The 71,521-nt window shown below is 49.4% G+C and overlaps 3 protein-coding genes across 5 annotated transcripts in view; 1 reads left to right on the top strand and 2 right to left on the bottom strand.

Moving 5' to 3' along the window:
- Positions 1 to 27,766, top strand: part of gas2l3 (growth arrest-specific 2 like 3) — a 58,997-nt gene extending 31,231 nt beyond the window's left edge. Inside the window, exons 1-9 of one of the 2 annotated variants that reach the window (XM_056276245.1) lie at positions 1,090 to 1,245; positions 3,767 to 3,822; positions 11,793 to 11,970; positions 13,860 to 13,978; positions 14,790 to 14,931; positions 17,441 to 17,504; positions 19,283 to 19,424; positions 20,249 to 20,353; positions 23,679 to 27,766. In XM_056276245.1, the coding sequence (XP_056132220.1) occupies positions 3,799 to 3,822; positions 11,793 to 11,970; positions 13,860 to 13,978; positions 14,790 to 14,931; positions 17,441 to 17,504; positions 19,283 to 19,424; positions 20,249 to 20,353; positions 23,679 to 24,974 (2,070 nt within the window). In that variant the 5' untranslated portion in view covers positions 1,090 to 1,245; positions 3,767 to 3,798 and the 3' untranslated portion in view covers positions 24,975 to 27,766. Of the gene's footprint in view, positions 1 to 1,089; positions 1,246 to 3,766; positions 3,823 to 11,792; positions 11,971 to 13,859; positions 13,979 to 14,789; positions 14,932 to 17,440; positions 17,505 to 19,282; positions 19,425 to 20,248; positions 20,354 to 23,678 lie in introns of those variants that run through there. The other variant, XM_056276246.1, reaches the window with a different exon arrangement.
- A 9,655-nt stretch (positions 27,767 to 37,421) lies between these two features.
- Positions 37,422 to 66,985, bottom strand: tm7sf3 (transmembrane 7 superfamily member 3). The gene is made up of 12 exons (XM_056277696.1): positions 66,777 to 66,985; positions 62,617 to 62,771; positions 57,366 to 57,516; positions 54,760 to 54,880; positions 51,388 to 51,559; positions 48,659 to 48,836; positions 47,843 to 47,929; positions 45,369 to 45,449; positions 43,215 to 43,367; positions 42,945 to 43,045; positions 39,273 to 39,435; positions 37,422 to 37,754 (listed from the first exon to the last, which is right to left on the bottom strand). Exons 1-12 carry the CDS (start codon positions 66,859 to 66,861, stop codon positions 37,501 to 37,503), a joined length of 1,701 nt encoding a protein of 566 aa, XP_056133671.1. The 5' UTR covers positions 66,862 to 66,985; the 3' UTR covers positions 37,422 to 37,500.
- Positions 66,986 to 70,635: 3,650 nt separating this feature from the next.
- Positions 70,636 to 71,521, bottom strand: part of fgfr1op2 (FGFR1 oncogene partner 2) — a 7,944-nt gene continuing 7,058 nt past the window's right edge. For both annotated transcript variants that reach the window (XM_056277433.1, XM_056277435.1), the window contains exon 6: positions 70,636 to 71,521. This exon is cut by the window's right edge and continues 656 nt beyond it. The gene's annotated coding sequence lies outside the window, so the exon portion shown is untranslated.

Raw genomic sequence — 71,521 nt, 5'->3', positions numbered from 1 at the left:
GTGGCCTCAGACAGACACGTACACGTGTCCTGTAAACGTAATTAAAAGTGTGTCTCGGGGGCGTCCGGGTGGCGTGGCGGTCTATTCCGTTGCCTACCAACACGAGGATCACCGGTTCGAATCCCCACGTTACCTCCGGCCTGGTCAGGCGTCCCTACAGACAGAATTCTGCGGGTGGGGAGCCGGATGTGGGTATGTGTCCTGGTCGCTGCACTAGCGCCTCCTCTGGTTGGTCGGGGTGCCGGTTCAGGGAGGGGGAACTGGGGGGAATAGCGTGATCCTCCCACGCGCTACGTCCCCCAGGTGAAACTCCTCAATGGCAGGTGAAAAGAAGCAGCTGGTGACTCCACATGTATGGGAGGAGGCATGTGGTAGTCTGCAGCCCTCCCCGGATCGGCAGAGGGGGTGGAGCAGAGACCAGGACGGCTCGGAAGAGTGGGGTAATTTTCCGGATACCATCGAGGAGAAAAGGGGGGGGGGTATTTAGAAGTCATTGAAAACCCCTGTTGGAAAAAGTGTGTGGACTTTGTATATGAATATGGTTTGATTGATTGACAGTTTAGGGAGGGTATGTTGGGGGGGGGTATGTTGTGGAGGGGGGGTCTGTCCTGGTTCTGGCAGGGGCAGATGGGGAGCTCCTGGTGGGGGATTCCCGGGCCGGTCGGTGAGATGAGGAGGTCTCAGTGGTGGTGTTGGTGGAGGTGGGGGGTGGGGGGTAAGGGGTGGGGGCGACAAAACAATAGAGTCTTTGTGAGCGAGGGTCCCGCCGTGACAGAGCTGTTCGGGGGGCTTGAAGCTTATTGAAGCGGAGCCACTTCATTAGTCAAGGCTCTCCACTCCCACCTCCTCCTTTCCCTCCTCCTACCTCCCCTTTACCCCCCCCCCCATTCCTTATTCTCTCTCTGCTCTCTCTCGTCTCTTTCTCTCTCTCAGCTGAGCTCTCCCTGTCTCTCTCTCTCTCTCTCTCTCTCTCTCTCTCTCTCTCTCGCCCTCCTCCTCCTCCTCCTCCTCCTCCTCCTCCTCGCTCGCTCTCGGACACACTCACACGTACACCGAGCCGAGCTCTCCAGTCGGACGCAAGCGAGCGAGCGCTGTGTGCACGCCGTGGCTCGCGGCTCTTGGCACGGGATGAGGATGTGTTTTCCGGGCTGAGCCCCATACGCGGCTCGCCCGGTACCGGTCCGCCTCGCCTCGCCTGGTCTGGTCTGGTCTGGTCTGGTCCCGTTGGGTGTGTGAGTTTCTGAGGTAAGTCCCGGGCTGTCGGAGGGAAAGGCCAGCGCTCCGGTCTTAGCAGGCGTTCGCTGGGCTGACTGACTGATGTGGATCTCAGATTGGTATTTTGAAGTCGTACGGATCCGGGTGGAAGGAAAACGTGGACTGGTCGGTTCTGGCTCGGTGGGATGTTTGTCATGTTGATCCGCTGGCTGATGACACGTGGAACAGCAGGCAGGGAAGTTTAAGCTGTTTGGGTTGTGTTAGAGGACGGTCTTCATTTGTCTTTCCAAGAGGTGTGTGTGTGTGTGTGTGTGTGTGTGTGTGTGTGTCTGTGTGTGTCTGTGTGTGTGTGTGTGTGTCTGTGTGTGTGTGTGTGTGTGTGTGTTGGGGGGTGTTAGTGTTGTCTCAGCTGTGTTGTTGCCCAAATTACCAACGTCATTATGTGGATTATAGATCTGTGTTTCTGATTAAACCCCCACCCACTCTCTCTCTCTCTCTCTCTTCCTCCCTCTTTCTTGCTCTCTCTCTCTCTCTCTTCCTCCCTCTTTCTTGCTCTCTCACTCTCTCTCACACACTCTCTCTCACTCTTTCTTGCTTTCTCTCTCTCTCTCTCTTCCTCCCTCTTTCTTGCTCTCTCTCTCTCTCTCTTCCTCCCTCTTTCTTGCTCTCTCTCTCTCTCTCTCTTCCTCCCTCTTTCTTGCTCTCTCTCTCTCTCTTGCTCGCTCTCTCTCTCTCACTCTCTCTTGCTCTCTCTCTCACTCTCTCTTGCTCGCTCTCTCTCTCACTCGCTTGCTCTCTTGCTCACCCACTCTCTCTCTCTCTTCCTCCCTCTTTCTTGCTCTCACTCTCTCTTGCTCTCTCTCTCTCTCACTCTTTCTTGCTTTCTCACTCTCTCTTGCTCTCTCGCTCTCTCTCTCTCTCACACACTCTCCCTCTCTCTGTCACTCTCTCTTGCTCGCCCTCTCTCTCACTCGCTTGCTCTCTTGCTCACCCACTCTCTCTCTCTCTCTCTTCCTCCCTCTTTCTTGCTCTCACTCTCTCTTGCTCTCTCTTCCTCCCTCTTTCTTGCTCTCTCACTCTCTCTTGCTCGCTCTCTCTCTCTCTCACACACTCTCCCTCTCTCTGTCACTCTCTCTTGCTCGCCCTCTCTCTCACTCGCTTGCTTTCTTGCTCACCCACACTCTCTCTCTCTCTCTCTCTCTCTCTCTCTCTCGCTGTCTCTGTCTCTCTTGCTCTCTCTCTCTCTTACTCGCTCGCTCTCTCTCCCTGCCCTCCCCCTGGGGAACAGGGGAGACTCATCTTTCTCTTCCTGTGGAGGAGAGGGTCAGAGGTCAGAGGAGCTCTCTGGTTATTATTGCTCTCACTTCCTGATGACTCTCATCCGCGGACGCTTCTTGTCAGAAACATCTTCATCTTCATCTTCATCCTCCACGCGGCCATCTTTCTCCAGCAGCTCGACGTCCCGAGTCGAGCTGCTGGATTTCAATCCACGTTGTGTCCGTTTTATCTAACAGACAGTCGGGGTGAATTTAAGACACCGAGTTCTGACCATGCACCTCCCCCATTCCCACGTTTGTTTACACAGTTGTTGTTGTTGTTGTTGTTGTTGTTTTCTCAGGGGAAACTGATCAATCAATTTGATCAGCAATAAAACGGGCGTGCATGTAGATATGGTGACCACAAACCCTGGCTAAGGGTGTGTGTGTGTGTGTGTGTCTGTGTGTGTCTGTGTGTGTGTGTGTTAAAGACGTGTAACGTACTGCCGTGATGTAGATGGTAAACAGAACCCGTGTGAGTCGTCTGGACGTTGTGACTGTCAGGCGTGGTCACGGCCTCCGTCATCTCCATGCGTCATCTGTGCAGCGTGCAGGTCTCCGTCAGCGGGTTCACGAACCCGGGTCCAGACTGGCGAACGTCTGTCGGCTGAAACGGTGTCCGAGAAGCGGTCACGGCCTTTTAAACGGGACCCGAGCGGTTCCACGAGCCGGCGAGATGCCAGCGACACCGTGTTCGGCGCGTTTCGCCGGTTCCGCTCCACGGCAGGTTGGGCTTCGCCCGTTCCTGTGCTGCCGGGCGTCTCGCAGCATCCCGAGATCGGGTCCGGACCAGGAGCGTCCCGCGGACTCCAGCCTCGGTGTGAAACCGTCCCGCTGTCATCAACGCCAAACACTTGTTAGCAGACGGGGTTGAAACCCGGTAAAAGGAGCCGTTTGAACCAGCGGCCGGGGACCGGGCTCCTCGGGCCTTCGTCGGGGAGTCTTCGTTCCGTGTCGTTTTGTCCCGTTTACACAACCGGATCGTTCGCAGCTACTTTGTTACACAAGCCCACGAACGCAGAGCTGTGTGTGAGGTCAGCGTGTGGGGGTCGGGGGTCGGGGGGGGGGGGGCTGGCTGCTGTTGGCTGGGATGTGCTGCAGGGCAGATTTAGTTCCCCTCCTTCTGGCTCATGATGCATTTATATCCAAGTGTGGTTAGAAGTACAGCGGTCCTGCAGTGTGGCCGTGAGCTGTCCCGTGTTTGACCCGTCCGTGTTTCTGTCCTCCTCTTGCAGAATGAAGAAGTGACTGAGCTGTGATTGCAGTGATGGCTGTGCAGACCGGCATTCAGGTAGGCTCCTCTGACACCAGCCGGAGTCCGGTCACACGGACGCTGCTGGTTTTCCTGAAAAAGGGGGAACGGGCTGCAGCGGGACGGGGTGCTGTCGTGTTGGATGGGGGATGGAGTTGGAATAACGAGCAGGGGGACTGGGACGAGTTCAGAAACTGAGCCCGGCTGCGGTGCCGAGCAGAACAAACGTCCGCAGGTTTTGGTTTTCGGCCGCGATCACATCTGTGCGAGGAATGCGCCGCGCCGCGCCGCGCCGCTCCGACCCTCTCAAAACCCAGAGGAGCTGGTCTGTGTAGTCGTATTCGGGTCGGTGTGGTTGGTGGAATGTCCCAACAACACACACACACACACACACACACACACACACACACTATCCCATTCCCTGCCTCTCCCAGCTCCACAGTGTCCGCCATCCTGAATCCAGGGAAAAACAACGGGCGTATCACGTTGCAGTCTGGTCACGTGGCACCGTCTTGTGCAGACCTCCATAGATGTCATCTGGTTGTGTGTGTGTGTGGGGTGGGGGTGTGGGGTGGGGTGGGGTTGTGGGTGGGTGTGTGTTGTTGGGAGTCCTGGCACTCTTGGACAAAGCGTTTTTTTTTTTTAATGTACATCCCAGATTTAGGAATTTCTCACAACAGTTCATCAGGAAAACCGCCTGGCATCGGCGAGGCTTTGTGGATCTTCTCCAGGGCCGTGTGTTCATTCCTGGTAAGGGATGGGATCGGGGGGGAGGGGGGGGCTGACGTGTTGGCTCCACGCCATCTGCAAGGAACACTTGTTCTCCGCCAGGCGAAAGTGCGACGCACAATTCCTCCACGATACGTCCTGTGACGTGAGCATCGCCGCGGCCAAGTTATGCGACGCATTTTAACAAGGCCAACAGATGCTGGAGAGCTCGCTGCAACGCCGTCCCTTATTGGACGCGGTCGCGGTTTTAACGCTGAGCTCGCCAGACATCTGAACCTGACACTTCACCTGTTCCATCTGTTTCTCTAAAAAACGACCCGTTTGAATTCCCGCCATTCCCGTCTTTGACTTCAATGGGAACAGCGACAAACCCAAGGAGGACTTCTGCACACTGGAAAACCCAAGGAGGACTTCGGCACACTGGAAAACCCAAGGAGGACTTCTGCACACTGGAAAACCCAAGGAGGACTTCTGCACACTGGAAAACTGAAGGAGGACTTCGGCACACTGGAAAACCCAAGGAGGACTTCGGCACACTGGAAAACCCAAGGAGGACTTCTGCACACTGGAAAACCCAAGGAGGACTTCTGCACACTGGAAAACCCAAGGAGGACTTCTGCACACTGGAAAACTGAAGGAGGACTTCTGCACACTTGAAAACCCAAGGAGGACTTCTGCACACTGGAAAACCCAAGGAGGACTTCGGCACACTGGAAAACCCAAGGAGGACTTCTGCACACTGGAAAACCCAAGGAGGACTTCGGCACACTGGAAAACTCAAGGAGGACTTCTGCACACTGGAAAACTCAAGGAGGACTTCTGCACACTGGAAAACCCAAGGAGGACTTCGGCACACTGGAAAACTCAAGGAGGACTTCTGCACACTGGAAAACCCAAGGAGGACTTCGGCACACTGGAAAACAAGCTCCCAAATACTTCATGTACATACTTATTTAATGTAGGTACTTTTCGGTCTCGTACTGTGGACCTTCTTCAGGTGTAGGAAATGTCCACGAGACAGAAACGATGCTGCGTTAATTAGTCCTTACTTCAAGTATTTAGGAGCTTTATTTTATTTATTGTTTTTGGATTTCCCCCCTTTTTCTCCCCAACTGTACCCGTCCAATTACCCCACTCTTCCGAGCCGTCCCGGTCGCTGCTCCACCCCCTCTGCTGATCCAGGGAGGGCTGCAGACTACCACATGCCTCCTCCCATACATGTGGAGTCGCCAGCCGCTTCTTTTCACCTGACAGTGAGGAGTTTCACCAGGGGGACGTAGCGCGTGGGAGGATCACGCTATTCCCCCCGGTTCCCCCCGACCGACCAGAGGAGGCGCTAGTGCAGCGACCAGGACACATACCCACATCCGGCTTCCCACCCGCAGACACGGCCAGTTGTGTCTGTAGGGACGCCCGACCAAGCCGGAGGCAACATGGGGATTCAAACCGGCGATCCCCGTGTTGCTAGGCGACGGAATAGACCGCCACGCCACCCGGACGCCCTCCACAGCAAGAGGAACCCGCCTGCATTTGCTCGTCTCCCTGTTCAGCGTTTGTCGAGCGAGTACGCGGCTGGGCCGAGAAACGGATTACTGTGGAACCCCCCGATACCCGCACGGACTTGAACTCGGCCTGCTTAGGACCCGAATGTTCACCGTGAACTAGCATCCAGTCAGGTGTGTGTGTGTGTGTGTGTGTGTGTGTGTGCAGCACAAGGTTGTGTAATCCCCACTGGTATGGCGATCTATTCTAATCGGTGCTTAACGCTGCGCTGCTTCGTTTTCTAATTAGCGTGGATGTTTTCCCTGATCGACACACGCTGCTGCTAACCTGCAGCACGCCAAACGCAGCCTGTCCCCGTGAGCGATGTTATGTAACGGTGTGTGTGTGTGGGGGTGGGGGTGGAGGAGGAGGAGGAGGAGGGAGGGGTTGTTTGGAGGTGAGGGGTCCATAGGAGTGGACTCTCACATTGTGTCGTGTGTAACCTCGCTCTCTGAAACCACTTACATTCAAACGGTGCAGCTAAAGTTTGATGGGCTATCTCTCCCCCCCCCCCCCCACTTTTTCTCCCCAATTGTACCCGTCCAATTACCCCACTCTTCCGAGACGTCCCGGTCTCTGCTCCACCCCCTCTGCTGATCCGGGGAGGGCTGTAGACTACCACATGCCTCCTCCCATACATGTGGAGTCGCCAGCCGCTTCTTTTCACCTGACAGTGAGGAGTTTCACCGGGGGGACGTCGCGCGTGGGAGGATCACGCTATTCCCCCCAGTCCCCCCCCCCGAACAGGCACCCCGACCAACCAGAGGAGGCGCTAGTGCAGCGACCAGGACACATACCCACATCTGGCCTCCAAACCGCAGACATGGCCAGTTGTGTCCGGAGGGACGCCCGACCAAGCCGGAGGCAACACGGGGACTCGAACTGGCGTTCCCCGTGTTGGAAGGCAATCTGATTCGACCTTTAAGATGCCCCCAACAACCCCCCCCCCGACAACCCCCCACCACCGGCACCATCAGGTAGTGTCGGAGATGTGTGCGTTCTTGTTTGTGTGTGTCCACTTGTTATCCCTCTCCATCAGGGTTCAAAGGTCACCCTGATGAGGCTCGTCATCGGGGGAAAAAAAAAACTTCCCTGAAGAGAGAGTACACACACTCACACTGTATCCCGGGCCGTACGGCGGACAGCTGTGAGCGGCAACGGGCAAACATCATAACAGCCTCTCTGTTCGCCCACAGGGCCCCAAAGAATGTTTCCTCTCCGCGGGGGGACCGAGGACATTTTTTAATCCGGGGCCTCAAAACAACACGTCGCCTTGTTTTCAGCAACAGTATCCCTTTCACCGAGGCTGATCACACATCAGATGTTCTCGTCTGTGATGTCTGACGGACACAGAGATTAAAAGCTGTCGTATTAGCACCCCACCCACACACCCACCCACCCACCCACACACACACACTCACGCTCTCAGACAGATGTCCACAGTCAACCAAGAAATAGGTTATGTAATGTCTGGACGAGTCCTCTGGCTGCAGATGTACCGTCGCTTCTCCAATACTTCAACTCTTAATGTGACAACTGTCAAAGAATCCCTGGTCAACGTGCCATATAATCTCCTTTGCAGGGTAGAAATCACTTATTCAGTTCCTAAGTCCGTATTTCTTAACTCCAGTCGATGGTAAAATTGGTGTTGTTTCATCACTCAGGCGTGCTGGTCATCAGCTGTTCTTTTTAAATTGTGTTGTTGATGTTCTCCATCAGTAGTCTTACACGTCAGTAGTTTTACACATAGACCTTCACCTTTTCAAAATGGAGGATGTCTTGCTGTGGAATGAAATCTGCAACTTGCAGAACAGAAAATCTCCATCCATCCATCCATCCATGCATCCATCCATCCATTATCCAAACCACTTGATCCTGCTCTCGGGGTCACAGGGATGCTGGAGCCTATCCCAGCAGTCTTCGGGCGGCAGGCAGGGAGACACCCTGGACAGGCTGCCAGGACATCACAGCCCCCCCCCCCACACACACACACACACCTAGGGATAATTTTACATTAGCTAAGGATAGCTAAAAATTGTTTTATAATGCTAATTTTGGCCATGCTAGCTACTGAGCTAGAGTTGTTTTTAGTATTTACACATTCTAACTAACTTCAATCATAAATATTAACAAATATATGTATTGTAAGACTTTACAACAGCTTTAACCTATAAACAAAGCAAAAAATACAGATAAGGACTGCTAGCATGCTAACTGATGACGAGCACAATCCACCTTCAGAGACTTGCCTTTTCAGTCCTTTGCAGCCATTTTAGCCACTTACCTAAATTAGCTCTGAACTGTTGCCCAAGTTGATATTAACTTGCCAGCGAGCTAACTTGGTTAACTAACTAGTTAGTTTGTTAACACCTCTGATCAGATCGCCCAAGATGCACGTTAATGCCATACGTGGACAGGGGCCTAAGTTAGGGGACATCTCAAAACATCAAATTATATTTTTATCAGCAAGTGTCTTGAGGCAAATGCTTTCAAAATACGAATCTACTTATCAGAACTGGTTTTGAAATTCAAGCAGTTAAGTTAAAGTTTGCCAGAAGAGAAATTATAAACATTATTTTAATGTGACTGTGGCCAACAAGAGCAAGGTTTTAGGTCTACATTTGCCTGATTTCCCTCATTATTTCTAACTTCATGTGAACTGGGAGAGATGGGGAAAAATGGTGTGTGTTCAGTACGACTGTAAAGATGAATGCGGTGGGACCAGATATTCACTGCAGCCACTTCTCTGCAGTCTCAGCCAAGAGCCCCCATGGCTCACCACCAGACTGAAAACTACCGTCAGACATCTAAGAAATGCATTGCGTAATTGTTATTGCATGTCTTGAATGCAAGTAGCCAAAACAACGCCCTGCAAAATTGTGTTGCTGCTTGACAACGTCCTTCAGTTAGCCTTTAAACAAAATAAAAGCAAATGCGTAAATAAAAGCCGAAATTGAAACAGTTAAAGGGAGGAGAGGCTTGTGTGAGATGTAGCTGTTTGATACGCCAACTGTAGACGTTAGTAGGCCAAGTTAAATTGTCTTCAGCGTTGGAGCGTGTCATGAGCTCCACTGGAGCATGGAAATGAAATGCAGTATGAAGACCTCCCTGTCTCTTTCCCCTCTGCAAGGATGAACTTCTGACCTCTGGTCTCATGACCATGCAAGACTGACTACAGAGGAGCCTACATAATGGCGTTAGAAAAGGGTATTCATCACATGATGTTGGGTTAAAAGGAAAAACTGCTGGACTTCAGTCAGTTTAAAGAACATTTTTGAGTAACTTTCCTGGATTCAGATGAGGTATGCGTATGAAGATTTCAGTACAGCGTTCAACAAAAATGCAGCCATGTTAGCCACTCACGTTGACTAACTAAAGTCAGTAAATTTAAATTACTGACTTGGATACCCCTTTTCCACCAAGGCAGTTTGAGGGCTGGTTCGGAGCTAGTGCCTAATCTCGAACCAGTTCTTAGCATTTCGACAGCCAAAGAACCGGCTCTCAGCCAGGAAAACTGGTTCCAGAGCAGCACCAACTATTTGTTGGGCTAGAAGAAAGAGCTGCTTACACCAGGGACTTGGGGGGGGGGCAGCAATCAGTTCTGCCGAATAATGCATACGCCCCTTAACACTGAAATGACACTTTAAATCAAAGCTGACAGGAATCAGATGGTTTTATCAGCGCATACTTACAACTATCTGAAATCCTATGCTTAACACATCGACAAAGAACACAGAAGAGTTCGCCCTAGAAATATTGAGATAGGAAGTACTTTATTAATCCCCATGGGGAAATTCATCCTCTGCATTTAACCCATCCCAACACACACTGTAGTTAGGAGCAGTGGGCAGCTGCCGTACAGCGCCTGGGGACCAACTCCAGGTCTTTCTGCCAGCCTTGTTTCATAGAGAGGAATTTTAACCCATGCATGTCTTTTGATGGTGAGAGGAAACCAGAGCACCCGGAGGAAAGCCACGCAGACACAGGGAGAACATGCAAACTCCACACAGAAAGGACCTGGGATGGCCTGGGGTTCGAACCCAGGATGTCCTTGCTGTGAGGCAACAGCGCTAACCACTGGACCACCGTGCTGCCTAACAAATACTGGAGATTAATCAAGGAAACCTTGTAAAATTCAGACCAGTCAACCCACAGGAGAACAAGGCAGATTATCACAGGTTTCGCTAAGTTTATAATGAAATTTGTGTTATGCTGTATTTAAAAGAACCATCCATCAACAGGGAAATAAAAGCCTCTTATCGTGAGGCCGGTCTCTTCAGCGCTCCAGCCAGCTGGTCGCCAGTTTGTGGAGCTTCTCAACCCCGAAAGTGTTGGAGCCACATATTGCCCTTCGCTTCTCTATTGGCCAGGCGTGCAATATTGCTGAGATGGAAGGATGCTGCCCCGCCCACCCATGCTCTTTGGCTGAACGATATTATGTCCTCCCTATATAAACCTGGAAAAGATCCGCTACTCGGTCTTTAACTCCAAGGACGAGTTCCAAAAGGTGTGGGGACGTTTCCTGGAATACTTTTAAGAATCTCCAGCCAAACTAAAGAATTATTGCCTCATTCTCTTCTGCTTTTTGTTTTTGTTGATTTATGTCAGTAATATAACCTGTGAAGGTCTACCAGTTTCCAAACCCCCCCCCCCCATCTCCCATTTACTGACTTACCTATTTTTCTTTCTTTTCTAAATCCTAAACCCGACTTTCAGCACTCTCCTGTTTCACTCCAGGGACGAGATATACCCTCTTACATAGCGCATCCCGGCTTGTAGATGGGGCTAGTGGGATGGGGGTGGGGGGTGATTGGGGATAAGATTGTCATGTTCCTATATCATTTTTATATCCTGTAAATCTGACATATCATGCACTTGTTTTAAAATCTTTGTAAGTATTGCTTGGTGTTTAAAATCCAATAAAAATATCTTTGAGAAAAAAAGAAAGGATCTGGGACGGCCTGGGATACCCCCTGGTTCGAACCAGCACAAACGCCACAAACTGGCAACCAGCTGGCTGGAGCTGGTTGCCAGTTTGTGGAGCTTCTCAACTCTAAAAATGTTGGAGCAAATTTCGATTCGCCGTCACTTTTCACAAAACTGCCAATATTCAAAATCTAGTTATCACACCTCAAAAGTTCTCAGATGTGAATTTAATGATGACATTGCATATGGGAATTAAAAATTCGAAAGCTACACAGTTGATTTCTCGCATCATCTTGCTGGGAAAGCAGAGATGCGTACAGTGATGTAATAACGTGGTTCTCTAGCCAGCTCTAGCCTGTGGGAACGCAAACCGGTTCTTAAAAGGTTCCCAAGTTGAACCAACTGCAAGCCAGCACTGGCACCAGCCCAGAGCTAGAACGTTCACGTTGGTGGAAAGGGGGTAAAAGTGGTGTTTCTACACGGGGACTAGGAGTATAGAAAGTTACCTGGAGTTTTCAAGTCTTAAAGATTTGGGAGAATCCGGGGGGGGGGGTAGAATCTCAACTATGAGAGGGTTTGCGTATTTTATAATATATACCTGTGTACGCTCATCTATGAAAAAATAATTTATGAATTGATGTGTAACAATGGAGGGCTAGACATAATATTGAAAAAAGGAAAACTGTAGGAACCCTGGGAATGGACTGAGAAAGTAGCGCCCAAACTAGGATTTACCCCCCGACACGAGCTCAACTCAAGTTCCTTCCTCTCTCCTCTTCCAACAACCCCCCCATTCCCTCCTCTTCCCCCAGGTGTGGTTCGGAGAGAAGTTCGATGCCCCCCTGTTGAGCCCCCGCAGCCCGTTGGCCCAGCGGCACGGCCCTGGCCTGGCCGACGTCTTCCAGTATGACCAGTGGTTGGCCGTACGGCACGAGGCAACCCTTGTACCCATGCAAGAGGATTTGGCAATCTGGCTGACCGGTCTGCTTGGTAAGGCCGACCAGAGGAGAGGAAGTCTGGTCATCTTCTTATACTATTTTTTCAACTGATTAATTCATTTATTTTTTCGTTTATCGAGAGATGAATTCTGCATTGTTGCGCTATAACTGGTGCTCATGAGATGCCTCATTAAGGGGTTGATTGTAAATCTGTTGGTGCTCGTCTACTCTGTACACATGGCGTCTATTACATGTCTATCAACCCTGTTCTTCTGAAGCGATCCCATTTCTTTCCGTCCGTGGAGGTTTTCCTCATCTACAATCGAAGGTCCAAGGATAGGGGCTGTCCTTCACTTGCACGTATACTATTCTCATCTGTTTGAGAATGTAATGTCATTTTAAAGACCTTTTGGACTGAGATGTGATTTAGAGCTATAGAGATCACATTTGACTCGACTAGACGGCAGAGGCTACGAGTGGAGAGTCAGGATTTGTTCCCAGGTCAGCTTGGACTCTTGACTTCTCCAAGTGTCTTTCTTTCAAGTTGTTGCCGTCCGTGCTCAAAGCTTAACACCTCTTCAGTTGAACACTCCGAGCCTGAAGAGTTAAAACCAGATCCTACGCCGCCTCGTGTCGTATAGATCTGACTACGAGACGACGACGATGATGGGAGCTGAGTGAAAAACGATGGAGGTCCCCCAAGTTAAAATTTAGTACTAGAACTTCCCTCTTTTAATCAGACAGAGCATAATTAACCGACATGAAACCTAGAAGAGAATAAAGTGTGCTTGTTAGTCGGCTCACGGGTGTCTCGCACCTGACTGACCGGCCTGATGACCTGCAGAGCGCCACGCCTCCAACAGGTTTTCTATTGTCTGACGACAACAGACAGCGTAGACTTCCCACGAGACGAGTCGCTCCTATCACGTGCAACTCCGGCCTTTGAAAAGAGAAGAAAGAGCTGCTCGGTGAACTCTGGGCAGCTAGTAGCACTCCTGTGTGATTTGAAAGCAGTTTCCCCGTCGCTGTAGGAAAACCCACAACACCGTCGACACAGATCTCGAACAAAAAACAGGGGGGGGGGGGGAGGATTTGAATGCCGGTATTTCCAGCATGCCTTCATTGACAACAGAAGAGTAAAGAAGGGGGTGACTATCCCTCACTTCTTCTGAAGGGGGTATTGTCTGTCCTACACAATGGGCTCCGTATTGGGCTTAAGGAAACTCAATCTGACTGGAAAACCGACTCCGTCGTTAAACGGCGAAACCGTTTCACAAACGGACCTTTTTTATTTGGCTTGGTCTGGGACGTGAACAGGTTTTGCATGCTCGGCTTTGGTGCTGTGACCCATATAGCACAGTTCTAGACTTGTTTTTTAGACTCATAAGATCATGATGAAAGCCGGTGTCCTGTGCTGCAGGGGAGGAGGTGGTGGTCTGCAGCTGGTTGTGTTTCAGGTCCTGAGGCTGAACGTGTCACAGGAAACACAATTCAGTAAAGCGTTCTTTGATACATTGCCATTGTGGGTATCGCGGCTTTTGTCCCCCATGTGACAAAAACTTGAATTGGCTTTTGTTGAAGGTATTTTATGGGTTTCCCTTGAGCAGCGGCTTCCAAAATTAGGTCCTGGGACCCCCCCCAGGGGCCCATCAGAGGGTTGTAAAGGGTCATGAGCAGCATGGACAATGGTTAAATTTTATTCACACTTTTTAAAGGTCCCACAATGAAAGAACGTATATGCAGTACAATGACTGCATTTTGACAGGTATATAATTCTTATCAAATCGAATGACATAAGCCCTTCTCAGGCGGCGGTCTTTAGCTAGCACCAATACAGCGTTACTGAATGCATCATTTGACCTGATTTGGACGTTTTAGTCCCACATTGGCTTCTTCCGGCACACAAATTCAGTCTAAAGAATCTCGGTCTTCTTTCTGCAGGGGAGGAGGTGCGAACCGAGTTCTTCATGGAGGAGCTGAACAACGGCGTCAAGCTCTGCCAGCTAATCGGCGTTCTGCAGAGCAGGATTGCCCAGAGCTGTCCGACCGAGCTCAACAAGGTGAGTCTGACGGAAACGGGACAGGAAGCCATGAAAACGACGCCGTGTGCGACCTCCCCGAAAGGACGACTTTCCATGTTCACACACCGGGAGTGTGAGGAGGAAGCTGGACGGAGATTCAGTTTAGCTGTGATCAAAATCTGCTCCGTATATTCATTCATTTGTAGAACCATTTTTAAAAAGATGTTCTTTCTAATGGGCTTGGTCGGGCATCCCTGTCTGCGGGTGGAAAGCCGGATGTGGGTATGTGTCCTGGTCGCTGCACTAGCGCCTCCTTTGGTCGGTCTGGGCGTTTGTTCGGGGGGGGAATAGCATGATCCTCCCATGTGCTACATCCCCCTGGTGAAACTCCTCACTGTCAGGTGAGAAGAAGCGGCTGGCGACTCCACATGTATGGGAGGAGGCATGTGGTAGTCTGCAGCCCTCCCCGGATCGGCAGAGGGGGTGGAGCAGAGACCGGGACGGCTCAGAAGAGTGGGGTAATTGGCCAAGTACAATTGGGGAGAAAAAGGGGGAAGCCCCCCCCCCAAAAAAAATATTCTTTCTAATGAAAGAAACCCATTCCTGTTTGCTTTTTCAGCATGTTCTGTTTATCTTTTTTTTTCTTATCTAGTTCAGTTTCAGTGTCAGCTTTTCTTTTCGTCATTTATTGTTTTAAATCTATCAGATGTTTTTATTGCCGCTAATGAAACCAAGCTAAAGTGTGTCCACAGACTATGTACAGTAGTGTAGGTTGGATTTGTGACGATGACGACGACGACGATCGGCTGCATCGACTCATCGTTTTCCCACTTTGATTATCGTTTGACAGCTGTTTCCTATGAGGAAGGTGGCATGTAAGAGGGACGCCTCACCGGGGTCCTTCTTCGCCCGCGACAACACGGCGAACTTCCTGTGCTGGTGTCGCCACATCGGCGTGGAGGAGACGTACCTGTTTGAGTCGGAAGGTCTCGGTAAGAGATTCGGTTCGGTCTAAACTCCCAACACGGCTCCGCTGAAGTCCATGATTAGCAAACAAAAAAACTTTTTGGCCAAAGAAAATGAGTCGGTCTCTGAGGAACAAAGTCGGTTTTCATCAAATGAAGGTGCCAAATAATGATACTTATCATGGAGAGGGAGGAGTTATGATGTTATTGTTCCTCGGACTGGACTGGCTGGATAACAGTCGCTGGATTCAGGGAGGACCTTCGTGCTGTGAGGCGACAAGCGCTAACCGCTGCACCACCGTGTCGCCAACTTTATTCGCCAATATTATATTTTATTCAGGCAACTGTAGAGCAGGACTGCAACTAGTGACATTTCTGATAAAAACCTGCATGTTCCACGGGGTCAGGCATCCATTAGGCCACCCTTACCCGAGGGATGGCGGGTGTAGATCGGTGTAGTGTTCGGGGACTCGTCGTTCTCCAGCGACCCCTCTGGCCCACCCGGGCGCCTGCAGCCTAGCGGCCGAAAGCGTCCTCCCTACGCCTCCTTCGCGGCCTGAAGGTGATGCGATCCACGCGAGGAGGCTTCAGCGTGTAAACTAGCGAGGGCAGCCGACACGAGTGTGAAGGAAGCTGGTGTTACGACTATCTCCTTCCTGTGGAAACGTGAGCCAGGGGAGTTGTTCCACAAGAGTTCCGGCCATATGCCGCTGGGTTAATCGGGTGGGATAAGGGGAAAACTAGAAATACATTTATTTTAAAAAAAACCAAAACAACCTACATGTTGAGCAGTCCTCCACTGACACGAATAGAGCAGGAACCACAAACTGAGACTCGTGTGTGTGTGTCAGCGAAATGAGCAGAAGTACAACACGACTTTCCTTCGCAGCTGATGATGAGGTTCACACGCGGGATGTCAAAGGGTGAGACGGGCTTAGGAGGAGACCCGGCCTATAAGCGTCTTAATAACTCTGAGGAGCAGATGTACCCCCCGGGAGGCCTTTGTTGAGGGTTTCTTTGGTGGTCTAAGCCTTCTGCTTAGTGGTATAACAGGATCTGTCACGAGAGCAGTCGTCCCCGAGTTCGACATGTCGGCCCTTCCTCATTACAGGTAATGGCTCTGGAAAAGGGGTGGGGGTAACTGGAAAGGGGTGCAACCCGAAGCACGGTGGTACCCCTGCTCTGGTGAGGGCGCGAGATGTACAGTGGCCGGGGCCTTCGTTTTGGAAAGCCAAATTCAGACTTTTTGAGTTGTATTATCCATTCAAGCCCTTTTGCTTTACTGGACAGTTAAAGCTTAAGTCATGAAGACTTACATGCAAACAAGTGATCTTGTCCATACGGTCTCTGTCTGACAAGCTGGTAGGAGACCTTCACCAGCACACAGAACTACATCAGAGAGTAAAACCCAGGCTCAGCCAGGTCTCTCTGTACACACCGGCCCCGCCGACCCTCAGTCAGCCCGACTGGAGCGCTGAGATTTTAATACATGACCGATTATTCAGGATTGGGGCTTTAGGTGAAGATGGACAGAAGTGGAGGGTGGGGGGGACTCTTAATCAGGCCTAAACCCAACTTGGTATGTGCTGATCCGGTTAAGCCATGAGGCGACCCCCCCCCCCCCCCATTCAGACTCCTGTCATGACGTGGTCCCTAATAAAACACTATGGGTGATGACTGGGAGCCGATCATCCCTGCAACTTTACAGAGAACACCGGACAGGAACACACAAACACACGTCCACCCCTGTGTGTGTGTGTGTGGGGGGGGGCGGGGCTACCTGCAGTAGAAGTGAGTGATTGACAGCTTGGTGGTCTTGTCACCGCGGGCATCCGTTTGCCTGAGCGACACAACAAGCTGCTGACGTCTGAGAAGCAGGCAGCATCAAGCCGGGCGCTCCTTTAGCAGCCATACTGGAACCTGCTGATGTCAGAGAGACACTTTAGTTTTAACCCCCCCCCCTCCCCCCCCCAGTTATTATTTAATTTGTTGTTACCGTTTTTGCTTCCTCTGACCGCCTTATTCTGTTTTGGTCTTGGTTCTGAAATATGACCCATGTCCTGCTTCAGGGACCAATCAGGATTATCTCACAGATCCGATTCTCATTCCCGACCTTTGTCTCATCCACACCTCCGTCCTCCGTCTCACCTGCCTCATTCATTCACAGAAATCATCTTCTTCTAACGAGATACCGTATTTCCCGGACCATCAGCCGCACTCGGCACAAAACGCGTTTTTGCGAGGAAAGAAAACGTGTCGCTTCGGTGTATAAATCACATTTATATGGTGGTACAGTACTTTCAATCGAGTCACAAGACTAAACAGCGCCTTCTAGTGGCCTTAGTTGAAATGCAGCGTAGTCGTCCAACAAAATTACATTGTGTAAGTCGCAGGACCAGCCAGATGAGTGAAAAAAAAAACAGTGATTTATAATCCAGGAAATACGGTAATTTTATTTTAATCTGTGACTGACTTGACAGTGTATTCTGTGTGTTTGACTGTCAACCTGCCATTTTCTTCTTCTCTCCCGTCTCAGTTTTACACAAAGAGCCGCGGCAGGTCTGCCTCTGTCTGCTGGAGATCGGCCGCATCGTCTCCAAGTGAGTCTCCAAAAAGGCAAAAACGACAAAATCAAAAGCAAACCATTTATGAAGCCGTAACCTGCAACTGTTTGACATTTTTACTTAACAGGCTTCTAACACGAGTAATCGAGTACCAAATGTAACACGAGTAATCGATTACCAAATGTAACACGAGTAATCGATTACCAAATGTAACATGAGTAATCGAGTACCAAATGTAACACGAGTAATCGATTACCAAATGTAACTGAGTAATCGAGTACCAAATGTAACACGAGTAATCGATTACCAAATGTAACATGAGTAATCGATTACCAAATTTATAATCAGTTACTGTTCTGTCGACTGGGCTATACAAATAAAACTGACTCGACTAACTGATTAATCGACTTTTTTCGGCACTACTTTACACTTAACAACTTTACTGTAAACTTTACACTTTTACCTGGGCTGTGATTTGAACTTGTTGGTCAACATCACAACTTCTCCACAACGTCATCTTTTTATTTTCACCGGAGAAGTTTCAGGTCATCCCAGCGATGGTTTGGTCGGCCATAAAGCCAGTCTCTATTTGTTGGATTGAATTGTATGTGTGTAAGTTTGTGTGTGTATTTACAGTACACTGTGACTTCTGACTTGGCCATCAACGCCTGTTTCTGATTAAAAGCAGCAGGTGTCATCTGCATAACGACGCAGTAGTGTGTTAGTAGTGTGTTAGTCGTGTGATAGCAGTGTGATAGCAGTGTGTTAGCAGTATGTTAGTAGTATGTTGGTACTGTGTTAGCAGTATGTTAGTAGTGTGTTAGTACTGTGTTAGCAGTATGTTAGTAGTGTGTTAGCAGTATGTTAGCAGTATGTTAGTATTGTGTTAGCAGTGTGTTAGGAGTGTGTTAGTGTTAGCAGTGTGTTAGCAGTGTGTTAGCAGTATGTTAGCAGTGTGTTAGTAGTGTGTTAGTACTGCGTCAGTAGTGTGTTAGCAGGGTGTTATCAGTATGTTAGCAGTGTGTTAGCAGTATGTTAGCAGTGTGTTAGTAGTGTGTTAGCAGAGTGTTAGCAGTGTGTTGGTAGTGTGTTAGCAGTATGTTAGCAGTGTGTTAGCAGTATGTTAGCGGTATGTTAGTCGTGTGTTAGCAGTGTGTTAGTAGTATGTTAGCAGTGTGTTAGCAGTGTGTTAGCAGTGTGTTAGTAGTGTGTTAGCAGTGTGTTAGTAGTGTGTTAGTACTGCGTCAGTAGTGTGTTAGCAGGGTGTTATCAGTATGTTAGCAGTGTGTTAGCAGTGTGTTAGTAGTGTGTTAGCAGAGTGTTAGCAGTGTGTTGGTAGTGTGTTAGCAGTATGTTAGCAGTGTGTTAGCAGGGTGTTTGCAGTATGTTAGCAGTGTGTTAGCAGTATGTTAGTAGTGTGTTAGCAGTATGTTAGCATTATGTTAGCAGTGTGTTAGCAGTGTGTTAGTAGTGTGTTAGCAGTGTGTTAGTAGTGTGTTAGCAGTATGTTAGCAGTATGTTAGTAGTGTGTTAGCAGTATGTTAGTGGTGTGTTAGCAGTATGTTAGTGGTGTGTTAGCAGTATGTTAGTGGTGTGTTAGCAGTATGTTAGTAGTGTGTTAGCAGTATGTTAGTAGTGTGTTAGCATTATGTTAGCAGTGTGTTAGCAGTGTGTTAGTAGTGTGTTAGCAGTATGTTAGTAGTGTGTTAGTGTTTTAGGCTGTTTAAGCTGTTTGGTTTCAGCTTCTCTAACAGTTTTTCGTCTTCGCCGAGACGCTCCAGCGGTGCTCACCATGTTCTTGGTCCTCCTCTCAGGTACGGCGTGGACCCGCCGGTACTGGTCAAACTGGAGAAGGAGATCGAGCTGGAGGAGACACGGCTGATGACGGAGGAGCCGGCGCCCGCCGTCAAAACCTTCAGCGTCTGCTGCCAACATGGAGGCCTCTTCCAGCCCGGGGTGAGTCCCCAGCTCACGGGTCCTGTTCAGGGAACGTTACGGATACGACGTAAACCCCCCCCCCCATATGGAAGAACAAGCACCATGCAAGAGTAGAGTATGTTACCGTAGAGCCGTGGTTTCAATCAGGTCCTCAGGTACCACCAGTTCTCTAGATTGTGACGTTTCCCTTTTAAATGGATTTCCTCACGTTTTTAAAACACGCTGTTGGAAAAAAAGTGCAAGTATTTTAAACACACACACACACACACACACACACACACACACACACACACACACACACACAGGCTAAACGAAGCATGTATTCAGAATACGCACACACAAACCTAGGTATATATGTAGTTTAAAATACACACACAGTGAAATGTGGATATGCTCCAACCGCTCACATTACGGTGTTCAGTGCTCGGGGTGAACATGTGCGACCCAGTTCAACCCCCCCCCCCACCCCCACCCCCACCCAGACCCCGGGGCTACATGACGCATCATGGCGGTCCACGTGACGCTCCATTAGTGCCCTGTGACTGACTCTCGCACATGCGGCTGGCCGATGGCGGGGATGTGGAGTCGTGCGGCCGAGAGAGCACTCGGCGGCGGGCCGAGGTTGGAGGTGATGGGGTACCCGCACCAAAAATAATGCCCCCCCCCCCCCCCCCCCAAAAAGGAAATTAAAACGTGCGCTAAACATACAAAGCTAACGTGTGTAACCCCTGTTAAAGGCGTGTCCTGGTAGAAATGTATTACATGAGGTGTGAGGTCCATACTGAACATGAACACATGATATGAGGCTCCCTTGTCATCCCCCCCCCCCTCCCCCCCACTAGGAGCACGGCATGGACGACCCCCCCTGTAACTGTTCCAATAGGGTCTCCATAGAGTATCTGTCTGAGGGACGCTACCGACTGGGAGACAAGACGCTCTTCATCAGGGTGAGACACACACACACACACACACACACACACACACACACACACACTGAAACGACAACATACCAAAGCAACATGGACACACACATAAATACAAAGTCAAACAATAACACATACTATAGCATTTTGGACACACAAACACTCACCAATACACAAACGTTACACACAGTAAAATAGAAACGCACACTAACGCACACACATAAATACACATATCACGCTATAGCATTTTGTACACACCAATACACACAAATGATAACAGATGCTAAAGCAATATGGACACACACACACACACACACACACACAAACAAGCACATGCACATAAAAGACAACCCATTCTAATCACACGGCCACAAATACACAAATACACACGGGTGGTATTTTTAGTGTGTAGCAGCCCGTTCTGTCCGTCGGTGCACGTGACCTGGCCGAGAGCGTGGGAGTCCTTCCGCCCCCGGATTGGCGGCGCGTAAGCTCGTTATCCAATAGCAGCGGATCGCGTTAGGCGATTACATCATTAATTACATAGCCGTCCACCTGCGCCAAGCCCCCCGGTGTGCCGCGCGGCGGCGGCCCAGACGGGCCACTTGGACCGGAAAGCGCCCGTTGACCGCAGCCGGTGGGTATTCTGGGTATGTCACGGGAAATCGCCGTAAAACAACCGCCGTCGCTCGACGCTCATCCGAGTCTGTGATGCCACTACCCTCAGCATGCAGTGTGCTGAACACTGTTATGGGTCGTTCTGACCCGGGAGACAGCAGAAGGGTTAAAGAGAAAAGAAAGCAAAACAACTACACACCCGAGTGCCAGTTCGTTTTCAGAATGGCCATTTGCCAGAAGATCCACACAAACACGCACGTACACACACTTAATTATTTGTGCAAATGCATAGAAATTACCAGGGCAACAAAGAAAATTCATTTAGTCTTACCGACTTAGCGCGACCCTTGTTTTTCTTAATATCCGGTAACCACTGCTGGTCTGGACGTAGACCGTCGTTTAGACCCACACCGGTCTGCGGCGCAGAGCTACGCTGAATCCCGAGCATCTTCCGGTGCAGCAGTTTGCTGGGGCCTTACGTCTCAGCCATGTCAGCGATGCCTCTCTAGTCCTCACAGAAACGGGCTTTTTCTGTTTTATCCTGACGATGACCGAGTCTTTGTTCGGTAACCCATCAAATATGACCTGCGACCTGCTGAGGAAACCTCCTTTATATTCTCTCCATCGGAGAAGGGCTTCCCGCCCAGACAGCATCCGGATGTGGGCCACTTCAGGCAGTGATGCGGCACTGGTGGTCTTCTTCTGGCCCTGACAACATGGATGTGAGCCTGAAGTGGCCCACATGTATAATAGCAAATATGGTCCAAATATGCCAAATCACATGTGGGCCTTCTTTGGCAAAGATGTGGTGCTCTGGACAACATGTGGTCTGGATGTGACCCTGAAGTGGCCCCGTGTGGTAAATGGTGAATATGGCCCAAATATCACACAACAAATATGGTCACCTTTGGCAAATGTGGCATTGCTATGGCTTGGTTCTGGCCCAGATCTGGCAAACAGGAGCAGACCACCCAAGTGCCATCATTCCACGCGGTATGTGGGCCGGGTGAGGGCCGGGTCCGGGCCACAGCACTTTTGCTGTCCGGGAGCAGTGCGCTGTAGGACTTGATAGCTGCCCCCTGTAGCTTGGTTTCGGGGGCACATCGGGTTGTAAAGACGCCGCTCCGCTCCGCCTCCTGTACTGGGCCGCTGCCATCTTGGTGGATTCAGCTTTATCAGCCTGACCTTTGACGTTTCTCTCCGGCCTTGTTTCCAAACGGCGCGTCACCCGTGAAGTTGGACGCACAACATCTCCGCAGAAGAGAGCCCACAGCTCGGGCCTTTCGTGACATAAATCCGAATCCGTTTGTCCGACACGGCTGAAAGAGGCGAATACGGGACAACATTGCTCCTGGCATCGTCAGTTGTTCTTAACGTGCGAAACAGAACGCTAGTTAGCTAGCTAGCTAGCTATGCTACGTAGTCACGACCGCTGTAATGCTGCACTCGTGGGCGGGTCAGAGGGAGGGGCACGATAGGCCACGTCGCGTGTGCGCCCTCTGGCTGTCAAAAACAACGGTGTACTTTGAGACTAATGAATTATTTCAGTATTAGTTTAAATCGAATTATTAGTTTAGTTAACCATTTGGCTCTATTTTATATTAAGAATAGTGTTTTTTTTTATCAAAAAAGTATCTTAAAAGGCAAGTCACCATGGATACACGTGTCATAGGTTGCCGACCCCTGCTGTAATGTGTTCAGTCATAGAGAAGGAAGGTTTTATATACACACACACACACACACACACACATATATATATATATATATATATATAGTCAAGTAAGTTCTCTGTGACACAGCACAAGCCTGTTTCATGCTATAAGCAATCGTCTGGACTTATGACACAGACCTGTACTGTCTCATGGAGAACTTACTTGACTCACTGGATTATTTTGCTCCTTATTTGTTGCGCACGATCCCACCGTTGAGTGTTTCTTTTAACAAAGTTAGTGTATATATATATATATATATATATATAGTAGACTGTTCATCTGTGGTTTTAGCAGTGCAGTAATAAAGCAGTAGCAATACAGCAGATATGCAGCTGGGGGCGCTCTGTATGTATGTGTGTGTATGTGTAAGTGTGTGTGCGTGTGTGTGCGTGCACCACTACACATGAAAATGCATACATGTAAATAATTGTGATGGTTACCTGTCAGTACATGCAAAGTATGAGAGATGGGAATGTTTGGTGTTAGTTGGTCAACCTAAACATACTATTAATTGAACCCGTGTCAAAGTAATGACCTTTAGCCCACCACTCGCCTGAAAGCATATCTGTAGAACTCAAACGTTGTGTATATCAGCGAATGGAAGCATTTTGGTTGAGTAAATAAAGTATCCAGATTGCCCAATCAATTACACCAGATTTCTCTAATTGGTTTATCCTTAACGATGTGGCTACTGACTGATTAGTGGAATTATCTGATGGAATGTAAACCGGTGTCTTTGCGGCCCCCCCTGTGATGATCGGATGAGGACGAGGGAATTAGATAATCTTTTTATTTATTTACGTCCATCCAATCCTGTTTCTGCTTTTCAGTAAGATGAAGGACGACGGCATCTAAGACACTTCCCGTCTTTTCTTTGTTTTCCCCAACTTTTATTCCGGTCTTTTCGTTTTCTGCTCTCTCGTTCTCGCTATTCGAGTTTCTTGCCCTCCACCTTTTCTTTGCCCTATCTTTCTCCTTTCCCCCGCTCACTGACCCGTTCTCTTGTTCTCTCCCTGCAGATGCTTCATGGGAAACATGTGATGGTGCGTGTTGGTGGTGGTTGGGACACCCTTCGTGGTTTCCTGTTGAAGTACGATCCGCTGCGTGTGCTGCAGTTCACCACGCTGGAGCAGAAGATCCTGTCTTTCCAGAAAGGTCCAACGGGCGTTGCCACGGCGCCACCCCCTCCACCAGACATGGACCCGCTCGCTGCCGTCGACAACCTACCCTCCTCCTCGCCTTCCTCCTCCTCGCCTTCCTCCTCTTCCTCCTCCTCTTCCTCTACCTCATCTGCTCCCTGCGCGCCAACCGTCAAGCCGGGGACCAACGCCGGGCAGACGTGTCGCTCGTACACCCCCTCCCCTGCCTGCACCCCCACTTTACCCCGGAAAGGAGTAGTGCAGGTCCCCAGAAAGAACCTCCAGGGGGTGCCTTCCTGCCCCCGGAAGCCCAACCAGCTAGCCCTGCCCATCCCCGCCAAAGGCTCCTCCTCCTCTCTGCCCTCCACACCCATCACCACTCCTTCCAAGTCCCCGCCCGCATCGGCTGGGCGGCTCCAGAGACGAGCCGTGACGCCGTCTGCTGCTCCGACCTCCACACCTTCCTCCTCTTCCGCCACAGCTCCTAAACTGAAGCTCAGACCCTCCCCCCGCGCCCCTCCCTCCCAACCCAGGAGCCCCGTTTGCCCCGAGCCATCCTGCAAATGTCCCAAGCCCTCCAACCCCAGCACACCCTCGGCCCCACGGCTTGACACCCCCCTAAAGGACACTCGCCCCCCGCCAGGCGCTGGTCAGCGCACTCGTCTGGTGCAGAGGCGTCCTGGCTCCCCGTCTTCGCGCCTCCGTCTTGAGGCGGCAAGGAGAGCGCGGCCAGCCGTGAGGGCTGGGGGGCCGGCGGCTCTGCAGGCCAAAGCGCTATCTCCGGCATCACGTACGAACTCTCCGGCTCCGCCCAGCCCCACCAACCCTCTGTTAAAAGGCAGGATGGCGGCCCCAGCCAGGGCCGCTGCAGTTCCCCCCCGCGTGGCCAGCAGCCCCGCGCGAGTCCCCTCCGCCCCCAGCAAACCTAACCAGAGGGCAGCAGCTGCAAGCCACAGGACTGGACGGAAGCAAACGGTCGCCGCCAACCTCACTGCCCCTGAGAAGGAAACGCTGAAACCCGAGACGGCGGCGTCACAAACCAAGGTGCCGCAGGGCGCCAGCCGCAAAGTCAAGGCTGTTAAAACCGACCCGCTCGGCGTGAAGGTCAAACCCAGCAAAGGCAAAAGTGAGGACTCTTATTTTGAAATGAGCAGTAAACAGAGACTGAAGACTTAAGAGAGGCGATGACGCGTTTTTTTTTTAAACACCTCATCGCTCTTCACTTCTTGCAGCACCAAACCTGCAGCCAGCCAGGTGACCACACAGCGCTTGCCAGGATAAACCCATTTCAGCAATCAAAATGATTTGACTATTTTAAATTTGTGGATTTTTTATTTTATTTAATAAGTCTTTATTTCTTATCCAGAAGGGTCAAAGGGGTCACGCGTTGCGGTCTGTCGATGTAACGTCCAACCTTTTTCCTTTTTTTAAAGCTTGTGTCGTCGTTCAGTTCCAATGGACTGGGTTAATTAAGACGCTAATTGCACAGTGTTTACATTTGGTTTAACCGCCCAGCTCGCTGGACTTGGCATTTCTCTACTTTCTCATAAGTGGCATTAACAAACCATCAACCCAGTGCAGTAGAAGCTATTTTGATTTTTATATCTTTTTTTAAAAAAAAAACAAAATCATTCTCACCTAAAACCTCGTCGCAGGCGCTTTCTGAGGGGGGGGGGGTTTCTGAAGGAGGCGGACGCACTCGGATGATCAACGGGAAATTCTGCAGAAACGATAAACGAGTTGGTCTCCCCGCGAGCGAGAAAACCCCCAAAGCTGGCTAATAAAGCTTTGGACCGCCACGTGCTCTTCTGGGAAGCACTTCCCTAACCAAAGTCTTCAGAATGACGGACAACTGGAACAGGCAGCCGTCCCTGACTCCACTGCTGGGATCAGAGGCGTCTGGTTATTATCATTATTATTATTATTATTGTTTTCTCTCTTGTCTATAATTGGTGTTTAGGAGGGCGTCCCTGTTGACGGCGCCGGAAGTAACGTTGTAACGAGTTCTTCCCTCACGTGCCTTCTGCTCGGCAGTAGAATGTAATAGAGGCTAAAAGGGGTTCGGGGTTGTTTTAACCTTTGTTTTGCTGATAATGGACCTATTCCACAAACATGGCTGACCTAGCCCCGCTTCGTCCGAGAAGGGTCAAGACGTTGTTTCCCCGTTGCCCGTAATGCTAAAAGAAGCTAACGGATCTTCTGTCGCCTGCGACCTCTTGTGTTGTGTCTCGGTAGTGTTTTACCGACACGCCGCTACGTCGCTGCTGACTGTCACACCGTAAAACAACCGTAAAACACGATTCGACCGAGGGTCACAAAGTGCTCCCAAACACCGCTAGCCTGAGTTAGCTGGGCTCCCAAACACCGCTAGCCTCAGTTAGCCGGGCTCCCAAACACCGCTAGCCTGGGTTAGCCGGGCTCCCAAACACCGCTAGCCTGGGTTAGCCGGGCTCCCAAACATCGCTAGCCTCGGTTAGCCGGGCTCCCAAACACCGCTAGCCTCGGTTAGCCGGTTAGCATTTATGACCACAAAATTCTGACGGGCTCCGAAATACCGCTAGCTTCGGTTAGCCGGGCTCCGTAACACCGCTAGCCTCGGTTAGCCGGGCTCCCAAACACCGCTAGCCTCGGTTAGCCGGTTAGCATTTATGACCACAAAATTCTGACGGGCTCCGAAATACCGCTAGCTTCGGTTAGCCGGGCTCCGAAATACCGCTAGCCTCGGTTAGCCGGGCTCCCAAACACTGCTAGCGTCGGTTAGCCGGGCTCCGTAACACCGCTAGCCTCGGTTAGCCGGGCTCCCAAACACCGCTAGCCTCGGTTAGCCGGTTAGCATTTATGACCACAAAATTCTGACGGGCTCCGAAATACCGCTAGCTTCGGTTAGCCGGGCTCCGAAATACCGCTAGCCTGGGTTAGCCGGGCTCCGAAATACCGCTAGCCTGGGTTAGCCGGGCTCCCAAACACCGCTAGCCTCGGTTAGCCGGGCTCCCAAACACCGCTAGCCTCGGTTAGCCGGGCTCCGAAATATCGCTAGCCTCGGTTAGCATTTGTGACCACAAAATGCTAACGGGCTCCGAAACACTGCTAGCCTCGGTTAGCCGGGCTCCCAAACACCGCTAGCCTCGGTTAGCCGGTTAGCATTTATGACCACAAAATTCTGACGGGCTCCGAAACACTGATAGCCTGGGTTAGCCGGGCTCCGAAACACCGCTAGCCTCGGTTAGCCGGGGTCCCAAACACCGCTAGCCTCGGTTAGTCGGTTAGCATTTGTGACCACAAGATGCTAACGGGCTCCGAAATACCGCTAGCCTCGGTTAGCCGGTTAGCATTTGTGACCACAAAATGCTAACGGGCTCCGAAACACCGCTAGCCTCGGTTAGCTTTGTGTGACCCTCGATGGACTCGCCATTTTTAATTGTCAGTTCCGCCTGACAGCGGCAACACAAAGACGTCAGCGGGCGGGAAGCCCCGTATTGTATTAAACGCTGTGTTGACGTTAAACACGTGAGCACCGGGCAGAATCGAAGGCGACAGAAATTTAAAGCCTTTTTCTTCGTCCGCATGGCGGCTAAACGGGGAGGAACCGGAAGTGCGTCGGCCATGTTTGGTGTATTGCGTCGCGTGCACAAGCGCTCGTCCGTGATCTTGATTGTAAGTCACAGATGAATTTACTACTGATCAATGCCTATTAATGGAATTCATTCTTTTAGTGTGGGGTCTAATTATGTCGTAGACTTATTTTTATGCGGTTTTGAATTTTCGTTTGTCACATTTTAGTTTATTTTAATGTGTGTGTGTGTGTATAGATATATGGTATATATATATATATACGTATGATTCGTTAGACGTTTTCTTGTTTGGCACTTTATGGAAACCTCTGTGTTTTGTCACGATTTGAATGTTGATTCTATTGTGTCTCCTTTTCCAAACTACGTTTGTCATTTTAACTAATAAAGAGACGTTTGAAGGACTTCCGTGACGTCACATTTCCTGTTCCGTTTTCCTGTTGGTTGCGGTAAGGGGCGGGTGGGCCTAGTCGATTGACAGACTCCAAAGAAATGAGAGCCAACACTTAAAGGACGATTCCATTTTTCTTTTCTTTTTTTAACAATTCTGGTCTTTTTTTCCATCATTCAGTTTACGATGTGATTTTCCTCGCCACTTCCATTTAGCAGATTTTGGACATGGACCAGTGTTGGACTCAGCTTTACAGCGGTGTCTTATGGGACAAGTGACAACCCCCCCCCCCCCCAGTGTCTCAGTCAGACTGTGTCCATGACTGTCCATCATCTATGACTTCTCTTCTTCTCTTGTGCTGGCCGGCTAGTTTATGATGTTACTACTGTAAACTACTAATAAGACACATTAGCTCCTAGCTAACGGGTCTGACCCTTTAGCCGAGCGGTTAGCGACGCCGCCTTGTGGTGCAGTACACCCCATATCGAATCCCGCACCGGGCAAGAAAATAACCGGTTACACTAGAATTAATTGGCCGGGGGGCGGGGCTTGTGGTACACGTGTCCGGAGCTGTTGAGACTCGGTCCGAGTCGAACCAACGAACTATTAACAGTTTCCTCCTCAAATGATAAACTACTAAGACACGTTAGCCCCCTAGCTAACGGGTCTGCCCCTTTAGCCGAGCGGTTAGTGACATCGCCTTGTGGTGCAGTACACCCCGTATCGAATCCCGCACCGGGCAAGAAAATAACCGGTTACACTACTAGCCTTGGGAGGGGTATAGGCTGCCACTTCCTGCAGGTTGAACCAGGAAGTAGATCAGCCATTTCATCCATTTGTAATATTGGACATTTCAGATAATAACGTTTAACGTTCACTGCTAAATACGTGGTTTAGATAATTGGGTTAAATTGGACTTGCTGGAACACGTCTGACCCTCCTGTTGTCCCGTTGTAAAGCTGAGTCCAGCGGTGGCCCTGTGTACAAAATCTACTAAATTAATCTAGTGAGTAAAATGAGATCTTAACTAATGGAAATGTTCCTTTAAAACGAGAGCACGTGTGAAGTTTGAAAGTCATCAGCCTTTGGGGGCCTTTCGTTTCGAGGTATGGTGTGATTTGCAGCTCAGATTGTAACAAATCTCACATGAAACCTTCCCGCGGGATCACTCTGAACATGGAACAGAAGAAGGTCCAGAAAGAGGTTCTCAATCAGGTCCTCAGGTAACACCAGGTGGGTCATTACAACATCCACCTGTTGTTTCAGGTGTGGAACCTCCCTGATTGGGGGCTGAACAACAGGTCGATGTGGTGACCTTCCTGGTGTTACCTGAGGACCTGATTGAGAACCTCTGGGGTAAGTAAGTGGGAACTGTTCGCGGCTTCTCGGTGGATGAAAAGGACTCTTGGTTCTCACAGAAAATGAACTTTTTTTCCTGAAAAGATTTTCTTTCCTGTTGAATCTGTCCTCCAGAAAACCATGGGTCTGGCGACAAGAGGGTGTCATTCTCTGGCGTTTAGCCTAACGTGTGTATTTTATATATACACTACCGTTCAAAAGTTTGGGATCACCCAAACAATTTTGTGTTTTCCATGAAAAGTCACACTTATTCACCACCATATGTTGTGAAATGAATAGAAAATAGAGTCAAGACATTGACAAGGTTAGAAATAATGATTTGTATTTGAAATAAGATTTTTTTTACATCAAACTTTGCTTTCGTCAAAGAATCCTCCATTTGCAGCAATTACAGCATTGCAGACCTTTGGCATTCTAGCTGTTAATTTGTTGAGGTAATCTGGAGAAATTGCACCCCACGCTTCCAGAAGCAGCTCCCACAAGTTGGATTGGTTGGATGGGCACTTCTTTGAGCAGATTGAGTTTCTGGAGCATCACATTTGTGGGGTCAATTAAACGCTCAAAATGGCCAGAAAAAGAGAACTTTCATCTGAAACTCGACAGTCTATTCTTGTTCTTAGAAATGAAGGCTATTCCATGCGAGAAATTGCTAAGAAATTGAAGATTTCCTACACCGGTGTGTACTACTCCCTTCAGAGGACAGCACAAACAGGCTCTAACCAGAGTAGAAAAAGAAGTAGGAGGCCGCGTTGCACAACTGAGCAAGAAGATAAGTACATTAGAGTCTCTAGTTTGAGAAACAGACGCCTCACAGGTCCCCAACTGGCATCTTCATTAAATAGTACCTGTTAGAGCCTGTTTGTGCTGTCCTCTGAAGGGAGTAGTACACACCGGTGTAGGAAATCTTCAATTTCTTAGCAATTTCTCGCATGGAATAGCCTTCATTTCTAAGAACAAGAATAGACTGTCGAGTTTCAGATGAAAGTTCTCTTTTTCTGGCCATTTTGAGCGTTTAATTGACCCCACAAATGTGATGCTCCAGAAACTCAATCTGCTCAAAGAAGTGCCCATCCAACCAATCCAACTTGTGGGAGCTGCTTCTGGAAGCGCGGGGTGCAATTTCTCCAGATTACCTCAACAAATTAACAGCTAGAATGCCAAAGGTCTGCAATGCTGTAATTGCTGCAAATGGAGGATTCTTTGACGAAAGCAAAGTTTGATGTAAAAAAAATCTTATTTCAAATACAAATCATTATTTCTAACCTTGTCAATGTCTTGACTCTATTTTCTATTCATTTCACAACATATGGTGGTGAATAAGTGTGACTTTTCATGGAAAACACGAAATTGTTTGGGTGATCCCAAACTTTTGAACGGTAGTGTATATATATATATATATATATATATATATATATATATATACTGTATGTCGTGTATATAAACCAGTCGCCACTGTGAACTTTTCTCAGAGCCGTCATGTACACCAGTGGTTCTCAACCTTTTTGGGGGTCCTGGACCCCCTGCGTATTTTTGATCTACCCTGAGGACCCCTCCACCTGATCTTGGGGGAGGGGGGTTGCAATTTGATAGAAACAGTAGAAACTGCATTTTAAATTGCATTATAGCATTTATTCACTCTGGGGCAAAAATAAGAGCTTTCAGTTGTAACTTAGATATAGTTAACAAAACAGAATTCTTATGCAGTAACTTTCAGATATATGTAACAAAACAGAATATGTATTCAGTAACTTTCAGATATATGTAACAAAACAATATGTATTCAGTAACTTTCAGATATATGTAACAAAACAGAATGTATTCAGTAACTTTCAGATATATGTAACAACAGAATTCTTATGCAGTAACTTTTAACAATGCAAACGGGAGCTAGATCTCTTATTAAAATACAATAAATTACACCTGTGAAACAGATGTAATTAGAGAAAAAAGTCCTGTTACCCTTTATAGTTTAGGTAGATAAAGGTCTCGGTCACATTTGAGTAAAATAATCCTATTTCTATAAATGTCATAGGATTTTTTTTTAAAAGATATTCTATTTTCACGGACCCCTTGCAATTACACCACGGACCACTAGGGGTCCGCGGACCCCCGGTTGAGAAACACTGATGTACACGGCTGTCCTCTGCGCATTACCTTGAACTGTGGCTGACGGAGATAAGTGGCTCCCTGCTTTTGGATAAACGTCCCCCAACTGAACGGTCACAGGTTGAGTTTTAACCGAATTGTTGTACGTCACCGCCCCCTGGTGGCTGCCAAGAGTTTTACCATAAAGTTGGATCACCACCAGTACGGCGATATCAATAAATCTATTATTCAAGATTTATATTCGTTTGATAAAAGTTAATATTTTTTGGCAAGTTAAAAAAAAAGCACATATGTGCCCCAAAATATTACAGACCCTGTCTGTTGTACAGTAAAAAGAAAAAAATCGAGTATAGCCCAGTTTATTCAAACTGATTCACACTCGGTTATTTACTGAGTATTTTACCATTTAAAACATCTGGACTGTGCTCGGGGGTCCTAAATAGTCCGGAAAATATGCATGTGCAGTTAAAATTCAAATAATCTTTGTTGTGTAATTGCTCACGTATATATGTCTGTAGAATAGTAGCACAGTCAGGGTGGAGCGTTTTGGTCTTGTAAGTGAATATATATATATATAAATGCTACTAATGCTACTGCTAATAGTAATAGTTACTAGTGTCCTTGGAGACTTAAAAACATTTCTGGTGTGTTCTGTACTTGCCATATTCATGCCCTGATCGTATCATTTCTTTGATTTACTGTTTTTATGACAATTTTAGGCTCTTCGGTTACTTTTACTTCAGTTGTACTTTGATTCTGCTGATCTGTTCACCCCCCCCCTTGGTGATCCATGATGCACTATACACACAGGTAGGATGGAGCGGGAGATTGACAGGTGGATTGGTGCAGCATCAGCAGTAATGTGGATGTTGTACTGGACCGTTGTGGTGAAGAGGAAGCTGAGCCGGACGGCAAAGTTCTGTTTACCAGTCAGTCTTGGTTCCAGCCCTCACCTATGGTCATGAGCTTTGGGTAGTGACTGAAAGGGTAAGATCGTGGACACAAGTGGCTGAAATGAGTTTCCTCCGTAGGGGGTCTGGGCTCAGCCTTAGAGATAGGGTGAGGAGCTCGGACATCCGGAGGGAACTCGGAGTAGAGCCGCTGCTCCTTCACGTTGAAAGGAGCCAGTTGAGGAGGTTTGGGCATCTGATTAGGACGCCTCCTGGGCGCCTTCCTTTGGAGGTTTACCGGGCACGTCCGACTGGGAGGAGACCCCGGGGTAGACCCAGAACTCACTGGAGGGACTACATGTCCAGTCTGGCCTGGGAGGCCTTGGGATCCCCCAGGAGGAGGTGGAGGGCGTTGCTAGGGAGAGGGAGGTCTGGAGTGCCCTACTTAGCTTGCTGCCACCGCGACCCGACCCCGGAGGAGCAGCTGATGATGAGATGAATGAATGAATGAATGAATGAAGGTTAACATGAGAGGAATGAATGGAGCTGTTTGGTCTTGCTCTGAGTGTGTCTCCATGTTTCCTTATCACGATGTTGTGGCTGCTGATATTAATTGTGATTACATGAAGACAACTGTTTCAAATCACATGATCTTCCATCCCTTTGAGCTGAATTCTGTCAGTTTTCAACATGAATACAGATCAGACCTGTATAAAATGTTGTGTCAGCCTGCTTCGCTTCCCCATTCCACGTCAAGTGTTCCCACCGTGGTGTACACACCTGTCACGTTTTATTTACTTTGTTCTCGCTTAATTTATGCTGCTTAATTTATGTTGTTTTGTTTGCTTGTTTGTTTAATTTCGTGGCTGACATGACTTCTGTATTTGCTCATGATGCTCACTGAGGTGAGAGTCCTCCTACGAGCCCCTCGGGGTTTTTACTTCTAAATCTCACCTGCACATCTTGCTGATTCTCTTGTGTTGCTGTGTTGTTGCTGCTTTGGTTTATGTGCGCAAATAAAATCTAAAGAGGAACGGGGATCGCCGGTTCGAATCCCCGTGTTACCTCCGGCTTGGTCGGGCGTCCCTACAGACACCATTGGCCGTGTCTGCGGGTGGTAAACCGGATGTGGGTTTGTGTCCACTAGCGCCTCCTCTGGTCGGTCAGGGCACCTGTTTGGGGGAATAGCGTGATCCTCCCACGCGCTACGTCCCCCTGGTGAAACTCCTCACTGTCAGGTGAAAAGAAGCGGCTGGTGACTCCACATGTATGGGAGGAGGCATGTGGTAGTCTGCAGCCCTCCCCGGATCAGCAGAGGGGGTGGAGCAGCGGGGGGGGGTAAAGAGGGTGTTGAGAGCCTTGTAGGCGTTGATTAGGATTCTGAAGTTTATCCAGTGTTTAACCGGGAACCAGTGCAGGTCTCGGAGGACAGGGGTGATGTGGGCTTCAGATCTACTGCTACGTCATAAGGTGTCATAAGGTGTCCTGGATCACAGACCACCTCCCCGGCAGACTGCGGTCCTGGATCACAGACCACCTCCCCGGCAGACTGTGGTTTCTGAGTCTGAGGAACCGCGGGTCGGAGTTGGTGGTGAGCAACACAGGATGGCCACGCTGTCCCCAGGCCTTCAGGTACAAGTCTGAGTCATGCCACGTGAAGAAGTTCTCGGACGACTCTGCAGCTGTGGGATATGTAAGTGGGGGAGGGGGGGGGGGAGAGGGGGGAGTACAGGGGCCTGGTAGACTAATCTGTGGACTGGTGCAAGATGACTCACTTGCTTAAAATACTTATTTGATCCCCGTGGGGAAATCCCTCTCGGCCTTTAACCCGTCCTGCCTAGCTAGCAGCAGCGGGCAGCTGCGGCGCCCGGGGACCAACTCCAGGTCGTCCTGCCATGCCTTGCTCAGGGGCACAGACAGGAGTAGTAACCCCAACATGCACGTCTTCCTGATGGCGGGGGAAACCCACCGCAGACACGGGGAGAACATGCCAACTCCACACAGAAAGGACGTGGGATGACTGCCGAGGTTGGACAACCCCGGGGGTTCGAACCCAGGACCTTCTTGCTGTGAGGCGACAGCGCTGACCACTGGGCCACCGTGCCGCCCCAAATGATGGCTAAGGTTAGGGTTAAGGGCTAGTGTCCCCACAAGTATAGGGTGATATGGTGTGTGTGTGTGTATATGTCTGCTGCTTATCTCTCATATTACTCTCATATTACTCATATCTCTCACTCTCATATTACTCATATTATTCTCATATTACTCATATTATTCACTCTCATATTACTCATATCTCTCTCACATTACTCATATTACTCTCATATTACTCATATTATTCTCATATTACTCATATCATTCTCATATTATTCTCATATTACTCATATTACTCACTCTCATATTACTCATATCTCTCTCACATTACTCTCATATTACTCATATTACTCTCATATTACTCTATTACTGGGCCTGTCAGCCTAATAATGTTTGTGCACAGTAGTGACTGTATGATGAAGGACCCCTCATGGTTGCGGTGATTCAAAACCTTAAAAAAAAAAAACCTGTTTTATACCACAACTCCTCAACTGGTTTGTCACCCAAGTCTTTTTTTTGGGGGGGGGGGGGTGTTTCCCCTTTTCTCCCCAATTGTACTTGCCTTGGCCAATTACTCCACTCTGCTCCACCCCCTCTGTCGATCCGGGGAGGGCTGCAGACTACCACACGCCTCCTCCCATACATGTGGAGTCACCAGCCACTTCTTTTCACCTGACAGTGAGGAGTTTCACCAGGGGGACGTAGTGCATGGGAGGATCACGCCATTCCCCCCAGCCCCCCCTCCCTCCGAACAGGCGCCCCGACCGACCAGAGGAGGCGCTAGTGCAGCGACCAGGACACGTACCCACATCCGGCTTCCCACCTGCAGACACGGCCATGTGACCCATCCGGCACGGCCCATAGTTCTGCTTCAGGTCGTGTTACGTCCCGCCTCAGTCAGCCAACCCAGTCAGTTTCCTCGTCCTACGCAAACTTGGGATGAAAGCAAATTGTGCTGAGGGAGAATCTTTGTGTCTCGTGTTAACACATTTATTAAAACATGTGTAATGACAGACAACCCCAGTTGTTACAAGGACAGGACATAAACATTTCTGAAGCACATTATTAAAACATCGTCGTGACAGGACGCTCGACACGGGACGGCTCAGCTCTGCGGGAACCGAGGCAACGGTTAAAAACAGAGGCCTTCCAAGCAGCTGACCGTAGAAGAGCTCCACCGCTGGCTGCCCTAGTGCATCGCAGCCTCCCAGACAGAACATTGCAGCCGAAAGCAAGAAGAACAAAACAGAAACCTGAAGACGCTCAAGACCCCCGAGGGAAAAAGGCACCCAGCTGAAGGTTCACTGGAGTCGGCGTTTCATCCTCCACAGTTCTGCCCAACGACTCATCAATCACAACGGATCAATAAAGCAATCGATCACCGGTAAGACATTCTCTAGAACATACATACATTTGAGTGTGCAAATTAGTAAAGGACCGACCGAGCGTCGTAGTAGTTCTGATGAATCAAAAAAAACAAAATTTTACTTTTCTGAACTGTGCACCATCTGCTGTAGAAAAGGAAATGCAGCAGACAGGCCTGAAAGAAGCTGCTCCTACACCTTTCCTACACCTTCCACCCGTTTCCATGACGTGATGAGGGACTCGTGACCAAACAAGTTAAGCTGTGCAGAATTTAATTCATCGTACTGTCGGCCCGCATCACAGCTTGCTGTCGTTGACTCCGCTCACAGCGGCACGAACGCCCTTTCCTAGAAAATCCTCACTTGCCTCGATTCACACACCCTTACAGTTCCATCCACCCATCCATCCGTTCATCCACCCATCCATCCAGCTGTTCATCTACCCAGCCATCCTCCAACCTCTTATACTGCTCTAAGGTTCGTGGGGGATGCTGGAGCCTATCCCAGCAGCAATTGGGCGGCAGGTGGGGAGACACCCTGGACAGGCTGCCAGTCCATCACAGCCCCCCCCCCCCCACACACCCACCCACACCTACCTAGGGACAGTTTAGTACAGCTGAGTCACCTGACCTACATGTCTTTGGACTGTGGGAGGAAACCGGAGCCTCCGCAGGAAACCCACACAGACACGGGGAGAACATGCAAACTCCACACAGAGGACGACCCCGGACGACCCCCAAGGCTGGACCACCCCGGGGCTCGAACCCAGGACCTTCTTGCTGTGAGGCGACCATGCTAACCACTGCGCCGCCCTCTTACAGTGTCATCTTCTACCGAAACCGTGTCAGCGCGAGCGTCTCTTCTTTTCACACAACCGACATCTTGTTTTAAAAACCACAATCTTCACTCGTGCGGTTTCAAAAGCGGCCGAGCGAGAGACGAGTTAACAGGTCGTCTGTTGAACGTCTGGCAGGTCTGACCGGTTTAAAGTAAAACTACGACAACACACACGTGTCAGGACACGGTTAGCGACCAACAACAGGAGCAGGAAAGGAAAGGCTGGGGTTGATAAAGTGCAGATGTGAACATTTTTTCATCCTGCTCGTTCGTGAAACGCCGACGCTGATCCGGCGGCGTGGAGGAGGTTTAGCAGGAGGGTCGGTTAGTCGGTCGTGCTTTAGTGCAATAAAAACAACGGGCAGTACCCACGGTTCAAAAATCACGCGTCCGCATTGTGTTGTCTTTCGGTTGTTTAAGACGGTTAAAGACAACCCCTTGTGGACGTCCAAACACGTCCAACTCCCCAACGAGTTCCAGTGGCTCAAAGTGACGTTAGTTCTCAGAGAAAACAAGTCTTTGTCTAAACACGTCTGTCGAGTTTTAAAAATCCTCCCGAGGACCGTGGCTTGTCCCCTGCAATGGCTGCAGAAAGAGCAAAACTCCATTTGGGCAAACACTTCCTGTTGGGGGCGGAGCTAACACGCAGCTGAGGTGCAGCATGAGTTCATCAGCTAAAAGGCCTTGGAGGGTAGAGGCGCTCTCCGGTCACCCTCACCCAGAGCCCAACGCTGATGAGTTCAGTTTCACCCTCAGCTGAAGTGTAAAACCTCGGCGTAAGGCGCCACGCCCGTCTTTTGGAAGTTTTCTCTGGTGAGCTGCGATCGCCGACATGTCTGTCCTGTAACAAAACCACAACCCGCGTGACAGAGTTGTGATGTGCTGACGTGGAACGTCCTTCCTGTGGCAGAGAGAGAGAGAGAGAGAGAGAGAGAGAGAGAGAGAGAGAGAGAGAGAGAGAGAGAGAGAGAGAGAGAGAGAGAGAGAGAGAGAGAGAGAGAGAGAGAGAGAAAGAGAGAAAGAGAGAGAGAGAGAGAGAGAGAGAAAGAGAGAGAGAGACACACACAGGTGATGGCGACGGCTGGCTGGGTGTCAGAGCAGGAGAGGCGTGTGCTCCCCGGCGGGCTCCATGCGGTTGGTCAGCTGTCTGACCCGGGTGAAGAAGCGGGCAGGGAGCGAGGGCACATGGTGGCTCGGGTCCAGCACGTTGGTCTTGCGGCGCTCGCGCTCCTGAAGCCACATGATGTACGGGCTGGGCGGGAAGAAGGGCCGCGAGCGCTCGCGGTAGAGCTGCAGCACGATACTGGACACGCCCAGAACCACCCAGACCGTGATCATGACAAAGTCTGGACACAGGAAGGAGACAAGAGATGAGAGGCAACTTCAGATTCACGTTCAGATGAATGTTCGTCTGACAGGCAGGAGACTCCCCGTCCCCGAGGAGCAGAACTTTTCATCTCGCCCAACTTCGGACTCTGATTTAATGCTGAGATACTATATTATATAATGTCCCCGTCGGGGTATTACGCTCTGCATGTAACCCGTCCTAGCTGTGTTAGCTAGGAGCCGTGGGCAGCTGCCGTGCAGCACCCGGGGACCAACTCCAGTTCGTCTTGCCATTGCCTTGCTCAGGGGCACTGACGGCAGTATTAACCCTAACATGCATGTCTTTTTGATGGTGAGAGGAAACCGGAGCACCCGGAAAAAACCCACCACAGACACGGGCAGAACATGCAAGCTCCACACAGAGGACGACCCGGGATGACCCCCAAGGTTGGACAACCCTGGGGTTCGAACCCAGAACCTTCTTGCTGTGAGGCGACAGCACTAACCACTGCGCCACATCAACGATTTTATGTAATGATGAATAGATCTGTTTTTATGTACGGACTGTTATGTTAAAGGACCGTGACGGTCTTTTTGCATGTTTTATCCCATTTACTATAAATGGTGAATACTTTACATTTCTCCTGACCATTTTCCAAAGCATAACGCAGTGTTTTACAGCTTTTCAAGGTGTCCTTCTTTCCTTCCTCCCTTCCAGGCAGACATCGGTTCCTATTCATTTCATCCATCCATTATCCAAACCGCTTATCCTGCTCTCAGGGTCGCGGGATGCTGGAGCCTATCCCAGCAGTCATTTGGCAGCAGGCGGGGAGACACCCTGGACAGGCCGCCAGGCCATCACAGAGATATATATATACACACACATTCACACCTAGGGACAATTTAGTACAGCCGAGTCACCTGACCTACATGTCTTTGGACTGTGGGAGGAAACCGGAGCCCCCGGAGGAAACCTACGCAGACACGGGGAGAACATGCAAACTCCACACAGAGGATGACCCGGGACGACCCCCAAGGTTGGACTACCTCAGGGCTCGAACCCAGGGCCTTCTTGCTGTGAGGCGACCGTGCTAACCACTGCGCCACCGTGCTGCCCCATTCATTTCAGTACGGCATAAAAATCAACTTGTAGAGACTCTAAACCTGCTTGAGATAGACACTCCACCACAGTGAACATCAGCTCATGGTTACGGACGGGTGTGTCAAAGGTACTTTATCGTTGCAGGATAATGGAGCTGAAAGTGATCCATGGAAGACAGATTGCTGATCAAAGGACATTTAAATGTCCGTGACGTCCTCGTGATAACCCGAACGTCAGCCGGGGAAGTGGAGAATTCTAAGATGGCTTTATCAGTTCATAGATGCTTAAGTAAAAAGGAACGGGGAAATCTGGTAATTCTTCACATTTCTAACAGCAAGTTAAAAAACTGGTATGTTTGGAAAACGGTCGGGAGTGATGTAAGCTACACTTAGTTTGTGGTAAATGGGTTAACTCAACAGGAAGCAGAAGCACTGACCGATGTCCTGCAAGGGCACGTCTGTGAACGCGGTGTTGAAGTCGCTGTTGAGGAAGCGTTTGAGGATGTTGAGCGTGATGTAGGACAGGCTGGTGTGGATGTAGGCGTTGACGGCCAGGACCACAGCGTAGGCTCCAGCCACTCCGCAAGTGGTGATGTTCCCCTGAGAGGAAAAAAAAAGAGACAGGACATAAAAACAAACCTGTGAGATGGTGGTTATCAAAAGGGTCCTGGGTTTGAATCCCAGCCCTTCTGTGTGGAGTTTACATGTTCTATGTGTGTGTGTGTGTATCTATACACTGAGCTAGACTGGTAACCAACCCATAGTGTCTTCCTGCTTTCTTTCCAATGCATGCTGGGATAAATTCTGGCTCTCTGACAGCTTGAGCAGAGTGGCTATAGTAGATAAATGAATGAATGCCCTCTGAAAGGGAGTGCTCATCCAAAACCGCCCATAACATGTTGGTGTTAACTAGTGATCCATCCATCCATCAATCTATCCATCCATTATCCAAGCCGCTTGTCCTAATTAGGGTCGCGGGATGCTGGAGCCTATCCCAGCAGTCACTGGGGCGGCAGGCGGGGAGACACCCTGGACAGGCCGCCAGGCCATCACAGGGCCCACACAAACACACACACATTCACACCTAGGGACAATTTAGTACGGCTGATTCACCTGACCTACATGTCTTTGGACTGTGGGAGGAAACCGGAGCACCCGGAGGAAACCCACACAGACACGGGGAGAACATGCAAACTCCATATAGAGAACGACCTGGGATGACGACCCCCCCCCCAACCTTGGGGTTCGAACCCAGGACCTTCTTGCTGTGAGGCGAGCGCACTAACCACTGCACCACCCTTAAGTAGTGATCCTCGACACTTTCATGAAAACCACTGTCTTCATTAATAAACTATTCCCGGAGGCGTCCAGGTAGCGTAGCGGTCTATTCCGTTGCCTACCAACACAGGGATCGCCAGTTCGAATGTTACCCTGTGTTACCTCCGGCTCGGTCGGGCGTCCCTACAGACACAATTTGCCCCCCCCCTTTTTTCCCCCTCCCAATTGTATCCGGTCAGTTACCCTATGCTTACAAGCCGTCCTGGTCGCTGCTCCACCCCCTCTGCTGATCCGGGGAGGGCTACAGACTACCACATGCCTCCTCCCATACATGTGGTGTCGCCAGCCGCTTCTTTTCACCTGACAATGAGGAGTTTCACCAGGAGGATGTAGCGCGTGGGAGGATCATGCTATTCCCCCCCAGTTCTCCCCCGAACAGGCACCCCGACCGACCAGAGGAGGCGCTAGTGCAGCGACAAGGACACATACCTACATCTGGCTTCCCACCTGCAGACATGGCAGGTGGGATTCGAACCGGCGATCCCTGTGTTGGTGGGCAACGGAATAGACTGCCACGCCACCTGGACGTCCCGTCTACAGACACAACTGTTCATGTCTGCATGTCCAGGATGCTGCACTAGCGCCTCCTCTGGTCGGTCAGGGCACCTGTTTGGGGGGGGGGATTGGGGGGAATAGAGTGATTCTCCCACGCGCTACGGCAGAGGGGGTGGAGCAGCGACCTGGATGGCTTGGAGAGTGGGGTAACTGGCCAAGTGCCATTGGGGAGAAAAGGGGAGGGGGTCTATTCCCCCGTAAAGCTTCCTGTACCGGCAGAAATCTGACAAGTTAGAGTGCACAACCGACAACAACACGGCTGCATCATCACATCTGTTCCCTGTGGCACAATCTCGACTTGGAGCCTTCGTTAGAAACACAAGTCAGCAACTTCAGCTGCAGCTGTGATTTTTTAACGTGTGAAAGTCTTATCACGTCATAAACAGAGGTTTTAAAGCCCGCATGGACACCAGAGAAAGCTTTTCACTGCGAGGTCGGCATACAGACGGCGGTAGTGGTTTGTTTCAGTTCCCTTCAGACCCACTTCCAAAAACAGATGTTGTGCGTAACGGTCGCTTCTTCGCTTCTGGTACTTCGTCAGGTAGATAAAAGGACTTCCTTCACTGAATGACGGGATTCATGGACAGCGTCTTGTGTGGTACGTTTAATCTTGGTGTGGTTTCACACACAGACGACAGACTGAGCTTAACTGTGAAGTCTTGGGTAACTTTTCTGAATGGCACCTCAGACCCGTCCGCCTGCCTTTGAGACTCATTCAGTCTAATTCAATCTGATTGAATCTAGCCATGACTTAATCTCAAGTAATACCGATGTAATGCAATATAAACACTGTTTTGCTAGGCTAGATGTTACACAACCTTGGACCTACTTTGACTGCAGCTGAGAACTTTTTTATTCTCCCATTTTAGCATGGGAAATAAACTTAAACAACAAATTTAAATCACAATCAACAACCCAGTCAACGACAAACAAACCGCTGAGAAAAGGCTGCAGACCAACGATCATGTCAAACCCTCACCCGTCAACCTGCCTCCCTAACAACTCCCACCAACACACACAGGCTTCATATTCACCCTCCACACAAACCTCATCTCATCATCAGCTGCTTCTCCGGGGTCGGGTCATGGTGGCAGCAAGCTAAGCAGGGCACTCCAGACATCCCTCTCCCCATCAACACCCTCCACCTCCTCCTGGGGGATCCCAAGGCCTCCCAGGCCAGATTGGACATGTGGGCCCTGCAGTGAGTTCTGGGTCTAGCCCAGGGTCTCCTCCCAGTTGGACGTGCCCGGTAAACCTCCAAAGGAAGGTGCCCAGGAAGCATCCTAATCAGATGCACGAACCACCTCAACTGGCTCCTTTCGATGCAAAGAAGCAGCGGCTCTACTCCGAGCTCCTCAGCCTATCTCTAAGGCTGAGCCCAGACACCCTACGGAGAAAACTCATTTCAGCCGCTTGTATCCGTGATCTCACCCTCTTAGTCACTACCCAAAGCTCATGACCACAGGTGAGGGTTGGAACGAAGACTGACTGGTAAATTGAGAGCTTTGCCTTCCAGCTCAGCTCCCTCTTCACCACAACGGTCCGGTACAACGTCCACATTACTGCTGATGCTGCACCAATCCGCCTGTCAATCTCCTGCTCCATCCCACCCTCACTCGTGAACATGACCCCGAGATACCTAAACTCCTTCACTTGAGGTAACAACTCATCCCCAACCCGGAGGGAGCAATCCACCATTTTCCAGTAGAGAACCATGGCCTCAGACTTGGGAGGTGCTGACTCCCATTCTCCAAGTCTGAGGCCTTTACCCCATACTTCTTCTTTCGGCTCGTTCCCCGTTTCCCAGGGGTCGCCACAGCAGATTTGACAGTTTCCATTGGTACCCTGTGAGGCCATTACCCCACACTAATGATAATTTCTCTAAAATTTCTGCTGTGTAAATATCTTATGAAAGCACCGCTTTCAGGTTGTCGTTATGGAGGTATTGAGTCAAAATATTGTGAAACTAGATTTGTCAACATTGCCCAGCCTTTGGCTAGCAAAGACATGAGCTCATGGAATTACACGGGTAATGTCCTGAAGTGTAAAAAAAAAAATGTATTTACCTCAGTTTATTTTCATTTTACTGTTCGGCTGCCAAACTGGATTTACTGGCATGATGATGACTGCATCATGGAACCCCACTTCCTGTACCCGGTAACAAACCAAAGCAGTTTTCTCTGTGTATGTTTTGGAGCCGTCCATCACTCCCTTACCTCTCTGGGCCAGCGTATGAAGAAGAGCGGGACGACCAGCATGATGCAGCAGAACGTCACCCAGAACACCGCGTCCGAGGACCGAAACACGTCCAAGTCACCTAACGAAGGAACAACAGCAAACATTTACCCGTCATCATGTTTTCTCTCCCAGCATGCCTTGTGTCACATACTGTTCCCTACGTTCTGTAATGTAGTCATGGTTTTCTGCTCTTGGCCTTGATGCCGCTGCACTCTGTGTGTGTGTGTGTGTGTGTGTTTGTGTATTACCAAAGGGTGTGAAGAAGACGATGGAGGCCAGCAGGAAGCCGAGGATCAGGCCCAGGACGACAGCACATGCCATGACTGAGCCAAACCGCCACCAGCTCATCACCAGGATAACTCCGCCCACTACGCCTATCACCGCCGTCAGCGACAACCGGACTGGGGGGGGGGCAGTTAATTATTTAGAGAAACGAATGAAGGGATTCAATAGTTAGAAAGTAAACTACAAACCCAATTTGTAAAATCAAACATCGAAGGGGTCCTGGTGCATTTCTACCTGAATGCTGAGCATCACACAGAGATGTGAATGACGACAAACCAAAACACACGAGGAGAAAACCCAGAAGGCAGCTGAGATGAGCATTTTAAGACCAGTCAACACAATAACATGAACGAGCTAAGATACCAGAAAAATGAAGCAATCACCGGATAAATGGATGGATAAGTAAAAGAATGGACAACTAATGCCCCCCCCTTCTTCCCAACTGTACTTGGCCTTCCCGGTCTCTGCTCCACCCCCTCTGCTGATCCGGGGAGGGCTGCAGACTACCACATGCCTCCTCCCATACATGTGGAGTCACCAGCCGCTTCTTTTCACCTGACTGTGAAGAGTTTCACCAGGGGAACGTAGCACGTGGGAGGATCACGCTATTCCCCCCAGTTCCCCCTCCGTCCCGGACAGATGCCCCGACCGACCACAGGAGGCACTAGTGCAGCGACCAGGACACATACCCACATCGGCTTTCCACCCGCAGACACGGCCAATGGTGTCTGTAGGGACGCCTGACCAAGCCGGAGGTACCATGGGGATTCGAACTGGCGATCCCCATGTTGGTAGGCAACGGAATAGACCGCCACGCTAGCCGAACGCCATCAGGGAAACTAAACAGATGCAGGCCAAAAGAATGGCACAACACAGGACAGCTTACATGGCAGGCCAGGACTCCACAGTCTACACCATCGACAGACCAGTGACCACTCCTTCAAGGATGAGGATGTGCACATCCTTGATAGGGAGGAACGCTGGTTTGAACGGGGAGTCAAAAGAGGCCATCTATGTGAAGAGGGAACGACCATCCCTGAACCGAGGGGTGGGGGGGCAGGAGTACATCTGTCACCATCTTACAATGCTGTGACTGCAAACATTCCCAAATCCTCTGTGAATAGTACACATGGCCATTGTAACTCTAGTTAATGGTCACACCCAAATTTGCATATGTAACTGGTCATTGGTTTCAGTCGTTATGCAGCTGTATAGTTGTGAAGGGTGGGACACCTGCAGTCAGCTGAGACTGAAGAGGTCACTTAGATGATGATGATGAAACGTTTCTCTCAATAAATGTTGTGTCCAGATGACCTGATTCAACCTTCTGTGATTTCACCACTACGCTAAGCCCAGCCAAATCTGATAAAATTCCACCTCGCATTTTGTTCTTTTCCTCGGTCAACAGGGCTCACATGATTTACACACACACACACACACACACACACACACACACACACACACACACACACGGGTAATTCCCTCTCGTGGGAGCAATTTCATCTGCCAGATGATTTGTAAAACATTTCACAGGCAAACAAATAATGAATAACCGCTCTGTAAGCCCACATTTCTGATTTGGTAGAGACCGGCATCCGAGACAAACCTGAGACGAGGCGAACCCGATTCCCTCCCTCTCCGTTTTACAAGCCCTGACTGCAGTACAGGCAAAAGGCCCTTCCACGTCGCCACGTCTCATTTAGATTCTTGAATTCGTGTTGGCACACTGCTGCAGCACCCCGGGGTTAAGGAGGGGGGGTTGAGCATCTCGCTTGAGGGTACTTAGACAGGTATGACTTCACAGGGCGGAAAACCATCACTTGGGCGACAACAAGTCTCGTTTCTTTCTGCCTGCCTGTGGGTCACCAGTCAATCAGACCTGGGCTCCATCCGCTCAGACCGTTCTGACTCCCGATCCTCAAATTGTGTTTTTATGCAGAAACCCGATTCGGTGCACGAGGCCATTTGACCGCAGCAGCGGGAAGAAGCGATGTAATAACGACTGCCGACAAATCCACGTTGTGCATTTCCATCTCTCCAAACTCCCTCCAAGAGTTTATGCAATTATGCAAAAGATCAAAAATTTTAAAAAAAACAAAACACAAGACGCGACTTACTGTTGTAGCTCAGGTCTGTGGTCCTGGTGATGAGGACGAAGAAGAAGAAAGCTGAAAAGCTGAAGCCCATGCAGAACAACTCTACGAGAAAGAGAGAGATCAAAAAAGAATATTTACTGTTTTAATAATCACACAGTGCCCCCCCCCTTTTCTCTCCCCAATTGTACCCGGCCAACTACCCCACTCTCCCGAGCCGTCCCGGTCTCTGCTCCACCCCTTCTGCCGATCCGGGGAGGGCTGCAGACTACCACATGCCTCCACCCATACATGTGGAGTCACCAGCCGCTTCTTTTCACCTGACAGTGAGGAGTTTCACCAGGGACGTAGTGCGTGGGAGGATCACGCTATTCCCCCCTGAACAGGCGCCCCGACCGACCACAGGAGGCGCCAATGCAGCGACCAGGACACATACCCACATCCGGCTTCCCGCCTGCAGACACGGCCAGTTGTGTCTGTAGGGACGCCCGAACAAGCCAGAGGTAACACGGGGATTTGAACGGGCGATCCCCATGTTGGTAGGCAACGGAGTAGACCGCCACGCTCACCGGACGCCCAATAATTCAGTTTTTAATTAATTCCGGTTATGTTCAGACACTTGAGTGTTGCGGCTAAAATGCTTTGCCAGTAAAACAAAACTGTCTCCCAGTTCAGCGGGGCGGAGACAACATGAATTCATCTTAATTTCAGCTGCACTTTGATGCTTTGGAAATATCTTGAATCTAGTATTCACGTCAATAAAGCACACTGAGGGCGTCCAGGTAGCGTAGCGGTCTATTCCGTTACCTATGAACACGGGCGTCGCTGGTTCAAATCCCTGCGTTACCTCCAGCTTGGTCAGGCGTCCCTACCCGTGTCTGCGGGTAGGAAGCCGGATGTGGGTATGTGTCCTGGTCACTGCACTAGCGCCTCCTCTAGTCAGTCGGGGCGCCTGTTCGGGGGGGGGAATAGCGTGATCCTCCCACGTGCTACGTCCCCCTGGTGAATATCCTCACTGTCAGGTGAAAAGAAGCGGCTGGTGACTCCACATGTATGGGAGGAGGCGTGTGGTAGTCTGCAGCCCTCCCCGGATCAGCAGAGGGGGTGGAGCAGCGACCGGGACGCCTCAGAAGAGTGGGGTAACTGGCCAAGTACAATTGGGGAGAAAAGGGGGGGGGCAAATAAATAAATAAAGCATACCAAAAGTACTGATACTTTTTTCATTTCACAAGAAAAACGTCAAACAAACACACACACACACACACACACACACACACACACACACACACACACACACACACAACAGAGATGGGAAAAAAGGGGGAGACAGAATAAGATGATGGAGACAGAATAAGATGATGGAGACAGATCGATCCACAGAGAAAGAGAAACAGCAGTTAAACTCGTTTCACTTTGTCCTCCGTCCACCTCGCCACACTACATAAACACATCTAATGCCCCCGATGACCGAATCTGCCCCTGTGACAGATGCTGCTGCCTGTGTCGGAGTTCCCGATTCAAAACACCGCTCCTCGGGCCGGACAGGAATGTCGTACCACGTCCCGCTCTGAAACGAAACACAGCGGAGACGGTTATGAAACCGGCGCTGGATGTGAGACGGTGCCGCGGCCCAGTCATGGGCTCAGCGTGGTCACATGCAGGCGGTGTCACGTGAGAGTCAGACCACCGCTGCAAAGCAGGAACTACCGAAACCGCCGTCTCATGTCTCTTACAAGATGTGGAAGATAAAGCTTCATTAACGCCGCGGGGGGAAGCGGAATTACGCAGCAGATGTGAAGAACAGGGCAAGTACCAACAACGACGTTAACCACACCTGTCAGCTACACCTGGTGTTATGTGGGAAAGGATACCCTCCAAAAATAATGTTCTCTCTCTCTCTCTCTCTCTCTCTCTCTCTCTCTGAGTAATGAACAGGAAAAAAAAACAAACAGAGGTCTGAAGGGCAGCAACGATAATCAAAAACATGCCCTAAAATGAGATATTGACAAAGAAAATAATCTCCGACTTGGGACATATTTGTTTTAGAATATTCACACACTAAAAAACATCCACCTCCAGACCACTTTCTCATGCCAACAGACGGAGCCGGATTCGTTTCCTTCAGTCCCTTCCTGGTCCCCATCACAGAGTGGCGGTCTACTCACATGACCCCTGACCCAGATCATGTTTACTACGACCCCACCTCCACCTCCACCCTGACCGGGAGGTAACTGCTCCCCAGCTGTACGTACATTCCTGGTGATGTGTGTTTGTGGATGGGAACTGGTTATGGGAAGTGCGCTGCACGAAGAGCCGCTTCTCATCATTCAGACGTCAGTACAGAGAGGCACCCGCGAGCCCGGCCCGCTCCCCATAACGCAGACTCGAGAGAGAAGAGGATGCTGCAAGGAGGCACCTGAAACAACTTCTTTTGGGAAACTTTAAAAGACATGTCGGATGGACGGACACACACACACAGACACACACACACAACTCACCACATTTGAAAAAGCGGTGACCAAAGAAACAGACAAAGAGTCCGGCCAGGCCAGCGATGGTGAAAAACACCTTGGTGGAGACTTTACCTGAAATCAAACGAGACAAGAAAGACAAGCAAGTGAAGAAACAAACCCAAACATGCGACGGTAGGCAAACAGAAGCTAAACATTGCCCCCCCCCCGCCCTTTTTCTCCCCAATTGTATCCAGCCAATTACCCCACTCTTCCGAGTCATCCCGATCGCTGCTCTGCCCATCCGGGGAGGGCTGCAGACTACCACACGCCTCCTCCCATACATGTGGAGTCACCAGCCGCTTCTTTTCACCTGACAGTGAGGAGTTTCACCAGGAGGACGTAGCACGGGGGAGGATCACGCTATTCCCCCCGGTTTCCCCTCCCCCCCTGAACAGGTGCCCCAACTGACCAGAGGAGGCACTAGTGTAGCGACCAGGACACATACCCACATCCAGCTTCCCACCTACAGACACGGCCAATTGTGTCTGTAGGGACGCCCGACCAAGCCGGAGGTAACACGGGGATTCGAACTGGCGAGGTCCGTGTTAGTATTGGTAGGCAACGGAATAGACCGCCACGCTACCCGGATGCCCACCACTTCCCTTTCTTTACTTTGACCGTCACTCACTTCCTTGTCCTGTGGGTCGCCTTGGAGTGACTCTCACACTCACATGTACCGGAGGGCACACACGCCAACAAACACACAACCCTCCCCAGCACGTGAGATAAACGACCCCCGTGTTCTCATGTCATCCACCCCCGTCATCCACCCGAGTCTCTCTCTTTCCCACGGCAGCTCACCTATAGTCTGACAGCCGTCCATGGTGGAGTTGAAGCTGCAGGCGTAGGTGTGGACGGGGATGTAGGAGGCCGAGGTGTTTGACAGCGGGTCCCAGACGATGACGGAGTAAATCACACCCTGACCCGGGATGGAGCTGAACACCGCCACGGTCCTGTCCTTCGACGACAGGGTTGTGACCTGGGCAGAAAACGTGCGAATGAGGGAAAGGGGGGAGTGATGGTGGTGGGGGACACATTGCCGGTGAACTCGTTTATCTATCGCCGAACTTAAATCCGGGGGTTTTTACTGGGATCACCTTCGGTGTGAAAACGGTTCGAAATCAGAGATCAGTTCTGGGGAGACAACATCTCCGAGGCACTGGCCCGGCCTCTTTCTGCAGTCGCGTCGGTGTCAAAGTGCCCCGAGCTTTTACAGGTTTGACGTGTTGGCGTTTGCCACGTTAGGTTAAACACGCAACCGGTGCAAAAGTGCACATCAGAGCTCTGCTGGCGAAGGGAGAGAAAACGGCTCCGCCTCTTTATGATCTGTGTTTTGAGTTGTAGCTGCTCTTCCAAACGAAACGAGAAGCCCTTAAAACCGCGGTTTTCAACCACGCGTCAGGGCAAGCCATTTGTCTGCAGGACTTGCGTCCAACCCAGCACGCCATCAGCTAGCGCCACCGGCTCCCCGTGCCGACCAGGCAAACCAGAAGCCGTAGCGCCGGGTTACAAAGCAAACCCGCATACACAGGTTGTCCAGTTACTGCCGTAGAAACTAGACCTTCAGGGACATCAGGAACCAGTGACATTTATCTGTCGCTTCATTTCATGCACGCAATCCAAAAACTACAAGAACACATATATCCACACTAGAATAAAAACTACAAAAGCACACATCCACACTACAAGAACACATATATCCACACTAGAATAAAAACTACAAAAGCACACATCCACACTACAAGAACACATATATCCACACTAGAATAAAAACTACAAAAGCACACATCCACACTACAAGAACACATATATCCACACTCCAATAAAAACTACAAAAGCACACATCCACACTATAAGAACACATATATCCACACTACAATAAAAACTACAAAAAAACACATCCACTACAAGAACACATATATCCACACTACAATAAAAACTACAAAAACACACATCCACACTACAAGAACACATATATCCACACTACAATAAAAACTACAAAAGCACACATCCACACTACAATAAAAACTACAAAAACACACATCCACACTACAAGAACACATATATCCACACTGCAATAAAAACTACAAAAACACACATCCACACTATAAGAACACATATATCCACACTACAATAAAAACTACAAAAAAACACATCCACACTATAAGAACACATATATCCACACTCCAATAAAAACTACAAAAAAACACAGCCACACTATAAGAACACATATATCCACACTACAATAAAAACTACAAAAACACACATCCACACCACAAGAACACATATATCCACACTACAATAAAAACTACAAAAACACACATCCACACCACAAGAACACATATATCCACACTACAATAAAAACTACAAAAGCACACATCCACACTATAAGAACACATATAACCACACTACAATAAAATCTAAAAAAACACACATCCACACTATAAGAACACATATATCCACACTACAATAAAAACTACAAAAACACACATCCACACTACAAGAACACATATCCACACTACAATAAAAACTACAAAAACACACATCCACACTATAAGAACATATATATCCACACTAGAATAAAAACTACAAAAACACACATCCACACTACAAGAACAAATATATCCACACTGCAATAAAAACTACAAAAACACACATCCACACTATAACACATATATCCACACTCCAATAAAAACTACAAAAACACACATCCACACTACAAGAAAACATCTATCCAAACTAAAAAAACCACACAAAAAAAAAACACTACAAAAACACATATATCCAACATACAATAAATAAATAAATAAATTTGCACTGTCCAAGAGAGCGAACGCCAGGATGACTGTCGGAACTGCCGGTCTGCATGAGCTAGCAGTTAGCTTAGCCTGCCCCGCTTCCGCGTCCTGTCAGACCGCCCTCGGTGTTTCCTCCTCGGGTGCGGCTCCAGGCAGGGCCGTGGTCCCTGGGCCCACAGGACGCAGCAGACCAAGCCCTCCCAGCCGATCCAGCCATCAAATGAAGGCAAACTTAGACACAGACGTGGACAAAGACGCTGCATGGACGGTACTGGGTGAGGCCGCCGCAAACGTGAATTTGCGCCGCCATCTTCCCACACCGGAAGCGGACATTAACCTCGTCCTGGCTCTGCTTCCCGGTGAGTAGCCGGAGGTCAACAAGGTCTTCAGAGGTCAATACCTTTCACAAAGATCAAAACCTTGCTCCCTAACTGTATTCTGCCAGCTATATGTACGGCAGAGCTGCACATCGCCATGCCAACCAGTGCAGCATCCCAATCTCAGCAGCCCACATTCAGTTACTCAACTCTGAGGCGAAACTATTTCAGACATTTAAAACTATGTTAGGCTCAGTTTTTGCTAATACTGGAAGTGAATCCCAGGTGTTCGCATGGTGACCGGTACAAAACACACACCAACACACACTTGCTCATGTTTCACCTGGAAGACTTGAGGGCACAAAGGTTACAAATCATGACACCACACAAGAAACACTCCGTCCACTCAACCCACCCTCCTGCCTCTCCGACTCATGCCCTGGACGTTGGCCACGGCCTGAACGCTGCTGAAGAGGCTCCGCTCCGTCAGGTCGTTCTCTGGGAGGAAGTACTGGTAAATGTGGTATTCCAGTCGCCACCGCGTGTTGGATCCTGTGGAAACGTCACAAGCCGGTGGAGCTTCTCCCCTGGGAGGAGACAGACAGAATCGAACCCGTGGTTAGGGGACGGTCTTCCCTAGCACAGGACCAACCTGCTACATTTGTGTCGAAAGTCACATTTTATCACCGTGTTAATAAACTTCACAGCTCCAAGTCACAGAAAGGGGAATCAGTTCATCTGGACACAACGTTTACTGAGAGAGAACCGTTTCATCATCATCGAAGTGACCTCTTCAGTCTCACCTGACTGCAGGTACCCCACCCTTATAAACAACGCAGTGGCATAACCACCCAAACCAACGATCAGTTTCATATGCAAACAGGCGTGACCAAACTTAACAGCTCTTCAGCGCTCCGTTACGAGAGGACGTTCCGCACTCAGAGACACAGGAGACGGGCCGGATAAGCCGTTTTTGTTGTTGACTCCCGACTTAATATTCGAGGTCCTCGGAGAACCTTACAGCGAGCCCAACAAACTGATATCGACTGAGGGTGTTTGAAAATGGAAAATGTCGGCAAATGTGTTGCGTTGTCCACTACCTTTCCGTTTGACCTTGTTGGTCTTGTGCGCTCTGATTTTCGGTTGTTATTCACATCGCTGGAGGATAGAGGTCAGGGTTAAAGTAGAATAAGAAGCTTTTAAGCATATCATTAGACCCAAGTAGGACACACTTGTACCACTCCTGCTCAGGGTACAGAGGAACTCAACGCAACAGCAGCTGTTGTATTGCTTTTAGTTTTAATTTGACTGTGCTCAGCATCCTATAAAGGAAACAAAGTACTGAACACACACATCTGACGGGGCTGTCCCCCATGGCACGTAGACCGAGTGCTGATCTAGAAACCAGGCTTGCTGTGTGTCAGAGCAGGTACGCTGGCAGGGTAATCAGCTGCTCTCGCCAGATGAGTTTGGGAACATCTGAGGTAAAGCGCCTCCCTTTCGTAATAATGCATCACACCTGTCAACCCTCAGGAGGTGCGTTCCTGCGAGTTGTTAGTGATGTTCTGGGAATTCAGTGGGAGCCAAAGATATCGACCGATGCCCACACAATATGATATCTAATAAATTTGTTTCTTTATGTGTAAGAGATCCCTGCTGGTCTAGAAGAACTATTCATCCCAAATCCAAGTCATCCATCCATTATCCAAGCCGCTTATTCGAATTCGGGTCGCGGGGAGGCCGGATCCTATCCCAGCAGTCATTGGGCGGCAGGCGGGCCGACACCCTGGACAGGCCGCCAGGCCATCACAGAGCCGACACATTCACACCTAGGGACAACTTAGTACGGCCGAGTCACCTGACCTGCATGTCTTTGGACTGTGGGAGGAAACCGGAGCCCCCGGAGGAAACCCACGCGGACACGGGGAGAACATGCAAACTCCACACAGACGACGACCCGGGACGACCCCCAAGGTTGGACTACCCCGGGGTTCGAACCCAGGACCTTCTTGCTGCTAAATGGCTAAAGGCTAATTCTAAATGGCTGAACGTTTTAGACCAGTGGTTCTCAATCAGGTCCTCAGGGACCACCAGTGTCGCCGGTTTTGCAGTTCATCACATTCACCAGTTGTTTCAGTTACTTCAGCCTCCAACCAGAAAGGCTTTACTCCTGTTTTAAATTCTGCTTTGCTCTTAAAACTCTGGTTTACTCTTAAATCCAAGTCAAACCATCAGAATTCATTTGCAAAATGGTCCTTTAGGAGTTAACTAAGGATACAATGATATCCCTTTTTCACCACTGATACTGATTTCAAGTATGAATCTTTAAGTATTGGCTGATACCAAGTATTAATCCGATCCATTACTTTTACTGAACAGTGCAGATGCAATTTAATGTCAATGGGCAAAATAACTGAAACAGAATCAGTTTTTGTTTGTTCCACCAATAAAAAAATACAGGCCTCCATGTACAAACACATGAAGTGAATCAAGCTATTTCGCTTTTATTTATGACGTTTTACAGAGGTCACAAATAACGAGGTCATAAATAAGAATCAGAGTGATATGAGATGGCTTTTCGTATCGGCTTTCAGTCTTGTTTACAATTTGTAAAAACGATACTCAGTTTTCTCCTGGTATCGGTGCATTCCTTGAGGAAAACCCAGGCAAAACATGCAAACTGAGGGCAGTGAGCGCGGCGAGGCAGCAGTGCTAAAAAAATGTCCTGAAATAGACAACCCGGTTATCTGGTCAACCCGCAAGAGCCTCGAACACAGAACTCATCTAGGACGATCTGAAACAATGGAGGTTAAACAGCAGCAAAACGGGTTGGTAAAGGGTCACTCGGACGCCATTTTACACATCAACGATTTCATTGTTTGTCAGGGTTCAAGAATTCTTTGTTAAATGGCCTTTACCCCCCCCCCCCCTTACAGACATTCCAGAGAAAATGAAGAGAGGATTACCCAGCCTCCGCAGAGGAAGAATAAAAAAGAGCTGATAAATGTGTATGAGAGACAGAGAGAGAGATGGAGAGAATGAGGGAGAGAGAGAGAGGAGAGAGCGCGTTAGCAACAGCAAGAGAGAGGAGAGAGAGCAAGAGGAGGGAGAGAGAAAGAGAGGCGACAGCGAGCAAGAGAGAGAGATGGAGATAGCAAGAGAGAGGAGTGCAAGAGAGAGAGGAGAGAGGGAGAGAGGAGAGAGAGAGAAAGAACAAGAGAGGAGAGAGCAAGAGGAGAGAGAGAGAAGAGAGGAGAGAGAAAGAACAACAGAGAAGAGAGAGCAAGAGGAGAGCGTGAGAGAGGAGAGAGGGAGAGAGACAGCAAGAGAGAGAGAGAGGAGAGAGGGAGAGAGACAGCAAGAGAGAGAGAGAGGAGAGAGGGAGAGAGACAGCAAGAGAGAGAGAGAGAGGAGAGAGGGACAGGGAGAGGAGAGAGAGAGCAAGAGAGGGAAATTAAAGAAAAATATTGACTTGCTGAGTGAGAAAGAGAAACAGAGGCAGAAAGAGATAAACAGCACCAGAGAGACAGGAAGGAAGACAGCAACAGAGTGAATCAGAGCGATATGAGATAAATTAAAAGCAAAAAAAAAAAAAAAAAGGAAATAAAAAAAAAAGGTTGAAACTCTACCACATTGCAGTGCAGTTCTTTTGCTGTTGTGTGGGTTTCACTAAATTCTGGACTAGAGGAAGCAGTGAAAGGAGAAGTGACTCATACACGATAAGGGAGTTGACTGATTAGCTTCACTATGTGGAACACCAACGGCCCACCCACCCGTCTGCCGTTACCTTGCATAACCGATGTTCGCCGGGGCGAACTGTATGGTGGTCTCGTAGAGGTTGTAGCGCAGGTAGATGTTGGGGTCGACGTCAAGCTGAAGCTCCATGTTACAGGCTCCGGGGACAGGATCTGGAGGGGTTTAATACACATTTTAATGCAACACATCAGGGTCGTGGTCTCTCAGTGGGTTTGCCAAAACAGCCTAAAAACTTGGCTAGCAAACAAAACTGACTCGGGTTTGTGGTGAGGAAGATTTCATGCTGAAATTTTAACCCAGCAGCAACGATAAGGAGATATTAAAAAGTGTTTGTTTTGTCCTGTGCCACAGCAGGAACCGAAAGCAACCAGTTTTCGGGGCTATTTCAACAGAGAAGGAAGCAGTATCAGCAACCGTTGTAGGAAGGCACCGCTTGAGTGTCGCTGGTGTTGAAATGATCATGAATGGGGAATCGGTGCACCAGGGACCCGTCTTATGACCTCCACCAAGGAGGTCCCGCCCGCATTTGCCAGTAAACTCTGGACTCTCAGAGAAAGGCCGGGTGGTGTGGGATGTTGCTGGGGGGAACTGCTCAGCCCTGGCAGAGCTTTTCACTCTTGCTGTGAAACAGTTTGCAGCCCCATTAAGTTAAGCTGGCATCACATGCTACGTTTAGCGCCCTCGCTACGGCGCCCGGCTGAACGATCAGCACAGCCGACAACCCGTATCGAATAAAAACTCAGCCAAGCCTTTCCAAATGTGCTTCCACTCAGCCCAAACGGAGTCAAATCAGTCCGAGGGCCATCTGCCCCACACCTGTTTTGACTTCAGAGCAACCCAACGTGTGGTTTTCCACGATGCTCCTGGAACCAAAGGGACCAGTGAACCATTTCAGGGCAAATAGGCTAAAAAATATTGCATAAAGATGGAAAACAAGGTGACTGATTTATCTTGTAACGTGTAAATACACAAACAGACAACGTATGAAAACACTGCCTTTTTACAACCGTTTAAGTGACACTTTTACTTTTTTCTAATCTAATTTACTGCAATACATTTCTATTCACATGGCCCCATCGTCGACACCTGGTCTGAGATGACTACCCAGCAAACACCTCTCTATCCCTTTTTAAAGATTATTTCTTGGGCATTTTTACCTGTCTTAGACCGTGGCAGTGGGGAGTCAGACAGGAAATGAGGGAGCGAGAGAGAGGGGTATGACACGCAATAAAGGTCGCCAGCTGGCAACGGCAGTGTTGCGACGGTTTGGCATTGTGGTATGTGGTGTAGCCATGCGGCAATGGAGGCGCCCCCGTAGACATGTCTTAGCGTCTCTGTCCTGCCCCGACAGGAAGTGACACGTAGGAAACAGAAGAGCTGACACTTCAAATCTACTGTTATATTTTGTGATACGGATGTTTTTAGGCCACTAATCCGACTCATTTAATATAGAATCAGGAATCAGGAATGTTTTGTCATTTCAGTCCATGCACCAGCACACATGAAATGAAATGAAATATGGTTTCCCCCAGCCCACAGCAGCGCAACACAAAGACGCCAGGATGACTTTCGGACTGCCGGTCTGCATGGGCTAGCAGTTAGCTTAGCCTGCCCCGTTTCCGCATCCTGTCAGACCGCCCTCGGTGTTTCCTCCTCGGGTGCAGCTCCAGGCAGGGCCGTGGTCTCTGGGCCCACCGAACACAGCAGACCAGGCTCCCCCAGCCAGACACCTTCGACACACACCTCCCCACACTCCACACGATGACACCAAAAACACAGTCAACGCTAGGCGAGGCCACCGCCAGACCGCCCTCGGTGTTATCGGAACTGCCGGTCTGCATGAGCTAGCAGTTAGCTTAGCCTGCCCCGCTTCCGCGTCCTATCAGAGTATCTGCCGATACTGATTCCCAATCCCATATTTACATTTCCGTGCTGGTACAGCTGCACAGTGCACACTTGGAATACACTGAAGTTAGTAAAACCAATCTAATTTAGGCAAGCTGTATGCCTGGCTATTTAACAGCTCTGCATAAAGATAAAAATAGCATCACAATTGTCTGTTAATGGCTTTCCTCTATCAGTTTAACAAAATAACGACCCACAACCCAGCCTGCTTGAGCCTGTAGGTTCTTTAAAGCTAATCCCTTCACATTTCATATGATAACACCTACCTTAAATATGATCCACCGCCGCATTTCACAAAGTGTGTTAGGTGACATGGAACACTTAGTTAGTCAAGTTTTAAGTGTTTGGTAAATATTAGCTTCCTGTTGGGGCACTTGAAGTCTGGCAGTACACTGATTTGGCAACGTGTGCAGAGCAGACATTAAGTCGTAAATCTCCTTGGATTAATCCAATAATGGCCGTGACAATGACGACCCTTTGAACCCTCGATATGACTTATTTTGAAAAGTGACGATTTGTTGGCCAACAGCTTACACAACCTTCTCTGTTCAGTCTCATTCCTCCCCACTGGCTTTCCTGCTCTCTGTCTCCATAAACTAAAAACACTACAGAGGAGCAAATCACTCATTCCCCTTAAATACACAGAATTATATGTAAATTAATATGTACTTAAAGTATAGGTTGCGAGGGTTTACATAGGGTTTGAACTATGACCTTTGCAGGAGGCCTTACCTGTGCTGGTGTAGGGGAGGATGACTCCTGTGCCCTCCATGTGGCCCCCATTCCGTGACAGCAGGAAGAGGGAGACGGCGGTCTGGCTGGGCGTCAGCGGCAAGAGGAGCCCTGAATCCACCGCAGTCTGAGATAGACCCAACCCCAGAGCCTGAGCAAAACAGGAAGCACAGATGTTACCTATTTATTTCCTCCAATCTTCATCTGATTCGATTTTGATTAAGAGAACAGCATCTAGATAAATTCAGACAAACAATTTAAAGTTAAAAACCACTAAATAAAATCCCATATAACCTCAACTAAATCACGTCGTCACATGAGAAAACAAAATGGCAGGTAGTCCGATCGAAGCTTGCTCAGACAACAACCACCAAGACACGCTGTTAGCAAACCTTCTAAGCTGCAATCCTGAAGACTGACATTCTGACTGAACTTACTAACACCCATATGGGGATACTGGCTGAATGCATTTGTGTTTGACCACTTGTGTGAGGCTCGATGCTGCACACGCTTAAGATAAAAGCCATTTTCCATGCTTGATCTTATGGAGAAGCTTAGAACCCCATATCCCCTGCAGGTCAAAAGAAATATCTTTGTTTGTATGCGAGTACAGCAGTTTCTGCTTCCGGTGTGGGAAGATGGCGGCGCAAATTCACGTTTGCAGCGGCCTCACCCAGTACCAATGTGGGAAGATGGCGGCGCGAACTTAGGTTTGCGGCGGCCTCACCCGGTACCGTCCATGCAGTGTCTTTGTCCACGTCTAAGTTTGTCTTCATTTGATGGCTGGGAGAGCTTGGTCTACTGCGTCCTGTGGGCCCAGGGACCACGGCCCTGCACGGAGCCGCGCCCGAAGAGGAAACACAGAGGGTGGTCTGACAGGACGCGGAAGCGGGGCAATTTAAGCTAACTACTAGCCCATGCAGACCGGCAGTTACGATAACAACAAGGGTGGTCTGGCGGCGGCCTTGCCTGGCGTTGACTTGTGTTTCTGATGTCATCGTGTGGAGTGCGGGGAGGTGTGTTGAAGGTGTCTGGCTGGGAGAGCTGGCGTTGGCTCGGCTGAGGGAGCCTGGTCTGCTGCATCCGGTGGGCCCAGGGACCACAGCCCTGCCTGGAGCTGCACCCGAAGAGGAAACACAGAGGGCGGTTTGACAGGACGCAGAAGCAGGGCAGGCTAAACTAACTGCTAGCCCATGCAGACTGGCAGTTCCGACAGTAATCCTGGCTGGCGTTCGTTCCCTTGGACAGTGATTTTTTTTGTTTAGTTTAGATATATGTGTGTACTTGGATATGTGTACTTGGATATGTGTTTTTGTCTTTGTGTTGCACTGTTGTGGGGTGGGGGAAACGATATTTCTTGAAGTGACAAAGTGCTCCTGATTCCTGGTGGAGAAGCTCAGAACCCCATATCCCCTGCGAGTATCTGTTTGGGAAAGGTGAAGACATTTCTGATGACCCTGACTCCAACCAACGTCTGTACTCTGTCTCTCTCTCATGCAAAGGTTATCACACGTGTGCGCAATGTGAAGTATCAAAGTCTGAATTATCAATGAATAACAAAATGGACAGCATTCCACAGGGAATTACCTTCCTGAGGTATCTGGTTAAAAACAAACTTGCACTTCTCATTAGCATGTTTTTATATGGGGAAATAAATAAATAAATCATGCGATGGGGATGGTTTAAAAAAAAAATCAGTTTGAGAAACCTAACAAAATTTGGAATCTATGCCAAAATCTCCCTGGACCAGCGTGCCCTTTGGACACATTTGGACAACATTTAATACCGTGTTTGCTAAGTGGTAACGTGTGTACATTAACAAGACAAGTGTACAACTCTGAAAAACAGATCCATGCTTAGATCAACAACGACACAGGACCTGATACAACAATCTCTGGTCTCATATTTGCAATATCAGATAAACAAAGCAGACAAACTCTGAAAAACCCTGAAAAATGCTGATTTTAAGGGAAACCGCGGCCTGTTTCCAGGTATGTTCAGCGTGCAAATGACATTTTGTCAGAGACAGTCAGCACAGACACATCCTCACCAAGTACAGGCTCACTGACCACAGTCGGGCCAGGGAAAAGGGCAGACACACAACATCTTGGCTGCCAAAAGAGCAAAGAATATGTGGTCACTGTACGGCAGGTGAGGTGGAGACAGAGATGCACTTCCTGCTAAATTGTGAGAAATTCCAGAACATAAGAGAAAAACACCAGGAGAACTTTGAAAACCAGATTCCACATGTTCTACTCCCGGATGAGAAAGAACAATGGCCACTTATTTTAGGAGAGGGTCAAAGGTCACAGCTTGGAGTACAATATGTGTCAGAATGCCAAATCCTAAGGGTCAGTGAGTGACCAACACACTGTCAGTTACTGTCAGTTGCTGTTCAAGTGCTGTTCTATGTTTCTGCCACTTCTATCTATTCCTTTTTCCTTTTTGCTGTTTTTTTGTGTGTGTTTGGTTCTGTTGACCTGTTTTGTTTTGTCAACATTGTAATTAATGCAGTCATGCCAATAAAGTATCACTGAACTGAATGAATGGAGAGAGACAGCGAGAGAGAGAGAAAGAAACAGGAGACACGGACAGAGAAAGATAGAAAGAGAGAGCGACAGAAAGAGACAGAGAGACAAAGACAGAAATAGAGAGACAGAAAGAAATAGAGAGACAGAGTGAGACAGAGAAAGAGAAATAGAGAGAGAGAGAGCAAGACAGAAACGGAGAGACAGACAGACAGAAACAGAGAGAGAGAAACAGAGAGCGAGAGACCGAGAGAGAAACACAGAGAGAGAGACAGAAACAGAGAGCGAAAGACAGAGAGACAGACACAGAGATAGACAAAGAGAGAGAGACAGAGACGGAGAGAAAGACAGATGGACAGAAACAGAGAGAGACAGAAAGACAGAGAGAGAGAAATCTTGTAGTCTGCTGAGTTTTCAAAGGAAAAATAAAATAAAGGCAAAGAAGCGAGAGATAAAAAATGAAAGTAGACCAACTTGTCTGATGTTTGTTCACACTGAAGACACACACACACACACACACACACACACACACACACACCAGTAAAACGACATATCTTCCTCTTTGAAAATCTGCTTTCCCCCAGACTCTCTCACAAATCAGATTTTTAAAAAATAACAACAGTAAAGCCACACATGTATATTATATGTGTGTGTGTGTGTGTGTGTGTGTGCTTAACTTATTATTATTATTCCTTCTTTCCTTCTGTCTCCTCTCTCGTTCTATTACTTTCTCCATCTCTGCCCTTTCTCAGTCTCACTCACTCAGTCTCTCTTTTCCAATGTAATTTGTGTTGTTTTTGTGCCATGTTCCTAACTTGATTTTCCACATCATCGGTGCCTCCATCAGAAGCCACGGTGGTGGTGGTGGTGGTGGAGGTGGTGGTGTGGGGGGGGTACCGCCCCAACACCACGTCCAGCTCACCGCTTCCTCTCCTCTTTTTCCTCAAAGTGCTTCTGTCATCTGCACAAATGTGCTACACTAAACTACTTGCAACTCTGTATGGGTCTGGACTCGGCCGTCCCTTCAGCCCCAAGACGTCTGTATGGGTCTGCACCCGGCCGTCCCTTCAGACCCGAGACATCTGTACTGGGTCTGGACCCGACCGTCACTTCAGCCCCAAGACATCTGTATGGGTCTGCACCCAGCTGTCCCTTCAGACCCAAGACGTCTGTATGGGTCTGGACCCGGCCGTCCCTTCAGACCCGAGACGTCTGTACTGGGTCTGGACCCAACCGTCACTTCAGCCCCAAGACGTCTGTTTGGTTCTGGACCCAGCTGTCCCTTCAGCCCCGAGACGTCTGTATGGGTCTGGACTCGGCCGTCCCTTCAGCCCCGAGACGTCTGTATGGGTCTGGACTCGGCCGTCCCTTCAGCCCCGAGACGTCTGTATGGGTCTGCACCCGGCCGTCCCTTCAGACCCGAGACGTCTGTATGGGTCTGGACTCGGCCGTCCCTTCAGCCCCGAGACGTCTGTATGGGTCTGGACTCGGCCGTCCCTTCAGCCCCGAGACGTCTGTATGGGTCTGCACCCCGCCGTCCCTTCAGCCCCGAGACGTCTCTTTGGTTCTGGACCCAGCCGTCCCTTCAGCCCCAAGACGTCTGTATGGGTCTGGACTCGGCCGTCCCTTCAGCCCCGAGACGTCTGTATGGGTCTGGACTCGGCCGTCCCTTCAGTCCCGAGACATCTGTATGGGTCTGGACTCGGCCGTCCCTTCAGCCCCGAGACGTCTGTTTGGTTCTGGACCCAGCTGTCCCTTCAGACCCGAGACGTCTGTATGGGTCTGCACCCCGCCGTCCCTCCAGCCCCGAGACGTCTGTATGGTTCTGGACCCAGCCGTCCCTTCAAACCCGAGACGTTTGTATGGGTCTGGACTCGGCCGTCCCTTCAGTCCCGGGATGTCTGTATGGGTCTGGACTCGGCCGTCCCTTCAGCCCCGAGACGTCTGTTTGGTTCTGGACCCAGCTGTCCCTTCAGACCCGAGACGTCTGTATGGGTCTGCACCCCGCCGTCCCTCCAGCCCCGAGACGTCTGTATGGTTCTGGACCCAGCCGTCCCTTCAAACCCGAGACGTCTGTATGGGTCTGGACCCAACTGTCCCTTCAGCCCCGAGACATCTGTATGGGTCTGGACCCGGCCGTCCCTTCAGACCCGAGATGTCTGGGATGAAGGCCAGGACAGCCCCCCCCCCAAAGGTTACCCTTGCCCCGTCTGCCACCCATGAAACCGACTTCCTCTTCAGAGTTTAGAGGATGACCATGACCACACACACACACACACACACAGCCTCTTTTGTTAATAGGCAATACAACACATCCCATCTACACACTAATCACATTTACAATTCTCTGTAAACAAGTTGTGTTACACTGATGTACATGTGCGTCTCCTAAACAATACCTTGTGATTCATCCTGTAAAATGAACATATAAGATTAAACTCTAGGGGCGTCCGGGTAGCGTGGCGGTTGCCTACCAACACAAGGATCGCCAGTTCGAATCCCCGTGTTACCTCCAGCTTGGTTGGCCGTCCCTACAGGGGGTAATCGGTCGGATACAACTGGGGAGAAAAAATTCAAAACTTTACCGCTGCCAGCCTTCAACCTTACATCCTAGTAACGACTTGGCCGGTGTTGATGCCGCGGTCATGCCAGGAGACCCCCGCTGTACAGTATCCCCCCCCTCCTCCCCCAACGTAAAGAAAAGATGGCTGACAGTATCTTACCCCGGTGTATGATATTGTGGTGTTTCGGTTCTGCGTGTGAAACTGCAGCGTGATGAAGGCCACCTCCGGCGGTATGCGGGAGACCACCGCCTGGACCGTCTCGTTCTGGGATAAGCTCACGTTCTGAAATGTTCCCAGCATGAACACCACCCGATCTACCAGAGAGAGCGAGAAAGAGAATTTAGATGACCACCACACAAACAAACACACACACACACACACAGCCTCCATCATTAATCTCTATCCAGCAATAAAAATGAATTTCCCTTGTGGACAATAAACTACATCCATCTATCTATCTTTCCATCTATCCATCCATCTAGGATAAAGAGCCAATCCTATCCTATCTACACACTAATCAGATTCACAATTTTCTGTAAATAATATTAGTGTCATGTTGACATAGATGGGTATCTCCTGTGTGTGTGTGTGTGTGTGTTGGAGAGACAAAGAGAATGTGCCATACTGTGTCAAAGTGTTTGTGTGTGCGTGTGAGAGAGTGTGTGTTAGAGAGACAGACAGAGAGACAATATGATCATATCTCAGTTATTTAGCAGTAAGGGTGGGTGAGTGGGCGGGGGGGGATTGACAAACAGCATAGTATCGCGATTTTTTGTGTGGCAATATTGTATCGATACACAGACGCCAAGAATCGATATTTTATCTCTTGACATTGGGCAGCAGGTGGGGGAGGAGACACCCTGGACAGGCTGCCAGGCCATCACAGGGTCTCCACAGACACACACACACACACACTCACACCTAGGGACAACTTAGTACGGCCGAGTCACCTGACCTACATGTCTTTGGACTGTGGGAGGAAACCGGAGCCCCCGGAGGAAACCCACACAGACACGGGGAGAACATGCAAACTCCACACGGAGGACGACCCGGGACGACCCTCAAGGTTGGACTACCCCGGGGTTCGAACCCAGGACTTTTTTGCTGTGAGGCGACCACGCTAACCACTGCACCGCCATGAAAACGTATCAGATAAAACAGATGTTGACTAAGTTTTCCTTTGGGGACATAATTTGCCGTTTAAAAAAGGCAATAGATATGTGTCACATTACTCAGCATATGGCAAAATGTTTAAAATCGCGATACTATCATACCATAACTTCACTGTGGTGATAATACCACATCGTGGCTCGTGGGGCATCCGGTGATTCTCATCCTATTTAGCAGTTGTGATTATCCAGACTGAGAGGAACTTCGGTTATGGCACTGTGGCTCTGACCTCCCCACCACTGGTTCCTGTCAACACGGTGACTTGGTCTGATGAAAAGCTAATTCAGCCACTGCGCTCAATCTGACCCACTCTGAATAAACCACATCGACTAAACGCATCGGATGTGAATGTGTATCGCTTACTTGGCACCACTGACATGCTGCTAGTCCCACGCCAACCAGTGCCCCTTTTCCACTACATGGTACCGGCTCTACTCGACCCGACTTTTTTCGTTCGCCATTACTGGAAAGTACCAGCATTTTGGTGACGGTTACCACTTTTCTGGTACCACCTTTGTCGAGGTTCCAAAAAAAAAACTGGAGCGGGTACCAAAATCAATGCAGACCAGCTACACTGAGGTTACGGTGATGGAAAACGACACTCTGCAAGTCGAGTCGAGCCGGTACCATGTAGTGGAAAAGGGGCATTTGTGACCCAAATCCCGATCTATACGCCAATTAAGGAGCTTATATGAAAGCTTGATGAGCAAATGGACTGTGTGCAGTACACTGGGGTAGCTGTTCTCGATGCAGCACTCTCTCACGTGGCACGCAGACGCAGTGCAAGGCACAGGTTTTTTCACCGCAGATCCGAGAGACGTTAATGACCTTTAAAACAGGCTGGCTCTGTGGAAAGCATGGGCCATCTCATCTTGGCGCCGCTCCATTTCAGGAACAGAAAAGACAGATAAACTGGAAGTAATAACCATCCTAAGAAGCGACAGTCCTCACCGACCGACGCAGAATCGCGGCGACACTGCATTAGTTTTGGTCAACCAGGGTAAACATACTTGCATACAGCATGCTGTGGGACAAACGTCGCCTCATCTGGGATGACAGTCACGTGACAAAACATACTGGCTGTGGAACTGTCCAAGCAGACTTTCAAATCAGTACTAAAAAAATACAAAGGAAATACTACAAAATAAGAGCCAGTTACCTCATACTGAATAAACGAATTGACAACTGAATACGAATATAAAGACTGCTAATAGTAACCGGTGCACAACGTTAAGCCGAATTACTTTGTTGAAGTTGCCTTGCCCCCGCAAAATAGCTTGTACCTTATTTTCGACTGAAACTGCAAAGTCACCCCATCAACTGAACCATGTGCTCGCAACATGACTCGTCCCCCGGTGATCTTAGCTACCCCCTACCCGGGGCTAACTCATCTGATCTGCAAGGTAATGCATTATTAGTCTCTGGAGTGCAACGATCAGGAACTGTGTATGGAGGACCTATTTGGTCACAATTAAAAGTAGAAGTCCAAAAAAGAAAAATCGAAGGAGAGAAAATGAAATGGATGCATTGTTTTACTCCACTACCAGAAATAACTGGGCCATAATTAAATGTCAATGAGAAAAAAAAGGACATCGAAAAAGCATATTTAAAATGTAAAATTTGGACTTCTACTTTTTGTTGCGGCCGAGTAAATCCTCCATAAAACGAAAGGGAACCGTACACACTTTTTGCCCTCATGTGTTTTCTCAGGTCCTAATTCCTCTGCACGTGCTGGTTCACCAGTTTCTAGGTCAGGCTCCAGATCCCACGTGAATGGAAGAAATATGTTTGAATGTGTGTGTGTGTGTGTGTGCTGAGAAGGGTAGGTGCATCTGAAACTAGACACAAATAGGATAACAGTTTATTTAGTTTGAGCAGAATTAGTTTTTTTCTTTTCTTCAGAGGACCCCTTTCAGGACCACTGTCTCATCAATAACTGCTCTTATTAAACGGTTCTGAAAAACAAGAACTGCTTCGTCCAGACGCTTCATTTCTTCCAACAAGTCGCCGAAACTAAATATCAGTAGGGTGAAGTGTAGTATTCCCACTATGTAATCACATATTACTATATTGTCCATCATGCTTCCCTCCTGGGTTCTAGGAACATCTGGTCCGGTTTTCCACACCCTATGCTGAGACAGGCAACTTCACCTTGTTACAGGTCTGCACAACAGAACCCAGCCGAACCCCAAAGACCGGCGTAAAGCATCGTTCCCGTTATAAGGACCACGATGACTTATCTATCTACTAACACCATCCTCTCTCTGCTCGTCTGCACGCCAGAGCCCACGACCCGGTCCGGGACTACAGCTGTGATTTAACAGGGAGGATGAGGAGGAGTTTGGCCGTTTTGATTCCAGTTTTTCAGCATAAACTGTTCGGGGCAGATTTTGTCGTTTTAAAATGGAAAAGCTGCTTTTTGTTTAATCGATCACATGGAAAAAGCTGGAGGAAGACGATGAAGAAGATGAAGTAGATTAAGTAGAAGTAGAAGAAGAAGAAGATGAAGTAGAAGAAGATGAAGTAGAAGAAGTAGAAGAAGATGAAGTAGAAGTAGAAGAAGATAAAGTAGAAGTAGATGAAGTAGAAGAAGATGAAGTAGAAGAAGATGAAGTAGAAGAGGAAGATGAAGTAGAAGAAGAAGATGAAGTAGAAGAGGAAGAAGATGAAGTAGAAGTAGAAGAGGAAGAAGTAGAAGAAGATGAAGTAGAAGTAGAAGAGGAAGAAGTAGAAGAAGATGAAGTAGAAGTAGAAGAGGAAGAAGTAGAAGAAGATGAAGTAGAAGAAGATGTAGAAGAAAAAGAAGAAGACGATCACATTGACATCATGCCATCTGCTTTCAGGCCCATCTTTCGACATTCGTGGAGACAAGTCAACACATCTGGCAAAAACCACTGCATACAAAAACAACAGCCCTCACGAGCTGCACAGTTTATCTTGCGTAAAATACAACTCGTGATTTGTTCGGCTAAACGCCGAGCCGAGCCGAGCCTCCCCCCCGCAGCACCGGTTCCTCGCCGCACGCCTGGCGCACAAACAGTTTCTCGGACAAAGGCAGTGATTTATAACGGTATTTCCAGGTGGCCCCGCTACACGTAAGAGACATGACGGGTGGCTGACTTTCAGCGCAGGCTTCCGTAATAACTTACTTTGCTCCTGTGCGCGGACTTGACGCGCCAACACGACCGGGAGCAGGAGCCAAACCCAGGCAGGCACCTCCCTCCGCTCCCTCATCGCTGAAGCGTCCGTCTCGCTCGTTCGCGTAAGCTCATGGGTGACGCCGAACCCGCGGCACCGAGGAACGGACGAGTGCCATGGTTCTCCGTCTCGGCGGAGTAAATGGACCCCAGTGTGGACGGACGGTCCCTCCCCCTTCGTCTGCCGACGGAGGCGGCGCCCGCCGCGCAACCGCAGTGGGCTCATTATGTCGTCACTTTGTAGTGCGAAATCAGCCGCAAGATGGCGGACGGGTTTGCGCGCCGCGCGCGCGCGCACTAAATTTTCCCGGTTGAAGAAAACCACACCTTCCCAAATTAGATCAGCGACTCAGATTGCTCTTTTATGCCAAGTTCCCGCTCACGCCACAGGCCTTTCAAAGTCGTCAGAGCGCAGTACTGTTCACACTGCACAACTTGCTGCCTTGTGTTCGGGAATCTTCAAGTCATCATGGCAAGCCCTTTTGTAAACTACTGTAAACGGTTATTTTCTTGCCCGGTGCGGGATTCGATACGGGTGTACTGCACCACAAGGCGACATCACTAACCGCTCGGCTAAAGGATCAGACCCGTTAGCTAGGGGCTAACGTGTCTTGTTAGTAGTACACTACTAATAGGGGCTAGGGGCTAACGTGTCTTATTAGGAGCTAACGGGCCTGACCCTTTAGCCGAGCGGTTAGTGATGTCACCTTGTGGTACAGTACACTCCGTATCGAATCCCGCACCAGGCAAGAAAATAACCGGTTACACTTTTAGCAATTGCTGGCTAGACGAGCATACACAACAGTGGGTGCATACACAACAGTTGTGTGTGCTTATGCACCGAATAGCAGTTTGGAGTATCCGGCCTTCTTGGAGTGACTGGGTGGTGTCCTGGATAGGGCTCTGCCTCGGGACTCCATAGTTCTGCTGGGGGACTTCAACACTCACATGGGCAACGACGGAGAAACCTGGAGGGGTGTGATTGGGAGGAACGGCCTCCCTGATCTGAACTCGAGCCGTGCCTTGTTGTTGGTCTTCTGTGCCAGTCATGGATTGGCAATAACAAACACCATGTTCGAACATAAGGTAGTTCATAAGTGTACTTAGTACCAGAACACCTTAAGCCGAAGGTCGATGATAGCCTTTGTGGTCGTGTCATCAGATCTGGACTCTCAGGTGAACAGAGGAGCAGAGCTGTCAACTGATCACCACCTGGTGGTGAGTTGGATCAGATGGTGGGGACGGCTGCTGGACAGACCTGGCAAACCCAAACGTGTAGTGAGGGTGAACTGGGAATGTCTGGTGGAGACCCCTGTCCGTGAGGTCTTCAACTCCCACCTCCGGAAGAAGTTCTCGTGTATCCCGAGGGAGGCTGGGGACATGGAGTCTGAGTGGGCCATGTTCAAAGCCTCTATTGTAGATGCGGCAGGCAGGGGCTGTGGTCATAAGCTCATTGGTGCCTGTCGAGGTGGCAACCTAAGAACCCGTTGGTGGACACCAGTGGTGACGGAGGCCGTCAGGCTGAAGAAGGAGGCCTTTCGGACATGGTTGGCCCAGGGGTCTCCTGAAGCAGCAGACAGGTACCGGGAGGCCAGAAGGGCTGCAAACTTCGGCGGTCGTGGAAGCAAAAACTTGGGTGTGGGAGGACAATAGCAGGTCTATGGAGGAGGACTTCCGGTTGGTCTCAAGGAAATTCTGGCAAACCATCTGGCGACTCAGGGAGGGGAAGCATGGCTTGACTCAGGCTGTGTTCAGCCGGGGAGGGGAACTGTAGACCCGGGCTGGGAATGTTGTCGAGTAGTGGAAAGAACACTTTGAGGAGCTCCTGAACCCGACTAACACATCTTCAGTGGAGGAGGTAGAGTCTGAAGACTCAGGGGAAGCCCCACCCATATCCCTGGCAGAGGTCCCTGAGGTAGTTAAGAAACTCCTTGATGGCAAGGCGCCGGGTGTGGATAAGATTTGCCCTGAGATGCTGAAGGCTTTGGACATTGTTGGGCTGTCTTGGTTGACATGCCTTTGCAGTGTCGCGTGGAGGTCGGGGATGACAGTAACTGTGGTATGGCAGACTGGCGTGTGGTTCAAATATTTAAAAAAGGGGACCGGGAGGGTGTGCTCAAATTATCGGGGCATCACACTGCCCAGCCTCCCTGGAAAGTGCTGGAAAGGAGGCTCCAACCGATTGTTGAAACCTCAGATCCAGGAGAAACAATGTGGATTCTGTCCAGGCCATGGAACAACGGACCAACTCTTTACCCTTGCGGAAGTGCTGAGGGAGGCACAGGAGTTTGACCAGCCAGTCTACATGTGTTTTGTGGACTTGGAGAAGGCTTACAACCGTGTACCCCAAGGCACTCTGTGGGGGGTACTGCAAGACTATGAGATACCTGGGCAGTTGCTACAAGCCATCCGGTCCTTGTATAACCAAACTGAGAGCTGTGTCCGCATTCTTGGCATAAAGTCAAACACGTTTTCGGTGGGTGTCGGACTCCGCCAAGGTTGTCCCTTGTCTCCAATTCTGTTTGTGATATTCAAGGACAGGATCTCAAGGCACAGCCAAGGTGAGGAGTGTGTCCGGTTTGGGAACCTCAGAATTGCATCTCTGCTCTTCGCAGATGGTGTGGTTTTGTTGGCCTCATCAGAACGCGACCTCCAGCGCACACTGGGGCGGTTTGCAGCTGAGTGTGAAATGTCCAGGATGAGAGTCAGCACCTCCAAGTCTGAGGCCATGGTTCTCTACCGGAAAATGGTGGCTTGCTCCCTCTGGGTTGGGGATGAGATGTTGCCTCTACTGAACGGATTCAAGTATCTCGGGGTCTTGTACACGAGTGAGGGTAGGATGGAGCGGGAGATTGACAGGCGGATTGGTGCAGCATCAGCAGTAATGCAGACGTTGTACTGAACCGTGGTGGTGAAAAGGGAGCTGAGCCAGAAGGCAAAGCTCTCAATTTACCAGTCAGTCTTCGTTCCAACCCTCACCTTTGATCATGAGCTTTGGGTAGTGACCGAAAGGGTGAGATTGCAGAAACAAGTGGCTGAAATGAGTTCCCCTCCGTAAGGTGTCCGGGCTCAGCCTCAGGGATAGGGGGAGGAGCTCGGACATCCGGAGGGAGCTCGGGGTAGAGCCGCTACTCCTTCGTGTCGAAAGGAGCCAGTTGAGGTGGTTCGGGCATGATTAGGATGCCTCCTGGGCGCCTTCCTTTGGAGGTTTTCCAGGCACGTCCAACTGGGAGGAGACACTGGGGTAGACCCAGAGGGAGGGACTACATGTCCAATCTGGCCTGGGAATGCCTTGGGAACCCCCAGGAGGAGCTGGAGGGCGTTGGTGTGGTGGGGAGAGGGACATCTGGAATGCCCTACTTAGCTTGCTGCCACTGCAACCCCACCCTGGAGAAGCGGCTGATGATAAGATGAGATGAAAATAAAGGAGTAATTGTTCAGCACTTGTGGTTTGATATCACAATTATTTGGCTGGAAAATTCAGAACTTTATCATTGCTGACCTTTGACCTTTCATCCTAATAATGACTTGGCTGGTGTTGATGCTGTGGTCAAGCCAGGAGACCCTGCTATAGTATTCCCACGTTTGGCATCCAAACATAAATAAAAGATGGCTGACAGTACCTTACCCTAGTGTATGACATAGCAAGGCCTTGTCTGTTAGAATAGCCATATATTTACACTCTTGCAAATACAGATGCTTAAAAAGTTGTGGAGCATACTATGCTGTAAAATGCCATCAGAATAAATCACTTCCTAAAACAAATATACTACCTACATATACTATTCAGTAAAAAAAACACACCTTGTTTTGACACTTTTATTATAATTCAAGCATATTTTTCACTCATTCATACTCTCAGCCCCCATAGACACTGCACCACAGGCATGCATGCTGGGTGATTAATGAGAAAAACACAACAAAGTACCAACATAAAATAAGTGGTTTTGGTGAAGATGGTTTGTTCCACTACTTGTATCTGAATTGGCTGACAGGACGGAGCTTCCTGTCTCTTAATGAGGCTCGACAGGATCGCCCGGAGTGCATGGCCACAGTTACAGTTGACATTTCAAATGAAGTTTTGAGATCAGACAGCAAGGACCACAATATTTGAGACCGCATCAACGTGTGTCCATGCTTGGTCCCAAAATAGCCACTTTTTTATCACTGGTGGGGACATTTATTGGATTTTGTGTTTTAATATCAATGACTAAATATTATTAAACAAATCATATCCGTAATTGGTTTGATGGCACAAGAAGACTTCCATGTAGACAGACCTTTTACTAAACACATCCTGACCTTATCTGGTGACCGATTTGATAACTTTCCTTTATCCCGAAATGGAAAATTCTCTATTTGTCCTCTGGTTGAGGTGCTGGGTCCACCTTTTTAGTTTCATCCACAGACATGAGACAACCTTGAAATCTGTGTGGAGCTCCCATGGAGCAAGTGAGGATTTCAACCTGATCACCTTGCTCGATGACACTTCAACAAGTGTAGCCAAATAGAAAACTGAACCTTGGTTGGGGTGGCCATAGCCTCACGAGTCAGACCAATCTTGGTAGATAATAATGTCGATCTTTCAGGAGATAGCCTGATCTTCCTCTCATTGAGGGCGATTCCAAAAAGGCATGACCCATCCTACGTATCCTAACAGCACTAGAGACTGATCCAAAGCAGCTTCCACATCAAGA

The sequence above is a fragment of the Lampris incognitus genome, chromosome 3, assembly GCF_029633865.1.
Source record: "Lampris incognitus isolate fLamInc1 chromosome 3, fLamInc1.hap2, whole genome shotgun sequence".
NCBI classification, from domain to species: Eukaryota; Metazoa; Chordata; class Actinopteri; order Lampriformes; family Lampridae; genus Lampris; species Lampris incognitus.
This window is presented reverse-complemented; position numbering and strand designations above follow the sequence as displayed.

Excerpts from the sequence above, each read along its gene's own strand:
- tm7sf3 (XM_056277696.1), bottom strand. The coding sequence starts at position 66,861 with ATGAGGGAGCGGAGGGAGGTGCCTGCCTGGGTTTGGCTCCTGCTCCCG. Across the intron at positions 43,046-43,214 it reads CGTCTTCTTCACACCCTTTG|GTGACTTGGACGTGTTTCGG; the intron begins GTAATACACAAA and ends TTCCTTCGTTAG. Across the intron at positions 37,755-39,272 it reads CGTGCCCTTGCAGGACATCG|ACTTTGTCATGATCACGGTC; the intron begins GTCAGTGCTTCT and ends TCCTGTGTCCAG.